Raw genomic sequence first — 72,089 nt, 5'->3', positions numbered from 1 at the left:
CCTTCTGCCTTGGTCTTTACCAAGTCTTCCCTCTGTACGTTCCTGTGTCCTAATCTCCTCCTTTTACAAGGGCATCAGTCACATTGGGTTAGAACCCACTCTAATGACCTCATTGCCTTTTTAAAGGTGTCTCTAAATACAATCACATTCTGAGGTGCTGGGCATTAGTACCCAAATTTTGGGGGAAACACAATTCAGTCCATAAGAGGTGGCACCCTAGGCTCTCTGGGCCACCCAATCTTTTGCTTTGTCTTCTATATCTTCTGATTTGAAGGCTGCCCAGAAGGCCCCCAACTCAAAAGACCCCTGGCAAAAGTCAGTTCCTATGGCAGGCAAGACTATATAAACACGTGTGTCATGTAGGACTGAGCCCCAGTAGCCACTCGTGATTCAATTAACTCTTTCCCTGCTCTGGTGATGGGGAGAAGTGGGGAGGGATGCAGAGACTGGTCTGGGAAGGAGCTTAGTGCTCCTGCTGGGAGGGCGGTGGTAGCTGGAGTGCAGTTTACTGAGTACTGGGGCAGCAGGCAGGAGGGCTGGACGGTGGGAGAATAGCATTCCAGGGCAGGGGAGAGGGAGGAGTGGCCGCCGGGACTGGCCCAGGACCAATTTAGCAGTGTCCAACTGGGGCAGCTGTCTGTCAAGGTGAAGAAATTAGCTGCCATAGAGAGGATTGAGCAAATAAGAAAATTTATTAAAGAGAATGGGAGCCAGGTTTTCACTATCTAAAAAGGGAAAAACAATGATAAAAAGGGGAAACCTGGAGTGACCCCTGAGACTGGATTAGAATTTGAGGTAAACATGTGGTTTTCATAGATATGTATGAAAATAAATACAGATGTCAGTGTGTGTGTCCTGTGTCCGTGCACATGTCCCCTAGCTCTGCTCCCCTGGGGGCTCGAAGCAGCATCGCCCCAGCAACAGCGAGCACACCCAGTGCCAGATCTTGGTTTCTAAATACCATTCTCTCCTAAGAGGAGCCTGGGCTTCTTGAAAAACTGGCTGGTTCTAGGGCTGGCTTGGGAAAGAACAAGGTTATCCTATAGCATTTTTAGTGCCAAAAAAAGAAATAAGAGCTTACAGAACGAGGAGGGTGTGCCTAAAGGTCAAAAGAGCAACTCCAAGGACTCCCAAGGGCCAAATCTCAGACAATTTGAGCAGCAAAATAAATAAATAATAACAGCGATGGATTATAACTCATGGAATGAAATAGGAATCAATGAACCCACACTGAAACCATCAAACAACCAAGTAGGGAAAAAAGAAAACAGTCCCTTACATTTCAATGTCAACTGCTAAATGTAGAAGGAGTGATGGAAGCAGAAAATCATCATTTGGAAAACATCATAGTAATAATTCACATAGGTGGGAAACATGAATGGATGCTACGTAAGTAAAAATAGAATAAGGAACGGTGCTTCACACAGTCTCAAAACATCTCTAAATGTTTATCCATGAGAAAGGTGGAGAACTAACTTTACAGAGGAGAGGCCAAGCACATGCCATCTCAGCCAAATAACCAAAGTGGTTAGAAATGACACACATTGACGTGGCGCCCCACAGTGGTCAGAACTTAGTACTGCTTCTGGGACATTCTGGCAAAAAACAAAACAAAAAAAACAGGGATGTAATCATGAGAAAACATTGAGTTGACATATATTGAAGGATATGCTGCAAAATGACCGGCCCATAATTTCCTAAACTGTCAAGGTCATGAAGGTCAAAGATCGAGGACATGTTCAAGATAGAAGGAGGTTACACGGGCATAACTATAAGAACCAGCATGGCCAGGACTGGACCGTTTGGCCCTAAAGGACTCCGTTCAAGGGGAAACGTGAGAGTCCGCAGACGGATCGGAGGGAATCCTTTGTGCCGTCCTTGCAAACTCTCTGTGTTTGAAAATGTTTTCACATGAAAAATTAAAAAAAAAAAAAAGAGTAGCAAAATGAAGTTCTTTGGCATCTAAATGATGGAAATAAACCACTATCTAAACACTCAAAAAGAGGTGGCAATGAAAAAGACACTCCTAACTACCAGGACACAGAGGAGCTGAGAGAATGAACATTCCAGACACAAAAGGATGTTAAGTCATATTCTTTCTTACAAGCCAGAGATAGATAGAGAGATTAGATAGATAGATAGATAGATAGATAGATAGATAGATAGATAGATAGATAGATTTTTTTTTCAAGAGCATATCTTGTAGACTTAGACTATTTTTTTCGTTGACCTTACACTTCCATTTCTGGGAATCTGTCTTATGGAAATTATCTGAAATTCAGAAAAAGGTTTATGTCCAAATGCATTCATTGCAGAGTTATTTATAAAAGCAAAAGTTTGGAATCAGCCTAACCATTCAACCATAGGGGAATGGATTCATAAATTTGGAATATCTACCCAATGGAATGATACAAAGCTACTAAAAACTATGCTTATAAGGAGTTAATGATGTGGGAAAATTTTAACATTAGTTAAAAAAAAAAAGAAAGAAATACAACCACAGATAGAAAATGATTGAACTCATACTGTATATAAAAGTTTGTATTTTTTTTAAAAAAACCGAAACTTTAAAGACCAGAAAAAAAAACAAGGTAAAATTACAAGGAGAGTGAAAATATTAGTGATTTTTTTTCTCTTCTTTCTATTTTTTGTACTTCCCCCAAACCTGCTAGAATGTATGTGCTTTACCTTTATACTGGGTAAACAAGATAATTTTTTTTTCAAAGAAGTTGAACTATTAAATTATTTAAATGCCAGGAGGTATGAAAGGTAAAAAGTCAAATTGAAGCAGCTTCAGAGAGGATGGAATGGAGAGCTCATTTTATTCATGATGAGATAAGGATTGCAAGCTTGGGCTAGGGCTGAGGATATACGTGGGGAAGAGGGGGAAACTGAGGCAGGGAGGCAGCCGCAGAAGGAGGAACTCAGGGCAAATGCAGGGAGAGGCAGCAAAGGGTCCCAGGGAGAGGACCTCAGGAAGTGGGTCCCTGGGGACAAGAAGAGGACAGGCTGGGCTGGGAAGGAATGGGACTCTGAGAAGTCTGGAGCACTGGCCAGCCTGCAAGAGGACAGGGGCCCCTGAGCTAGGCCTGTTCCCAGCACATTTGGTCTTTAAAGGAGTCATTTCAGAAGTCAGACTGCAAGGGTATTTTGAACACAGAGTTAACAAAATTATGTGAGGGGAAGCTGCGATATCATGATATATAGGAAATCTACATTTGGCCATTCAGTTGACCAAAATGTATTTCTCTGATCCATTTGATCGTCATGCACAGTTCCTGAAAACGCTTCGGAACCATAAAGGTGAAATGGGCGTCTTGTTTCCAAAGACGGGGCCTGTTGGAGCCCACGGGACCGACCATGTTCTTGGAACTTTCAGTCGCCTCTGTCTGACGTCCAGGGAGGGGAGAGGGGCTGGAGGTTGAATCATCCAAGGGCCAATGACGATGAATCTGCCACAAAGTCTCCATAAAAACCCAAAGGGCACCTTTTTGGCCTTTCTTTTCAGAAGGCTTCCTTGCTTGAGAAAGCAGGACATCTCCACAAGCTGCGGAGCTGGGCCCCAAGCCCCACAAGGACCAACGCTCCTCTGTTTGGCACCTCATTCTATGTATCTCTTCATCTGCCTTTATTATATATTTTGATGAACTGTAAACCTAAGCGTTTCTTCGTGTTCTATGAGCTGCTCTAGCAGATGAATTGAGCCGAAGGAGGGCATTGGAACATTCCAAGCTGTGGTTTGTCAGAGGCACACAGAGCAGCCCGGACCTTTCGACTGGCCTCGAAAGTGGGGGCTGGGCTGGTAGGTAGTCTTGTAGGTCTGAGCCCTGGGCCTATGGCCTCAGACGCTCTCTCCAGGTAGACAGTGTCAGGATTGAGTAGAATTGAGCTGAATTCTTGTACGCCCTGCTGGTGTTTGAAAATTCTAGATATTATGTTGGGGGAAATCACTCCCCACATTGGAACTGGGTCTGGGAACTCCACAGGAGAACCTAAGCTTTGACTACTGTGAAAGGGGACGGACGTCACTCTTAATCAAATATTTTGACCTTGTTTTCTCATTTTTATAAGTGAGTACTAGAATTATGGTCAACCAATTTATCATAGTGAATAAAATATCAGTGGCATCTGTGAAACTTCCTAGTAGAAATAGATAACAGAAAATAAAGAACTGGAAACTACTAATTATTGCATGTATTTGTGACTGAGTGATTTTATTTACTTATTTTTAAAGATATTATTTATTTATTTGACAGGGAGAGAGATAGTGAGAGCAGGAACACAAGAAGGGGGAGTGGGAAAGTGAGAAGCAGGCTTCCCGCCGAGCAAGGACCCTGATGCGGGACTCGAACCCAGGACCCTGGGATCATGACCTGAGCCGAAGGCAGACGCTTAACGACTGAGCCAACCAGGCGCCCGTGACTGAGTGGTTTTAATACTCTATGTGGAGCAACCCTTCCTGGGACGGTCTGTTGCACATTCCCTGTCCACATAAATTTAGCAACCATTATTTTATAGGATATAACACCAGCATGGATTGCACTATTTATACTAGAAATTGCATTTCTAGTTATCCAGTTGTCAATCACATCATTTCTACTGGAAGACATAGCATGGTCTGGGGGTGAGGGTGTAGGGGTGCCGGTGAGACTGTTTGAGGAGACCACTCTGGGGGAAATCTCTACTAGTTGGGTTACCTCACCTTGCAGTAATCCCCAGGGAGGGGAGTATGTGTGGGAGGGGTAAGAATGGCCAAACTCCTCATCACGGCAAGTTTGGAGAAGCTTCCAATCTCCTTTAAGATAACTTTGTTCATAAATTGTCTCTCCACTCATCCAGTTTTACGTGCAAGACGTTTGTGACTTCTCACCCATTTCTAAAATGATCTTTACTGTTCTCTGCTAGCACATTCTAAAGGTCTTTATGGCATGGTGCTCAGGTCAAAATGGGACCCCCGAACTCACAAACTAACTTCTCACTCCAGACCCTGCTCCCTTGAAGAGCACAAACCTTTGAGGTCCTTTCTGAGTGTGAAGGTAAATTCCCACTGTCACAGAAGCACGTTCGCCTGCTCGAGGAGCCCCTTAGGTGTGGTGCAGTCCCTGCATGTCCCCATCTCGGGGAGAGCACTGTGCTGGCCACCCCGACGTGCGCACAGCCCGCCTACCTTTACCCCCAGCCTGTCTCCTCTTCTTCTTCTTTGCCAGGTCTTCCATTGTGTGTGCAGAAAGCTTGGGATGTTTTTGGAAATGCTTCCTTGTCACTTTTCAAGTCCCAGCGAATTCCAATCTGTTGTCCTCATTCCACCAAATTCTATCCAGTACCAGCATGTCAGCCAACGTCATAACGTTCTTCTCTCTGCGCTCAACACAATTTACTCACAGCTTCGTTTGAGACCAATTATTCACATATTAATCTTTTTCCACTAAGAATGCAGCAGTCCTGAGCCACCCGGGGACCTCGCGTGGCAAGTCTTTGTCCACGTGTCCAGGAGCTCACGTGCAAGATGACCGGGCTGACGCCTGACTTTTCAGACTTAACTGTGTGCTCTGCCCTCCCTACATTTTGTGGGTCCGGGGGAGCATCCCGAGGGGGGGCGTGCGTGAAGTTGTGGCCGTCAGAGAGGTTCGGATCCCCGGGAGGAACAAGGGGCTTTGAATGACCTGATTGATGGGATCTGTTCCTGAAATCGGCCAAGGATCCCCCCTTATTCCCAGCACCATCCTCCAAGAATTCTTTCTGTAGATGGTCCATCTGGGATCTTGTCAACCCACATCTGCCCCCCAGTCGTGGGCCCCTCCAGCTCAAATCCACGAAACCGCCTGGCCGACGCCGCCTCATCTCGGTAAACAAGTGAAGAAAGATGTTTCCAGAAGCCACAGTGTGAACTCCTTCCTGGAAATCAGTTATTAGCTGCAGGTTTCTGTTCCTTCGCCTGCCGCTCACTTTAAAGCCAGCCGCCACCACCACAATGACGAGGAGGTCAGAGAGCCCCAGTTGTGCATGAAAGATGTGAAAATTTACTGCAAATGAGACAAGAGCAGTAAATTCATTTTTATTCAAATTACTGTCATCATACATTACCACGTGCCCTGTAAACACTGTGCTTCAGACGGTCTGACAGCATATTATTATTTGTGAGATTATACTATTATTAAGCTATTACCATGTCACCCCCTGCTTGAAACAATGACTCAGCTCGGTTCTGCATAATAGGACAAGTGAGGGAGACAAGCGGAGGTGACAGAAAGGTTAGTTTTCAGAAGGCAGGCCCCGTGGAGAGTGACAGCTAGCACTTACGGGCCCACATAATGAGGGGCCCGCGCAATTTGCTTTGGGACCTTCGTCATCATATCATTACACCGAAGATTTCGTTTTGTCTCCCTCAAAACGCACACTGCCCAAATGTCATTAATGAGTCCGCTTGCTGACTTCAAACCCAAGAGGAAAGGGGGCTGAGCTGAAGGGGAGCCACCGCCCCCCCCCCACCCCAGCCCGTGATGTAGTCCAGCCTGGAGAGGCTTCTTCCTCTGGGGCATTTGTCTGACCGTGAGCCTTTGTGCCTGCCGGTGGAGCACCAGCCTCCCCGGGCTTTGCCCTCGGACCATCCGATTGCACAGCATGCAAGACAAGAGGGCCCCCAGCTCGGCCGCCTTTGGTCCTTGGGTCTCTGCAGGAGGTGGACCTAGAGCTGCTGGCTCCAGTCCTCAAGGGTCCACTAAGGATTGACATGCTAGAGGTCACGGGCTTCCAAGGTCACCGGTATAGTGTCACTGTCCGAAGTTACTGGACATGCAGATCGCCCTGGGCCTCCCTCTTCCCTTCCATACCGGCTGGGGACAATGATCTCTCAGAACCAGCTTTAACTGAAACTGTTTGATGTGTGGGACTTTTCCTTCCTCGGTTGCAGCTACTCTATGTCAGAGGAGACAGAGGCCTGACCCGATTGCCTGCAGCGGCTTTTGCTGGCGGTTCCCGACGTCCCCATGGTCTTCTCCAGCTGAGATCCACGCCCAGAGCGGGCCAAGTTTCCGGGGGCCCCGCAGCACCACCGAGCCATGGCCCCCTCCCCAGACGGCCCCATGCCCGCACTTCAGTTGGCTCGGCCTGCATCTTGGGCCCAGCTCTCCACCAGCCCTGCTCTGTGAGGTGGCTGTTGGTTAAGTGGAAAGACATTTATGTAAATTGCGCCTGCTTCCCTCTCTCTTTTCACTGTTTTGCAGGCTCCTGTGGACAAAAATGACATTTTGTAAAATCAAGTAAAGAGCAAGTGTTGGACAAGTTTTGTTCTAAATTAGTTGGGAAGGAATCTTGTGAAGTAGAACAAATTTAGGAACACATCAGTGTGTTACTAATGATCACATTTAAGGCTTGATGAAAAAAATAGTAAAGTAAAGGAGCAGCTCAGAACGTTTTCAGCCTCAAAGGCTGTGTCTTTGTGTGGAAAACGCAGAGCGCTCCCGGGCTGGCCGGGCTGTTAGAAGTGCCTTTTTAAAGACAGTATCCTACTCTTTAAGAATGTGACTTTGATATCTTGAAAGCTCTGAGTTGCATGTACTATTTTGATATGTTGTCCTTAAACAATTAAGAAGCTGAGAAATTGGCAAATTGAAACCATCAACAGGTCCTGAGCTAGATCTTTCCCCACTTGTTAAAACTGTCTTTATTCACCCAAACTTCTCTTTGGTTCCAGAATGGCAAAGCCATCCATCGCCTCTCCCACAGGGATGACTGCTCCTCTCCCTCATCTGCTCGTCTTTCTTCAGCGAACACTTTCTCATCTCCTGTGGCCGAGGGTCACCCATGGTCCTGACTGGTCTCCTCTCAGTGGTTAACGCAGTACTTGACAAAACACCTGACCTGAGGGTCAGTCAGGAGCCTCCCTCTGGCGATGCTGTGGGCATGCGTGCCAGCCCCCAGCTCCACTGGCCACAGTGACAAAAGGAGCAATTTAACTCCTGGTCATTAACCTCGCCCCTCCTCTCCCGGGCACAAACGCTCAACAGACCAAACTCTCTTCCTCAGGATCAGCTCTCAACTTTCTCTGGCCTCAATGGAGTTCTGTACGAGGGACTGAATACACCATTTTTTCTCCCACGTCTGTTTTGTGTTAGAATGTAGCCACAATTTTGAAAGGAGAAAGTTGAAAGAGTTTGCTAGATTTAATTAGGGGAGGGTCCACTAAGATATTGTACATGCATCTTTACATAGAATTAGCATGTTAGAAAAAGTGTCTTCAACAGGTAGAATTTTCCGTCTTTCAGGAGATATGACCAAGCCCCTGACAGATGAAATGTGACGAGCAATTCCGTGCAGTGATGAACTCGAGTCAGCGGCCGGGCATACACTGAAACCAGGGGTGCTTGTGGTGAGTTTTATGCATCTTTCCTTCTGCCACCTTGAAATGAAAGGTCTGAGCCCACACAGCCCAGGAGCTGGCGTTTTTGGGGAGGAGGAGATAAACCAATTTTCTTGTCCATCACTATGCCACACACAAAATCGAGTAACAGCCAATTTATAGGGAGGAGCAAATAAATGGTAAACAGGAAAGCAACAGAGATACTTAAATTTGTACTTTTGCCTGTGGTATTAGGATGATAATCATTTCAGAGCCCATGTGCCTGGCCCACAGAGTGGGTTTTTTTCCCTGGCCAAAGCCTGTTCTCCTTGCTTGTGACAAAATGGGGACATCTTCAAGAAAAAGAATGACTCCTCCACTGCAGGGTAGTCTTTGGCTCCACGGGCAGTCCGCAAGCGGTGTTCATCTGTCAGTCCACAAAGAAACCCACAGGTGTCATTTAGGGTGATGGAAAGTGGAGAAGAGGAGGTGGGGACCATGCGGCCGATGCTGCTGGCTCTCTCTGGCAGCATCACCCGAATCTGTACCAGTTACCGTGTTGGACAGCCGGAGCCCCCCTCCTCTGCACCATTTCCAGCCTGGATGCACAGCAGAGAGGTCCGGGGCTCTCCAGGCCCAGCCCGCACACACCTGAGTAAGGAAATGGGACCCCAGCTCCAGAATACACCACACCTAACGGATGAGAGAAAAGCTTTCACAGAATTCAGGTCTCCCCATAAGCCGGGGAGGGTACTGTGTGTGAAGTCAGAAATGCCCCAATGAATTCAGGCAACACGCTCAGTGTGCAGTTCCTGGCGTGAGTTCTGAAGTGAGGTTGCTGGATTTGGACCCAAGGACAGCCACAGGTGACCTTCCTTTAGTTTCCACTCCTGAAAATGGGAGGAACATAATGTCGGCCCCTGCTGCATGGAATTAGGCCTGGATCGAAGGTTGGATGAACCCCCACAGTCAACTGTGTCCAGAGCCTCTTGGCGACAAGGCAATCCATTCAATAGAGGTTTCTTGTGTGGTGGTTTCCGAGGGCCAGCACCTGCCTGTGGGGTCCCTCACGGGTGCCCATTGCCTGGTGCAGACGGAGGGTCAATGCGATCGCAGGAATGGACACAGTGAGCGTAGCCTTCCGTGCAAGCACGTGACTGGCACAGCAAGTTCAAAGATGGAGCTACACCCGCCCAGAGGTTTCTCACAATCAAGCCCAGGATGGCACCCCTGCAGCCCATGGGAGGCTACAAGGATGTCCTCAGTCCATCCTCATGCCAGCAAAATGGAAGGCAGCAGCCACTCATCCTCCCCCATACCAGATTTCCTCATCCAAGCCAGTACAAGGACTTTCCACCTTTGCCGTGGGACATGTCTTCATCCTTTTCTCTGCAGGAAGAAGAGAAGGACTGAGACTCGGTGCTAACTTGCTGAGGGAATGCTGCTGAAAGATGCAAAGCCTTGGCAGAGGAGGACAAAGAGAAGGAAGTGGCTCACCAGAATCAAGGGCCTTGGTACCCTCACCTTGGGTAATTTGGAAACTTCTGATTGGTTCCTCTACCAGGGCATCCGGGAGAGACCACAGCAATGCCACCAGAGTTCCACCCGTGTCTTACAGAGAGTGGACACACGTCTGAGAATTGGCCGGCAAGAACTGAACAGTGAGCCAGCTCTGTGTTTTCTGGGAACCCTACCACCAGCACCAAACCTTCAGCAGAGGTTCACATATACAGCGGCTTCCTGTGAGGGCTACTTTGGGAAAACGAAGGACTCCCCAGGTCCCGGAGGATCAGGCAGCAAACTTGGTCAGCGAGCGTGGCCATAAAGTGTGGACAGAACCCCTGGGAGTTCTTGGAGCCCAGTGTGATGGGCAGGAGCAACAGCACCACAATCCACCAAAATCACAGGCCACAGGCTCCCAGACCCCCTGCACAGTGTGGGGGTCTCCCAGTTCTACAGGCGACGGGGGCTTGCACCATCTTTAATGAAAGAATGGGGCCCAAAGGCTGCAGGTGTCAGGGAGAACCGTGAAACACATCCCAACAGGTGATGAATGTAGTGAAAGCAGGTATCACACTGGGTTTTCATGGCTGGATTCCCAGTACCTACCAAGCATCTGGCACGCAGTAGGTGCTCAACACAAATTTGTTGACTAAACAAATTCCCATGTACTTTTCTTTCCCACTAGGCCGTGAATGCTTGGACGTCAGGAGCCATATTTCAATTCTGTATCCTCAAAAACTAACACATGTTCAGCTTGTAATAATTGACTTAATAAAGGATTAAATTAATGAATGAAGGCAGCTGTGGAAATAAGAAAGCAATGTGTAGGTATTGGGTGTTGTCATGAAGAAACACTGGTTTTCTGGGCTGCCCTCTTGAATCTGCCCACACAGCCCCCACCATGCCCATGGCCACTGGCTTGGTGACATATAGGTGCACTGTGGAGGCAGGACTGGGATGGCCTTGTGTTCCCCATGATCTCCATCAACCCCTCCCTCACCACAGCCACTCCAAAACTGTCCATGGAAGCCACATGCTTGCCTTGCAAACACATCTTCCATCAAGGGAGTCCCCTCGCTCTTCTTCAGATTAGAATCCTACCTCTGAGGTTCCTTTCGGGGACACTGGAGCTACCCGCCCCATCCCAGGTCCATCTTAGGCAGTCGTCCTTCCCTTGAGGACGGAACTATGTTTTTGTCATTTTTTTACACCCAGTACTGCAGAGTGGCCGCCCAGATGACAGCAGTTGGCTTTAACACGGACCTTCTCAAGCCCATTCACCATCTAGCACTGAGGTTGGGGCATGTCATTGCGCTTGCCTCAAAACAAAACAACCATAAATTCATTCACTGGGAATGAATTTCCCACTCTGTGGGAAATATCTGTGCAATCAACACTTCAGTTCAGTTGAAGAATCAATATGCTCTATCAATTCCATTTGTGAAGGCACACAGATTACTCTATTAAGAGTATTGTAGACAAACAAGCAAATTATGTGATAACTTTTTGAGGCAGATTATATTCTTGGAATGACCTGAAAATTATCAGCTATATCAATTCTTCCTCCTAACATGAAACATGGCTTTTTCCTTCATTGTGTGTATGACAACCAGGGGTTCAATATGGACTTCAGTGAGATCATGCAGGCAAAGAGTTTGGCCTAGCACTTTAAATGGTAGTGGCATTATTCTATCACTAGCAAAATCTTCAGTACTAACAAAGCTCTTACCTTTCACAATGGGGCTTGTAAAGCTGAATAGAGTAAGATACAAAATGGAAGCATTTAAGATCAATGGGACACACATCTCTGGGAACAATAAAAACCACCTTGGCAGCAGGATCTATGCTGACAAGACCAGCCCAGGACCAACGGCAAACTGTGTACAAGTCTCTATCCAGGGGGAGGTGGGAGAGGTAGAAATAATAATATACTGATCAGGACTGAGCAACTACAGCCTGCAGGCCAAATCTGGCCCTCTCCCTGGTTTTGTATATAAAGTTTTATTGGAACACAGTCAAGCCCATTCACTTACCCATTGTTGATGGCTGCTCTCAGGCCACAAGGGTAGAGCTGAATACTTGGAACAGAGACCATATGGCCCACGAGGCAGAAAGTATTTGCTATCTGACCCTCTACAGAAGAAAATCACAGATCTTGGTACTAAACGAATAAACTAAGGACTAGTAGGAATTGTACTGAGTCTTTTGCATGCTTTAGCTCAACTAACCTTCTAATAACAATTTCGTAGGAGTTACTGTTATCCCCATCTTCCACATGAGGAAGTTGATGTTTGGCAGAAAGACATGACCAGCTCAGGTCCCAGCGGAGAGTGGCCGGAAGACCGGGGGCTGGACCCAGGCCAAGAGGCTCCAGAGCCCTGCGTGCCCCCTCGGCCCAGTTTAGTGTGAACGCTGAGCACAGCACCACTCCCTCTCAGAGGGGCCCCCTCATCTCAGCCACATCAGGAGCAGGGGAAAACTCTTCTGCTATTTCCAGCTAACCTCCAGCAAGCTGCTCTTCAGAATTAGGTTTGATTCCCAAGCATCGCAGTCAGATAAGTTCACGGAGGAAATAAACTCTCAAGGTTTCCATGAGACCAAAGCAAGGCGGCCAGTATCATTCCTGATGCCCTGAAAATCTATGCCTAGAGTTTAAGAATTGTATTTCGAGCTTCTACTGATTTATGCATCAGGAGCTCTAGAAAGGGTTCCTAACATGGTAAAGATGGTGGTGGCTCATGAGCTGGATTCCATCTCGGTCTTTCTTTTTGAAAGATGGGGCTTTTCTAAGAAGTGTGATCTTCGCACCATTGCTGATGCTCTCAGAAGCTCAGAGATCTGATTAGCTAAGAAGACAATGAGGGACAGACGTGCTAAGGACAGATAATCTTTTGGTTCCAGTGTTCTCTGATCCCTCACATCTACCCATAGCTCAAAGGGTATTTCTGCCTAAAAAAAAAAAAAAAAAAAATGTTGAGTGCAAATCAGGCATCTCCTACCTTTTTCTACTAAAAGAAAATGTGGAACATTTTATTTTTAATTAAATACTAGATTTTTCTCCTGTTTTGCAAACTCACTGTTCAAAAAAAGAGAAGTCTGGGACAGAGCTATGACTTCAGAACCAACAGAAATCGTCTCAAACCACTTGAGAAAAGGAAGCATCGGTAAGAAGTCATGTTGTTTAGTGCCTGATGTATTTTAGCTTGCATGCTCTTCCTTCCCCTCTCTCTGCCTGTCCAGTTCCTTTCTTTCTTCATGGTATGAAGTTGGGAGTAATAAAGTGAGCATGATACGCATAAAGAACAGAGGCAGTCTATTTGCATGAGAGAAGCATTGGCCCCCTGGTAATCCAGGAACAATGAATAATGAAATGGCATGTATAGTGCTTGGACATGGAGCCCTTGACTTTTTTGTCAGCAACGCCATCTTCCTAATTATTCCAGGCTCAGACTGTTTTTCAAATTAGCTCTCCTTCCCTTCATACAGAGGCTGGGGTAGCTAACTGAGGGCTAAATAGTGGGCGGGGGGGAACAAATAGGGAATAAGTGGTGTTTTCACTAGTAATGGATCAAATGACTAATCCATATGCAGATCATCCTCCTGTTGATGACAGAAAAGACACCTAATGGTGAGACACACAGGCCCCCCAAAAAGATGTCCATTTACAAAATTGAAGCCTGAAACCCTGGGCTGTCACCTTGCCAGCAAGGATCATGAGGCTGGCAAAGAAGCAGAGCTCCAGCCCCCTCACTGAGGTGCAGCTGGGTCCCTCACTTGCTGGACCTTGACCTGCCTGTTGGCCCCAGTGGACACGGGGGAGGGGAGCGCCCTTCCCTCCGAGGGTCTCGTCCATCTCCTCAGCTGAGTCTCTGGTTTGCTACCCAAACTGGTGTCTGTGGTTCAGCCGCACAGTGCTGGAAGGGGCCTCTTCTGGGTGCAGGCTGCCGGCGGGGGGGCTGTCTATTCAACTCCGGGGAAGTCTGTCAATCCTGAGTCTGTCCATGCGAGGCCTATCCTGGTGAAGCCAGTGATTTGATTTGATTTTTCACATTTCACTGAAAGAAAAAGCTTCAACATTGTAAGCATTACCCTCCTTGAGCCGAGGGTGGCTGTTGAGACCCAAGTGCATGGACCTAGGTTCTGGGGGATAAAACGTGGGGAGGTCCGGGGTAAGCCTGGACAAAGCAGAAGTGTAATGCGTCGCTGCAGTAGAAGGGGGCTGGGAACACTGATTAAAACCCACTTCTCAGTAAGTGGGTGCACTCCAGAGACAGGAGCCCTCAGCTTCCACCATGGAGGGCCCTGTGCTTAGAGAGCCGAGCCTATGTGTGCCAGCTTCAGACCCCATGTGGTGCAAGGGGGGACGGGATGGTGAAGACCAAGGTGGGCTCCTTATTCTCCAGGGGCAGGCACTGCACGGGGAGGCTGAAGGCAGCTTGAGCCGAGGCTCAGACCCTTGAACTGCAGGAAGGAGCCAAGTTGTGCCCAGCACCTGCTCGTCTGAATTCCATCAGCCTCCTCACGGAAGGGGTGCATTGGGGCAGGATTCCAGCCCTGCAAGGCCACACAGAGTAGTCATCACCGCTGAAGCCACGTCGGCCTGCCAGGGACCCGACCCAAGACAGCCCTGGGCACTCAGACATGCAGAGAGGATCTCAGGAAACCTAACTGCCCTTCAGCTTCCCAGCACAGAAGCCACCTTTCCACGATTCCGCCACGAGGGCGGCAGGGCGAGCCAGGCTGGTCCAGGTCCCATGGCAGGGGCTGTCCTCAGCTCCGACTCCTGCCACCATCATGGCTGCTGGGCTCCTAGGGCCCCTGAAACTTGGGAAAGCTGCTGAACGGCGAATTCGCCAAACCCTCTCTAGCCTGTTATGAATGTGGGATCTCAAGTGTTCGTCACTGATTAGGCAACATTATTTCTATTATCCTACTGGGCTTCACACTAGGAGTAGAGGCACTTGCCTTGATTTGAAACTCGCAGACACCAGGAGAATTTGCTGATTGCTAATGAGAAAGCTAAGGTTTTGTTGATACCATCTGGGACCCTCTTGCTGTGGGCTGAGATTAGGACGGGGAGCTCGACATAACACACCATATTAAGCAGTCAGTGACTTTGTTATGGGCTCGGTATAACTTTTCATGTCTGCAGTATGCCAAGAGCTTAGCCCGAAACACCTTTTTCCAGAATATGAAACATAATATCTTCGTGCTCATTGCATTATTTAAAAAGGGGCAATGTGGTTCATAACTTTACATTTATTGCATACTTTTAAGCCACTTGACCCATATAAATATTGCTATAGAGTTGCCCTCAGTTATTAAACTCTTATTGCTTATAAAAGAGGCAACAGGAAGTATATAACCTGCAGCCGAAGGTGTGGGGAGGGCGGGGAGGGTTGGGGAGACCAGGCGGGGTGTGTCGGGGGCGTGCAGAGAGCAAATCCGTTTCAGTTCTGCTCTCTGCTCTCAAGCCTGGGATTTTTTTTTTTTTCCTTCCTACTTGTGGGCAGCAGCCTGTTTTATTTTAGCTCAAAAAATTATATATTGACATGGCAAGCGACATTTTGCCTTTCTACTAATTAAAATGGAACCCCACTCTTAAAAGAAATTGGTTGAAAGAATTTTTTATTTCAGCAGCACAGCTGAGACCAGATAAAAACAGGGCATCAACATTTATCAGGGTTCAAAGTCAAGTCTCCTCACTGTGAAAGGGAGCAAACTGTCTTCATTGTCCGTCTTGTGTTCTTATTTCTGCTGTCTCCCTCGTTCTCCTGGCCCTCCTAGGAGGCTCGCTGGCCCCCGCTGCCGCAGCACACACACACCTGCCCCTGTCCCCAGGCAGGCACTGCTCACTCGTGCCTACAGGGGCTCTCTCCCGGGGTGCACCTTTTGGAAATGACAGAATGACCATAAACACTTAAAAGACACCTCAAATCGGTTCGACAGGGAAGGTTTCCCAAATGCAAGTTCCCTTGAAAGCCAGCCTGTCCTTAGCCCAGTCGAGCGTCATGCCCCACCCCACCCCACCCCCGCTGGAGGACACAGCTCCGAGAGAGCGCATTTCATCATCTCCAGCACAGAGCCCAGGTGGAGATACATGGGGTCTGAAGCCGTTACGGAAACATGATTCTTTGCACACCATAAGAATTCCTCCTGCCAGGGTCCACACTAGTGCCTGGCATGGGGCAGGGGATGCTTTGCATCTCGATCCCTTGCCTATTTGGGATGGTGCCGGCAACATATTAACACTGGCCATTTTGCTTCCCCGTTGCTTAGGGCAGCGTCTCTGAACCTAGAGGTTGCTGCTGTCAGTGTAGGACCTTTTTCCTCCTGTCACTTCTTTCAGAGATGAAGGGAAAGGTTCCCCTTAGCCTACAGCACTTAGCGTGCAAACCCTCCACCACCACATTGTGAAGCCACAGAAATCGTGAAACCAGCCTGCGACCGACCTTCCAGCTCAGTGACAGGACAGGAATCCCTGGAGCAGCGGACGCCTCCTCTGATATTTGGAAAAGTGTCATGTTTTCTTTACAGAGAAAACTGTCAGGTTGTTGTTGGCATAAAATACAACACTTCCTGGATTGTGATTTGCTTGTTTGCTACAAAATGTCACCTGGGTACATGACATGTTTTTGTCTGGCTCACAGCGACTCTGTACTTAAGATATTCAAATGGAGCCGAAAGAAAGGCCAGCTCTGGGCTCTGGTCAGCCCTCCTCACAATTACAGACCCTCCTCTCCTTGCAGACAGAGTAAGGCTTGCAGACCAAGACAGCTCATCCTTCGGCTCCACTCCCTTGTTTGGGCTGGCTGGAAAGCTCCTCTGCAAATACGGGTTTATCCAGTTGATGTCCTCTTTAGAAAACCTCTAGAACAAAGACATGCAGTCACTGACCATGGTTAGTTGTACTATTTAAAAAGAAATGGAGGAAATGTGAGTAATTTAACAAGGCCACCAGCAGCCACCCGGTCGGGTCGGCCACGCCAGGCTGTAGTTCCTGCCAGGGGAACCTGCCCAGGTTAGCTGCTTACCTCCGCGCGTCCCCACAACGTGTCGAAGTCATCAGGCTATTGTACTGAGGTCAGCCTTAATCTCCCCTCCTGGATAACACTTACTTGTAAATTCCTTTTCTTTTTTTTTTTTCCGTTCCTGGATCCTACCCTTAGAAGCACACAGCAGGATTTATACTTAATAAATAATGGTGAGTGATTTAGGTGACATGAGAAAAAAGCTTCAGGAAATACAGTATCCATGTTATTTTTTTTCTTTTTGCTCCTTTGAAGACCTAAACCAGGGGATATCTGTCCCTCTTTAAGTCTTGTATCTCTACAGACAGAAATGCAGACATTCAAATAATGCTTTTTTTTTTTTTTTTTTTTCTGTTGTGAATTTAGCACATAAAAGGAGAGCAATCTAAAGAAGGGATCCTGCAAAATTCAATTGACTATCTAGAAGTAGGATTGTAGATAAACAGAATTCCCATGGAGGAGTTTCTCTCCAGCCCTAAGAGGCACTAAACTGTTTGGTGAAAGGAGCAAGGAGAAACCTCTTCTTGGGATGACAAATGCAAGGGAAATCAAGCTGAGATGACGCTCTGGTTCCCCGGTACTTCGGCACTAGGGGTTTGAGTCGAGTGAAAAATAGAAATAAAACAATAGCACAACCACAGGGAGGGTTTATCCCTCAACGATATCATCTGGGAGTGTTTCAGGCCACAGTGAAAAATATAATCTCGTCTGCAGAAGGCCAGTCATTTAGCTCTTAGGATGCAGATTTAAGAGTAGAAGCAAAAGCAGGGAACTAGACAACACAGATGGCAAAGGTGTTTTGTTTAGTGGTTTAAAGGTTTGTGTGATTTGCAAAATTTGTAGTGCAAACCAAGAGGATTCCTTAATTGCCACCAAGTACACCCCTGTCTGCTGGGAATGCAGCTGGAAGGCTCTGGGGCTCTGGGGCTAGGGCAGAATGCAAGGCAGTCTCTCCTTTTCCCCGACACTCTGTGCCAAACGCACTCTGAGAGCGAAAAAGGCAGAACCTGTTATCGTGCCTTTCCCAGGGATGGGAAATTAATTTCTTGCATTTATATACATGCAGATTGCAGCTCTGGACACCTGCCCTTCAAGATTCTGCCTCTGGATTTTGATAACCAGCCACAGTTCTGCCAGATTTTCAGTGAATCTAAATTAGGAAATGCGGCCTTAGTTCATTAGGGCTTGCCTTCAGCGGTCATTGCTATTATTTTAGTTTTGTGTTTCTTCTACTCCGTGGTGGCCCGAAAAGCACTGCTTTACCCTGCAACTGCACACTCAGTTTGGCCAGATGCTGGCCGCAGCCTGAAAAGGCAAAACTCCGGAAGTGGCTCAGGGAGCAGCACCGTGACCCGCAGAGGAACGAGGCCGCGTTGTGCACCCCAATGCTGGTAGGACAATGCAGTTGGCAACTTCTTAATTCCACTCATGAGAAAGCAGTCGGGGTAATTCCTCCCAGGCATCTGCTGATGGCCTTCAGGGTTCTCAAAGGGGTGCTCTTTATTGTGACTACCTGGAAGGTAGGGAGGGAGGGTTACAAAATCCACTGCAGACACTTGACACGGTGCAAGGAATTTGCCACTGGACACAGATACTGTTTCAGGGATGGATTCCATGTTCAATCTATTTCCTAAAGTCAGAGGTGGTTATCAGAGGAAAGCTAAAAAAAGGAACTGTGTGAATGGAGTGCTCTCAAAATGGAAGGGCTTTCCTGGGAAAAAGTCCTCCCCCTGGCATCCTGCTTGGACTTGCTCTGCGGGCCAACCTTTGTACAGGAAGGTTCGTATTTTGTCCTGGTGGACATTACCCTTGGTCAGTGGTGCTCACAGCACAGGTACACCTGGCTCAGAGTCCTGCCCGGAAGACACTCTTCAAAGGATAAAAAATACACATTAACCAAATTAGGTGTTTTCACTTAAAAATAGGAGTAACCCTTCTCTATTGCCTGAGAGCAACCTGAACATTTCCGATCCGGAGCAAGGGCAGTGTTTCATACCTATGTTTACATCATGCCTAGCTGGCTAGTCCACTCATGTAATTCATTCATACTTTAAAAAAAGAATTGCAGGAAAAAATTAACGTCTTTTTTTTTCCCCTTGAACATTTTAAGGCAAGCACCTACCTTCTAATGGTAGAACTTTATTTTCTTCCTCATAGTAATATATAGTACTGAAATTCCAAAGGTTTCTGGTGCATTTCAGCTGTCACCTCAAGTCAAAACCATAGAGTTCAGCTATAAAAGAATATAATAAATTTAACCTGACCTAACTGGGGATTTTTAAGCAGCCTTTTTTTTTTTTAATTGTGTATCTGTGAGCTCCCTATGCCCACATATAATTTTTTTTCTTGCCTGGTTCTTTCTTGAGTTCAAACTTGTGTACATATGTGACATTCTCTCTGCTTGCAGGAAACTACTGTCAAAGATTTTAAGGGAGAGATGCCACTTTGTGGGGAAAAAAAATGCAATTCTAAGAGAAACTTTCAACGGAGTGTTTTTACCCTGGCCTTCTACGGCCTGAATTTTCGGTGGCGTCCTGTCCTGGGCGACCTTTGCAGGAGCCTGCCCGGGCGGGAGACTCCCTCTCTCCCGGAAAGGTCTGTGGATGGCGCCGGGCACAGTAACACCCCGGCCCCCCAGGCCCGGGCCAGCTCGCTCTTTAGCGCTGCGGGCCGGTATTTTATACCCCCGAAGTAAACTTCCGCACTCCAGTTCAAATGTAATCAATGTTTTTGTTTTGCAGCCTTTGAGATTGAGTCTTTGTTAGGCGAGCGCGTCTTGTTTCCCCAACACCCAAGGAAATCCCCGGCATCAGAGTGCCCCCAAAAGGCAGCCGGGGAAATGAGCAGGGGCGCGCTGACCTTTAGCGAGACAGCTAAGGTTATGCACATAACATTTGCTTGTTTACTTTGCAAAATAAGCAACGAGTTGGAAACTCCGAGCTCTGCCCGACCTCCCCGCACTTGAAAAACAACAACAGGCACGGAGGCCTCGCTCGGCCCGCTCCCGAGCGCAGAGCCCGTTATCTGCTTTGCTCTGGATCTATCGTGATGCAACTTTAATAACGTTAGCCAAGACTGCTCAGAAAATCACAGCTGTAGCTGGAGGCAAAGGGAAAAAAAAAAAAGGAGGAAAAAAATCCACTAAAACGAGGTGCTTCTCCCTAGCCTCGCCAGGGAGCCGGGTGGCGCCGCTTGCGCCGGGGCAGGGGCCCCCGGATCGATGGCCGCAGCGGGCTGATGGCCACTGGTCGTTTTGATGGATATGACTGTAAAAAAAAAAGTCCAGATTGGTTCACAGTGGACCTCAAACCATGTCAGCTAAAACCAAAGAGACAAAAAAGTGACAGCTGCGGAGAGCGCGCTGCAGGCAGTCACCGGCGCCCGTGATTTATTGCTCCATCTGCCTCGCCGCTGTGAGGACAAGTTCCCCCTGATTTGGTTAAAATGAAAAGGACCTCAGAGAGCGCAACGTGGGTTTTGAAAATGTGCAGAAACTTTTTTTTTTAATTTCCTGATTTATGTCCCTTTCCCCCTCCAGAAAGTCGGCCCGCTCGGAGCTGCGCGGGAGGGAGGGCTGGCGCGCCCCCGCCCCCGGGGCCCCGATCTCAGGGTCCAGCCCGGCGCCCCATCCCCGCCTGCAGGCGTGCGGCGCGGGGGGTGCAAGGGGGGCGGGACGCGGGGACACGCGGGGGTGCGGGCTGGGGACACAGGGACGCGGGGCGGGGCGGGCTCTCCCCCCCACCCGGGGGCAGGGGGCGCTGGGGCCGGCGCAGCTGAACCCCAAAGATGAAGCCTGGGCCGCCCGCGGAGCGCCCTGTCCAGGCTGCGCCCTCCCCAACCCGCCATCCCTTGGAAGTTCAGCCTCCTGTCCTGGGCTCCAGTAAAAGTTTTATGCCGGTCAGCACATTTTCAGCCAATTTCCCATGAAGAGGCCTGTTGGTTTCGGTGGTGCATGGAAAGTTCTGCTCTCTCTGCCTGAGCGTGGGGCCCCTGGAGCCCTGACCCGGTGGCCAGCACTTCCTGGCTGGAGGTTTTAGGCCTCACAGGTCCAACCTGGTGTCAAAAGCTGGCCTGTCTTCTGTCTCAGGATGTTGGTTTTACCTCTCAAGTGTTTCCTGAATTTGTGAAAATTCTTTTTCTAGCCGCTTGTCCATAGTGGCTTAATGCTCAAAAAAATGTTTGCTTTTTTTTTTTTTTTTTGAGAGAGAGAGAGAGAAAGCTAAGGCGGGGGGGAGGTTGGGAGTGGGGGAGGGGGCTGACAAAGTGGCAGAAAGAGGGAGGAAGAGGAGGCTTGGCAGCTACTGTGGGGCGGGGGCGGCCCCCAGGGGGCCGGTTCTACTTTTGGAACATGTTCCTGTCAGGCAGGGGTCAACATCTTTTACCTCTTTTTTCCATTATTCAAAATAAGTATTGATGTGATGTTTTAGCTATTTAAAAGCCAGCTGCCTTGCTCATTTCAGATACTTTTCCTGGTATGATTATATGTGGTAATAGCTGGTCTGCGTATCGTCTTTCACAAAATCTAGCCTTTCAGAGCCTCGGTCTTCAAATGATATCAATCAAAATTTATGCAATTCAAAATCCATATGTATAGAGTCCCAGTTCACCTCATTTCATGATAATGGTAAACCACATGTTGTGTACATGTCTAAAACACTTTTCTCGCTCTTGACTGTGTTAACCCTAGGGGCAGCCTGTTCTGCGCGGCCTGCCCTACTGAGCAGCAGAATACATTGATTAATACTTGGCAACAGCGGAAATCTTGAATAATAAAATGGTGCACGAGGTAAATGCAAACTAATAATACAAGGAGAATGTCAATAATATTTGAAGATGTGTGTTAACATAGACCAGCCAGGAAGACCTGAGAGGTGGTGGAGGCCAGTTCATCTGGATGCACAGAACTGTCTCCTGTTAACCGTCTTAGAGTCGATCTACAACCAAAATAGATGTCGTGGCATGTGGAAAGTAAGCCCTATGGTCTGGCCAGGTCCTTCCTTGAGTTAGGGGGAGGAGACCCCTGGTCCTCCAGCCAACCGGGCCAGCTCCCGAGGTGGGCCTGTTGTTCCTATACTTATGTGTGGGGGAGAACAGGGAGGATCCCCTTGAAAGCAGTCCATCATTAGAATGCCTTAATCCTAGGTGGGAAAAATTAAAGTGGGATTTTTGAGAGTTCATTTGCATTAGCTTTGAGATCTGGTCAGTGTAATGCTTGAGGTTTGGTTTTTTGTTTTTTTGGGTTTTTTCCCAAGAAATAGCTGATAAATAGGTGGTTCAAAAAGGCATTAATTCGCTGTACTTGGGGGTTACACCGTGATAGGTGGGTTGGATCCATGCTCAGACTGTTTATCACCACGCAGATGTATGTGCTCTTTAAGTGACGCAATCCTTCATATGATCTATTTTTATCAAAAGCAAAACTGGTAAGCATTCGTCCGTGTTTGCACGTTAGCATTTGCCTCTGACAGGATGCATTATTTACTTCAGGTATAATATACATTACAAATAATATTTCTTTCATGGAAAAGCATTAAAACATTTGGCAAGGGGAGAGCTGAACATTTTCCTTAATTTGTTTTGGCAACTCTGAAAAATAGAAGTCATTACACACACTTCTCCATTCCAGAACCGTAACAAGGAACAAATATTTTAAGAAAATCGAGGTATAATTAAAAATACCAGAGTGTCTTTGGACCCGAGGAGGCATGAGCTGGTGAGTGTGATTCTCCCTCTGGCGGGGTGGGGGGTTGGGTGGGGGGGTGGCACGCACAGAGTGGGTTTTACAAGGAACAGAACGTTAGAGGTGAAGACTCTGAAAGCATTTCTTTTGGAAATCTTTAAAAACACAGCCTAACATCAATTATTCAGCATCAAACTTGATTGGTTTCATTCCCCCCCCGGAAAACAAAGCTTTTTGAAGCATCTACATGTATATTCACATCCCTGTCCTGTGATATCAAACGTTTATACGAAAATTAATACTGAAAAATTAAGCACACTTTTGTTTTGATTAACTGCAATCCATTCCCAAAACCACAAGGTGAAAAAGCAGGGAGCACTACAAACGTGTCTTCCTTCTCTGCCCTCCAAATGAGCCAAGCCGAAGCAGGAAAGCTGTTGACAAATTAATACTTTAAGAAAATAAACTATGGTCATGTTCAACACAGAGCAACTTTATCCTGATTAATTTGTGTTGGAGGCTCTCCAGCCCCCATTTACAAAGCCCTGCAGTTTGTACAAATGTAATTTCCTAATATTTACATGAGGAAAGCCTCAGCAGTTAAGCTTTGCCTCCAGTGTGAGTTTTGTGGTTTGTAAAAAGACAATAAAAATACAGAGAGGTAATTGTAAGCACATTTGAAAAAGAAAGGAAAAAAGAAAGGATTTTTTCTCTCCTCCTCCTTGTAGAGCCCTATAAAAATGGGCTGTGTGTGCAGACGCTCAGAAAGGGAAGCCAGTGTTCAGCCAGCGGAGTTTTAAGTAATGTAACACCTAATACTTAATAATGTAACCCTGCAACTGAATACAGCTAACGAGCCCGGAGAACACCCACCGTCGTTCTTAACATGGATCTTTTGCATCCTGACATAATTCATCTTTGTCCATCTACATGGTCTTGTCATTTTCTGCCTTTATTTATATTGAATGTTGGGCGCTCGTAGGACTGTCTGATTTAATAAATAGGAAAAAAAGAAAAATGCAGTTGTAATGTGTTGCTTTGTTCTGAGAATATTAAAAAAATAACCTTTAGTTTTAATGAGATTTTCCCCATCAGTTTACACAATTTTCCAGATGCAAAATGAGCTTTTGGCTGTAAAATATTTTATCACATTGTCTTACACAATAAAGATTAGATGTTTTCTCTCTCTCAACTGCACTGCAATTATTTTTTAGTGTTTGCAAATCATAATATCATTTAAAAACCATATTTTATACCTCATCTAAAATACTTTTATAGCAGTATGATGAAAAAAATAACATCTATTTAACTACTCTTTTTAAGTGGCTGTTATGTGCTTTAGTATAATTTCCCGGGAAAAGGCATAGCTAAAAAGCTCAGCTTTCCTTGAAAACATATCTCTCAAGCAACATCTTTGCAAAAATCCCCAGAATTTAATTCCCCCGACTGGAAAGCCCAGAGAGCCTGAGTGTAAAAATAGTAGCCCTGTCATTTCACATTCATTAAGTGTGAAACTCAGAAATTAATAATGTAAAAATATGCTTTTTAATTAGTCTTACATTCTGCCCAATGTACTTAAATGGGATCAGCGGCTCCCTAATGATTTTTTTCTTAATAAAGTATTAGCCTGTGATGCACGGAGGTTGACAGGTATGATAAACTGGAAAGTAGTTTTGGAGGCGTATGAATGATACCAAAATAGTACTCACCCATTTAAATGTAATTAACATCAGGGAGCAATATTCCAAGAAGAGAAGCCTGCAAGATTTTTATTTCAGGGTTTTTTTTTTTTTCATTTCTTATTTTATGAGTAGTTTGATGATTGCAGCAGTGATTTTATAATTTAATTACCTTTGCTGAAAGCTAAGCTTCCACTAAAAGCAGGTCAACAGGATCATAAAGCAATCTTCAAAAATATTAAAAAGAAAGTAAATCCCTTTAGACGGGCTCTTCAAGTATGGCATGTGGGTGTAGATTTATTTATATGTGTGTGTACGTGTGTGTACATATATGTGTGTGTCTACACGTACATATTTATATAAGAGATAGATGTAGGCGTGTGGTGTGTCTACATGGGTCTAGCAGGGAAGTATTTCACTGGTGGTGATGAAGACCATTGGGAAGAAATTGTGGTTACTTGTCCTTTGAACAGAATTGATGTCAAGAATTCTTAAGCACTTCAGTTTGGGAAAAAGCAAAAGAAGACCCAAAAAGGTGTATTTGATCAACACAAAAAAATTAAAAGTGACTGCTGAATAAGAGACTCAAGTCAGTTGTCACCTGATTATCCTCTGATGTACAGCCTCCAGAAGACAGCCGCAACTTTGAGTGGGTCTCTACTATTTTAAGTCACCGAGAATAAACGCGGAATAGATTTCTTAACACATTAGCATGCTGACTGTCAGTGTTGTTTACTCAAGGTCTTCCCCTCAGATCTCCGAGTTTCTGAGTCCCAAATGATGGTCCCTTTCAACTCAGTCGACAAGAGAACACTGACATGACACGTAAAAGATATGACAGAATCCAAAACGTCTTGAGTTTACCCCTTAACTGAAGAGGGTCGGCTTGCCGATCAGGCTCCATGCCTATTCTGGGAAGACCCCCAGAAGCCCACCAGACACTGGAAGCTTGTGTGACAAGTGTCTGATGGCCATCCATGGGTGACCACAGTCTAGACGCAGAAGCTGAAGACCAGCCAAGAGGACCACAGAACCAAACTCCTGACCCATGGTCCATCTGCCTCAAGAACAACAGAGGAAACAGAGCCATGACTTGTTATTTACCCAGAAAACAGCCTTGGCTGAGCACTGACAGCACCTATATTTTCATGGGGTTCAAGAAGCAAACTAGACTATGAAGGCAAGGCCAATCAGCGGGCTACTTCTATGGAATTGAGCTCAATGGTCAGAAAACACGTCCCCTTTTGCCAACAAGGCATGTGCAGCCTAATTCCTCTGAATTGCCATGGAACCCTCCTCACTGATATATTCCTTTCCATACACTGACATCAGTGTTCAATATTTATTGGAAACCATTAAAGAGAAGATCTAGCAGCTGTGTTAGGGAGAGGTTTGAATCCTTGGCTGTGGGATGTTTTCTGTACTTTACACAACTTTATTATAAATCATTTCACTATTGTATTTTTTAGAAGCAAAAGTGGGGGGAGGTTGTATAAAGGGCGCTCATTTTCATAATTCCTTAAAATTCAGGTGAGCAAATTCCAACTAGAAGCTTCATGAGGACAGCGTAGGGGCTTTCCATGCTCAGGACAGAATTCCCTGCTCCTGGGGATGAGCCCAACCCACGTGTGTAGGATGAATGGTGGGTGAGTGAATAAAAATGTCAGATGAGTTTTCTCTGTGTCACCTCAGATCCAGTCAAAACCTTGGTAGATATGATTTTCCTGGTATTTTTTGACATAAACTAGAAATGTATTATTCAGGTTCCCAGCCTATTATTCTAAGTACCTAAAAAGTCACTGACAAGATAAAATTGCAGAGTTAGTAGATGAATGAGTTGCGGGGATCTAAGGTGCAGCATAGTGATTCCAACTAACAACACTGCATCATATATTGGGAAGTTGCTAAGAGGCTGGATCTTAAATGCCCTCACCACGAAAAAAGAAATGATAATTATGTGACAGGATAGAGGTTCTAGCCCTGGTAATCATATTGCAATATATAAATGTATCAAATCAACACACTGGACAACTTAAACTTACATAATATTATATGTCAGTTACATGTCAATAGAAACAAACTACAGAAAGCCAAGTGTGGGAGGCATCATGGAACCGGAACTGGTCTTTATAGCCCTTAACCACTCAGACATCATCCATTCTTAAATCAGCCAGTGGACACTGAGTCTTCACTTCTGATGCTGTCTGCTGGGAGTTTCATCACTAAGACGTGTCTGAGGATCGGCGATAAATTTACCTAAAATCATGAATTATAGCTAATACCGCAGATTTCTCTTACTGTAAAACAGATGTGTTTTTTCTCTTGCTATGTTGGAGAAGCCTGTCCTTGCGGGTGATTCACTCCCATTTTGTTGGAGAAACACTAAAATGTTAAATGACCTTTTGACCAGGGGTCTTTTTAATTACATTCATTGTTATACGAAGGATCATATCAAAATGAGTTTATTCATTTATTTGTATGTTTTTGAATTACATAGAATAAATCATTGAAAGTGATTTAATAATCTGGAAGTCAAGGGCACCTGGGTGGCTCAGGTGGTTAAACATCGGACTCTAGATTTCAGCTCAGGTCTTGATTTCAGGGTCGAGAGTTCAAGCCCTGTGTTGGGCTCCATGCTGGGTGAGGAGCCTACTTTAAAAAAAATTTTTTTTTAAATAATAATCTGGAAGTCAGACAATGGAAATTACATAGAGTTCATCCCACGTTATTCCTATTGACTTAATTGCAAATTTCATGAAGGCAGGATTATAAATCCAAGAAGTAGTGACCATTACTTAAAAATGGTATTCACAAAAACAACAAAATATAAATGATTAATTTCTCTCCAGTGAGTTTCCTTAGTTCATTTGTCCTCCCTCTCTCCCTCTTCCCTCCCTCCCTTCTTTCTTTCCTATCTTCCCTCCTTCTCTCCTTCCTTCCTTCTTTCCTTCCTTTCTGACTTTTAAATCCAGCAGTGAGGTTGATCTATCTTCCTCTTATCTGACTTCATTCTTGGAAAATGTGACTTAGACCATTCCCTTCAGAGGAATTTAATTTCTTTCTTGAATGAAAGGAACTACTCTGAGAATTTCAACCTATGGGAAGAAAACCAGAGCCTCCCACACTGTCTGGACAATCTTGGGGGCCTGACAAGTATTTTCTGGAAACTTTAGCTTCAGGTTGTTGACCTTAACAGGGCGGAGGGTCCACGTGTCTCAGAGGGCTGCTGATTCATCCGTCTCCCCCCAGGACAGACCCGTGGGTCCCCCGCTCCCAGACCCACGAGACAGTAGCTCCAGGCAGACGGGACCTGCTCACCACCAGCCTGGCCTCCAAGGCCACTCCATTTACCAAGGTGTGATGGTCCCAAAGTACACCCACTTCTTTTTGTGGATCCACAAAGGATTCCAGTTTGCTTATGTGTGAAATGAAATCAGAGGCATTAGTGGAGACTTAAAGACAAATCACTGAGCGCACACAGATGAAGCTAGAGCACACATCACTAAAATCAAAAGACCTGCATCTAAGGGACACCAGAGTCCTAACCCTGGGATGGGGGAGCAGGGGACATCATACTGGGGATGTGCTTCCTTCCCAGGAGGACGACAACAGCTCCCATAACAGATTTTCTTAATGGCCAATCCATGCTCTGGAATTTGTGCAGGAGCCGGAGGGACTCCTTGTTTACCGACTGGCTGAAAGAACATGCTGCCGGGTTAGGAACACAGAACCAGAAGAGACCTGGGAAATCCAATGGACATGAGTAAAATACAAACCACTGCAAATGGCCCAGGTACATGAATTTCAAGTATCCAATTACCCTGAAGTTTTTCTGCAATCTCAAGAAAACTGCAGAGACACGAGATAAAGACGCAACACCCTAGCCACCTTGGGTCTTTCTCCAGAGTTGCCCTTAGCTCCAGCCAAAGGGAGAGCGCTGCGGCCCACTGCTCACCCCTGCGTGCTCTCATTCCATCCTACCCTCGAGAAAACAAGGGAGAGCTCTCCTTGGTCCCAGATTCGGAAACAAACCCACATTTCAAGTGGAATGTCAGTGGAATGCAAGATGACATTTAACGGAGAAAAGAAAACAAATTCATTATTAGTTTTCATAACTGTCTAAACAGTGCAGTAATGAAAAGGAGTCATGCAGTTGGTTCATCTAGGGCATATTTAAGAAGCTTTAGTAAATAGATTGTGCATGTGTGTGTGAAAATGAAGTTTGCCGTTCCTCAGCCATCCTTTGACACAGGTATGATGAAATGATTCTCCCAGAGCTGGGTCTGGTGGTGAGCTTTCCTAGTCCCAACCACCCCTCCTCTAAGCCCAAAGTCTATCCCCACTTCAAGCATGAAGAATGGGGCTTAAAGAATCTCTCCTAAGCCCCGAGATGCAGGGCAGACAGAGTTTTAGCTAAGGTCTGCTCTGAATAGCCATCAGTCCTTGCAGTGATGGCCCATATTGGAGAGAAAATGGCACACTTCGTGCCAACATTTACACATATATTGTAGGACAGTTCAACTGTCTTCCAGCTCAAGAAACACTGTCATGCTGCCAGTTGATGTTAAAAAGCAGGATCCCAGCTCTGCAGTAGGAACACAAAATTATCAGGTTCTGGGATGTGAAGGGAAAGTCACCTGCTTGGGTGAAGTGCAGCTCCGCGGTGAGAACAGCATGAGGTGGGCTGGGAACATGAGGACCGGGAGGAAGGAGGCTGTCCAAGGGATGTCAATCTAAAGCAGAGTCCATTTAAATACTGCCAGAGGAAGACACACTTGGCAATTCAGGCTGAATAATCCTGACTCAGTTGTTGGCCAAACTGGGGCACCGCATTCTTTGATCATCGGCATGACAGGCCTGGCAATTCATCACACTCTTGGAAGAACTCCTGTGTGACAATAGCAGGTGGTGATGGAGAGCACCAACTGGAGCTTTCTGGGGCTCACCTTCGGGTGCTCCCTACCCCAGGGTAGGCCCAAATACTGAACTGAGAGCTGGTTCCCTCTCATGAGAGTCACTGAGGCAAGCTTGCCAAGGCTGGTCTTTGCATGGGGAAGGCAAGCATTGTTTACTATCCAAATGACCTCTAAGATTAATCTAGAATAAAAGACGTCTTTGTGGGCTCAGGAATTCATTCTGATGCCATGGCTGCCAATTAAAAGAAGTGTCAGTCCCAGGATCCACAGCCTGAGACCAAGAGGGGCTCACGTACTTGCCAAGCGGTACCAAATCTTTGGAAGGCTTGGATGACGTCTGAGTATCCCCTTCTTAAAGGCAGGCCTACCACCATATTTGCCTGTACTTCAGGCCTCAACAGACATCGTCACGGATTTCTCTAGGTATGGATCTTCATGAAATAAATCCTAAATGGTACTGGAAGGCAGGGGAAAAAATGCAGGCTTTCCATAATCCTTAACACTTCCACTAATGAACAGCAGGTGGCGCTACAAAAATCACTGGCGTCAAGACTTGGGGGGAGAAAAGGAAACTTTTAACCTAAAAACCAATTCACTCAAAACCATTTCAAAATATAAATAGGACGGTTCTTTGCGGTTTAAAATGTCAGCGAGTCTGTTTCATGCTGGAACTTGGGCAGAGTATCCCCAATATCCTCCTGAGTTAAAATTAACTTACCGTTTTAACATGGTAGTGTTTTGGTTTTTTTATAATAACTCCTCCTCCTACAACACAATTTGCGAGAAGACGAATAATTGTCTACAATTCACTGCATCCCAGCAACCCCACCCCCCAGGATCTCAGAACATTGAGGAGCCACGTGCAGCCCTTCCGCTGCGTTCACGCACACACCCCACGCTCCATGCGTTTATGCACACAAGTTCTTCCGATCGTTGTTCTTCACTAGATCTAATAACCTGCCACACCACGGGCTGGAGACATCCATGTATCAAGCTGTAGGCCATGCCCAAACGTGTGTGAAAACAAGGCATGCAGACAAGGGCCAAGTAAGTGTCTTGTTGTAAAAGGGCACAAACCGGATGTCTCCCACTTGACTCAGCAAGTCAAGAAAAGGAGCCCTGGGATTTCCCTGTGGAGCAGAGAGAGAGAGAGAGAGCCGGTGCCGAGCAGTGGCCACAGCCCGGCGAGAGCTCTCCCAGGCTCACCTGGTTCCAAGACATTTTCTTAGCTGCCGGCCGAGTCCTTCTGGGGAAAGAGATGAGCAAGGAGCAGATGGACAGACGCCACTTCTGGACAAATTCGGTCCACAAGTGTGTCAATAATCCGAAGGCTGACAGCTATGGGTGTGCTTTGGGGTCCACTCTTAACCCCGGGAAAGAACGGGAACGCTCCCGCCTCTGGTGAGGAGGAGCCGCGCTGCCGCATGAAAGTTGCAATTTTATGCTTGTGATAGAGATTGCAGCAATTAACAAGCAGAAGTTGTTTCAAAATAAGCTTAAATCTGCATTTTATGTGTGCAAGTTTCCAGCTGTAATGGGATTATGATGTCAGCAGAGGGAGAGGGGTCCGCAGCTGCAGCCGGCGATCGAGGTAGCAAGCAGCTGTTAAAATCGAGAACTAATGGTGATTAATTCTTATTATGTGTTTGAAGATTTCACAAAGAGTTCAAGACCCAACCCTTCCCCCGGGGGATGGAGTGAAGGAGGAGAATTTCTGTGAAAAGAGGCTCAGAGAAGAGTGTATGCGCTCACCGTGCTGCCCAGACCGTCACATGGCCGAGCCGGTCATTTTGTTGTTCGGTTTTTAATTCGACTCAGTGTTTGTAGCAATCCAGATGCCCCTGGTGTCTGCCAGGTCACACTCAAAGAAGCTGGTACAGAGTGATGTCTTGCTCTGTCTTCCACCGTGGCCGAGACCGGGTGTTCATCGCATCCCCTATTTGGGAAGTGCTGGTTGCCATCAGTTATGGGGACATGAGCCATGCCCCTGAAAGCTTGATGCCCCCGGCTGGGCTCATCACTTCCTGGCAGGTGGCAGCTACGTGTGTGGAAACTGAGATCTCCAACAGGACCTTAGAAAACTCCCTAAAAAAATATCCGTGTTAACTTTGATCTCCAACCAAGAGTGTATGTGGGGGCAGGTACCAGGATGGTAAGACACTCATTCATTTCTGAGGTCTTATGTAACCTGCCTTTCCATAAAAGGTGGTCTTTTCCCCTGTAGCTTTGAAGACAAAACTGGATATTATGTTTTCAAGGGGGAAAATTAAAAAAAAAAAAAACCCTCAGATGCCACAAAATAAGAAAGTTACACAAAATACAGCTAAAAATAATGTCTAAAGTAACAGGATAATTTTACAATAAAAATAATCAAAATAAGAGAAAAACATATCTTGTAAACTTTGATGTAAAATATCTCTGGCCAAGCATTCGTTCATAAAGATATAAATTAAAGTTCAAAAGCAGGTAGCTTGAAAGTCAGAATCCTCCGTCCTTCTGCTAGGTCAGCAATTAACCAGCTAGAAGGTACTAGAAAAGTCAGCTTCTTCATTTGTAAAACCTTTTTATCACGAAGAGTACTTCCAGCTTTAAAATACTTTCACTGGAAAGGAAGAAGAATGACCTGGCAACAATCTCACTGGATCCTGGGCTCAGACACCACCTAGATCAAGCCAGACAGCTCACTGGCTCCTCGGACAGGACTCCACGTTCTTGTGGACGCTTCCCAGACCCCTTTTCCCGTACTCGGTGGAAGTCAGTATTTTTTTTTTTTTAAGTGTATGTTGACCTACTAAATGGGGAGGTTGAAGAAGCAACTCAGGCAGTTACTCGAATTGCAGGAGAAAATGAGCAGAGGCTGGGGACGGACTTGGACAGAGCCGAAATCAGGGACTGCTCAGACCCGGCACCCGTGTCTGTTCTCTGGCAGGGTCTAGGACGTCTTTTCCTCTGCACACACATTTTCTGTAGAACGGCGCATTCCTCTACACAGGGCAGAATGCAGCCGGGCTGAAATGCAAATGATGCAGAATAATGACTGCATCCTTTTCAGCGTGGCCTTCTGGCACGGACATAGTCCTAGGGCTTCGGGGATGGAAACAAAGAGCCCTTGTATCCCTGCTTCCTATCTGGGGGAAGATCAGATTGCTCAGTCCTCATTCCCCCTTCGATTTGGAAAAAAACAAAAAATAGGAGGAGAATTACAGAGTTGAAACCAGAAAAGAAGTTTGAAGCCCACTAACAACACTTAGGCTCTGCAGGGACGGAAGCAGGCGCGAGGGGTGGGGGGGTTTCATTTCGGGGGCGATGCAGTTGACCCCTAACCCCTCAGACTCCACAGAACTCACGAGATTCTGGGCTTGGGGCCATTCCTGCCCGGTGTCCCTGCAAAAATGTTTGAGCTCGCCTGATTTTCCTTACGGCATTACCTTGATGACGCGATGATTACAACGGGCCGCCGGTTGTGTGCTTTAGCTTCTTTGATCTTCAGAATGAAGCCGGGGCAATGGAGCCCTGCTCCTGTGTCCATATCCTCCTTCATCCTTCCCTCATGGCCGCTAAGGACGCTCTAACGAGGACCTGAGCGGCAGCCGTCCCAGAGCACTGTCTGTGGGGTGCATTTTACTTGGAGGTTATAACTTGGCCAGAGTTAACCAGAGGGGAAAACCACAACCCGGAGACACACTTAACCTTCAGCTTAACTTGTGCGGGACCTTGCTCTTTGCAGGCGGGGGTGACTTGGGTGAGTGGGCACAAGGTAGGCTTCCGTGTCCTCTTTAAGGACACCTTCCCGCCGCGGGCTGGGGTGCAGCTGGGCCCTGGAGCCCCGGCTCTGGGCCGAGAGCCCCCAGCCCCGTGCATGCGGCCTTCCCCAGTGCATTGGGAGCTGGAGCCTATGAGCTTTCCACTCAGCCCAGTGGCAGAGCCCAGCAGAGAAGCGGTCACAGCTGCTGGGCTCCGCAGATTCTAACAGCCAAAGGTAGGGGGTCCTGGAGGGGTGCCAGGAGCTGCCTGAGAGGTCAGAGGCGGGGGAGGCGGTGGGACTGGAAGGGGGGAGTGCGGAAGGAGGCTGTAATGGGATGGCAGGATGCCCGGGATTCATGGGGCATAAAGACAGGAGGCGGCTGGGGCAGCGGAGGATTGTGGGGACGCAGGGACACAGAAACTGGGATGCATCAGAAAGACAGGTCAGGTGGAAGGGATCGGCGTCCAAGGATGCTTTCCAATCTGCTTGAACGTATCAGCCGAAATCTAACAGCATATCTTCAATAATGAATTGCAAAAATGCTGATTGGATCCTGAGGAAAATGTACCTTTCTTTGCACAAAGGCAAGCCTTTCTGAAATGTTCACCTTTAATCAATGAAAATCTGCAGATTAAGGCAAGATATGTTGGCCGAAAGGAAAATACTTCACAGAATTGTATGCAATGTGCTTTAATAAAAACTGCTTCCATTTCTGACTTGCATAGTATATGTGTATGTATATACCCGTAGGATATGCATATACGTATATGAATGTATATATATTTCTATATACATACATATCTATATTCACATATACATATATATACTTCTAAAGCCAATTATTTCAGATTTTTTCACGGTTTTATTCCAGTTTCTACCCCTTGAAAATAAATAGTACAGCACTGTTGGGCTCATTCAAAACATGCCTAGGCTCCCTGAACAAGAAACAGCCTAAAGTCCAAGAGGTCAAGAAACAAACAACAGGCCGGCCACGGAAGGGACCACAGTGGGTGTCCAGGGACAAGAGAATAAGAGAGGAAGAAGCAGACAGTGGCCGGGCAGTGAGAAAGGCCTCCGAGGGGGAGAAAAGCAGTGAGCAGAGCACAGGGGAAGAGATGCAGGAGATAAGCAGGTTAGGATGGAGAATGGTACACGTGGTGTCTGGGGGCTGATGTTCTTTGGCAAAGTTAAATGACGGGCCCAGGAGCGTTCCCAGTCCATCAGAAAACTAGCATGGGACCCGTCCAGAGGCCACCACCCTGCTCTTTCTATTCTTGCTTCTGTTCACACTTACCCCCTCCTAGTAGACCAAACACAGACTTCCCTTATTACCATATTTGTCCTGTTTTGTCCAGCTGACTCCACTAGGAGGGAAGCACCATGAAGGCAGGAAACAGTCTGTTTTGTTCACTGATGGATCCCTCGTGCCTAGAATGGCACCCGCTGAATGGGGGGCACTCCATAAACACAACAGTGATTTGCCCCAGTAAAGGAAGTAAAACACGTGGTCTTCCTCACCTTTTAAAACTGCGCCGCTTTGGTTTCATGAGGAAAACAGAGCACATAAACCTGAGAGAGGTCAGAAATGGTTCCTTCCACCCAGAAACATCAAGTAGCAACCCAAGACAATTTCGGAAATTTGAGCCGGTCAGGTTTATCGCTTGTCACCAGCAAGTACCTTTTGGGACCGAGGGAATTAGCAAACAAATTCCACAAACCACTGGCAGTTATTTTTATCGAGGTAGTGGGAAATGAGAGCCTAGAGGAGAAATGGCAAAAATGGTTGGGAGAGGGATTTTTTTTAACTCAAAAAGAAGATTGATCCTGATTCTTACCATCTGGGAGCTAACCCAAATCCCTAGGAAAATAAGGCTCCCTCAAGCCAAGGTAAAATTAAAGAGACACAGCAATCCATACTCATTAATGGTCCCATAAAGCATCAGGAATGGCTCACTCTTATCCTGGCTTCTTGGCGGGTTATAGGCACTCGTCTTGTAAAGGAATATAGTAAATATATTTACATTGTTTATGAACATGTCTTGATTGCAGTTAAACAATTGATGGAAGTTAATCCCATTTGGTTTGTGTAAAAAATGGTTGTTCAGAGCCTGAAAACATATCTGAGCGATGACAAATTGGATTTACTGATTTCGGGAGATAGCCTGTAGGGATGGGAACAGATGAAAAATACATAGGCAGTTGGGATATTGAAGTAGGTAAATGATTTGAAGCAGCTTTGGGAAGTAGTTTGTTATAAGTGAGTTGCCAGGAGAATTTCCCACCCTACTTGTCGAGCCGTCTCCTCCCTTTGGTACATAGCGGGGGTGAGGCTGCGCACCACCTCCCCCTTCCTGCTGCCCCTCAACATCCTTTTCCGCCTCCGCTCCTGACTGTGTTTGCTTGTCCTGGACTTGGGATGGAGTGCTACCAAGTTGCTAACATTCGCATCTTGAGTTCTGCCACCAGTGTCCCTCGGACCACCGTGCCCAGGGAGGGAGGACCCTAAGAGCCCCCACAGATGGATGCTGCCTTCGGCTACAGGGAAGTAGGGCCGGACCCCCTCGACTTAGACATGAGAGTCAAGTCCTCGAGAGTGAGCGAGCGAGCGAGAGAGCACAATGCATGCCCTGGCTCATGACTGATGGAGACAGAACCCAAACTTGCTTCCCTGACCACCCGCGCTGTCCACACCACTCGGCAGGCCTCTTTCCTCCAAAGAGAATGGGGCCCCTCTCACCCACCCAGTTCCCTCACTGGCTATCAGAAGAACAAGTTCTCATCCATCACTTATTTTTAGTCCACCTTGGAAAGTTTTCAGTTGCCAAAGGCATAGAGGTGACCTGTTATTTTATTTCTACTGTTATACAACATTCTGAGAAAAGAAAAAAAAAGCAGGAAAAAAAAATCAGTCCACTGACCCAGAGGTAATCTCTAAGAGGAACACATTTTATCCCACATTTCACTGTAAAGCATTGCTATGATGGATAGATCGATGATACAGATAGATGATGGGTGATTGATAGGTAGATAGATGATGGATAGAGGTAGACACATAGATGATAGAGGAATTATCTGAAGACGCACAGGCCAAACCACGCTTTTCCTCGTGGGTCACAATCCTGGTTGACCAGTGGGACCCGCAGACAGCTTGGTGCAGTGAAAAGAATTTAGAGTGGTGGTTTGGGGTCTCTGAGCCCCCCACCCCTCTGGCCTGAATGAGCATCCCACCTGCTTCAACATCCCCCCCTACTTATGGAACAAGGTATTTTGCAAGTGTGGTCGGGTTGAGTGGAGGAGATCATTCAATTAATAATGCAAACCATAATAGTAATGATAGCAACATGATTTTAGGACCTTCTGAGTCTTCAGAGCACCCCTCTTCTCAGGTGTATAGGCTTCCTGCTGGGTTCATTGCATCCTTCCTATCAAAGGAAGTGGAGTCAGTGCCCCACCTTGACCGTTGGTCCATCAGACACAGGGACAAGAATTTAAAAGCAGTGCTTAGAGTGCTGGGTCACAGGAGGACCCTCAAGGGGCTCGTGAATTGCTACATTCTTCACATAACTTTTAGTTTGGTTAAGGAGCTGGGCACCCCCCCCCCCCCGCCAGGCTATGGTGGGAGCACCATTAGGGCACTATCCAGCACCATCTCGGTTTCCAAGTCTACTTGACCTTCAAAATGTAGCTCCAAACATCAACTGCTCTCACATTTTTATCAGTTCCTTCCTTTGTGCCTAGTACTGTGTCCGGTGCTTTAGGCCATTACTGCATTTTAGCCTCTCGCTTCATCTAGGGACTTTCATTTTTAGCCTTTACTTTGCTTGTAAGAAATCAGAGGAACGGGGTAGATTGGCAACCAGCTCAATGCCCCACCACTAATGCAGTACTTGCCACACAGTAGACCTCAGTAAGTATTGTTGAGTGGTTAAATGAAAGCATCGGGATTTGAACCCAGTGCTCCCGGGCAGTTAAGACGCAGCAGGGGCCAGAGGCAACGGACAGGATGGATCTGCAGTAGGGTGAGGATAGCAGTGGTAGGACTTGGTGACTAGAGCCCTCTTTGCCAAGAGCGGATAAAGATGGGGTAAGAGTCCAGTGGCTCCCAGGCTGGCTGGTTGCTGCAGATGGAAACAGGATGGTTGGGAAGTGAAGTGGGTTTTCAACACCTTAGACTCCTCTCAAAATGCTTTAAAACCAAGCATACTTTCTCAGTGATCATCCTCAGTCCCCTTCCTGATCTCCGTCTGCCTTGATTTTTCTCTCCTTCCACTTTCAAAACTCCTCGTCATATTGATTGTAAGACATCTTTCAGTGACATACCAAACTTCTGGAATCCCAAGACTTGCACGTGGGGATATCTGCACCCTCCGGGTTCTGTGGATTTTGTGTGGTAAATGCATGTTCTGGGAACTCCCATTTCCCATCAGTGGCCTCTTAGTTCCTTCAATCATTGGAAGGCCGCAGTGCCCTGGGCTGGGCTTTGCTGCAGCCAAGAAAGAGGGAACACCTAGATCACACTGTTAGCCCCAGAGAGGACCCCATGCTCTGCCATGGCCAAAAGGCCTCAAAGATTGAGGACAACCCAGTTTCCTTGGAGTGGGGCAGATGGGGTCAGAGCCCAGAATATCCACCTCCTTGTACTCAGTGCCCTTAAACTAGGGGTGTCAGGGATAAGCAGAGGTGGTTATTCCTTTTTCCACATGCTGACCGCCCTCTTGCTTCTCACCCATCTGCCCCTAGGAACTGACCCTTGCTGAGACAGCCCCCACTTGGCCTTCAAAGGAAGACAATGCTCATAGAGTAACAGGCAGTGAAAGGAGTGTCTCATTATGAATGTACAGAAAATGTGTCGGGCTTAACAACCATCAGGCACAAAACAACTAATGGACCTGGCTGCCCTCTTATGGAGCTAAGGGGCCCCCAGGCAGTCTCTCCAGGCTGCTTCAAGCCAGCCTCTTTTTATAAACCCGTGGTTGCTAAATAACAAGATCAAACATAAAACTCAAATAGGAGACCAAAATTGCAAGGAGCTCTATGTTTGACTTCAGATAAAAAAGAGAATGCAGTCGTTAAGAGTCTGCCTTCAGCTCAGGTCATGATCCCAGGGTCCTGGGATCGAGCCCCGCATCGGGCTCCCTGCTCCGCGGGAAGCCTGCTTCTCCCTCTCCCACTCCTCCTGCTTGTGTTCCTTCTCTTGCTGTGTCTCTTTGTCAAATAAATAAATAAAATCTTAAAAAAAAAAGAAAGTGTCATTTCTCTTCTGCAGGAATATAAAAGGATCCTGAGTGGGAGGATGGGCCAGACCGCTCTTTCTCTGGACAATCAGGAACTCTTTCCAGAAACAAGTCACCTCTTTTCAAACAGTGGCAAAGAGGAGGAAGCAGGGAAGCAACTTCTGTACTCCTGGGGGGTGTCCTCAGATGGCCAAGAGGTCAGGTCAAACCAGGTGGGGAAGTGACACCAAGGGGAGCCAGGTGATGACCAGTCTTGCCCTCACTCCGTCCTCTCATTATTTCATTCATTCCTGTGTGCATTCATGGACACTCATTCATCTTTCCCTTTCCCAAACTCTCCTCTTGGAAACCCCCCAGTTGCCCCCATCCCCCACCCCCATAGTTCTCTGCAGGGAGCCCCTCAAGAAGCAGGTGCCCTCTCTGGTGGGACTCTGTCCCTCACTCGGTGTCTGGCACTTGGAGAAGCTCATGGAAGAATAAGTGAGTAGTAGAACGCTTTGCCAGTCCCGGGTGCTGTATCCATTTTTGTGAATATCACACAGCACAGACATTGCTGTGAACATTATGGCATGAGGTTCTGTCACGAAGAGCTATGCAAGGGTACCAACGAGGCACAGCGGGTTCTTGGAGGACCGGGTGAGGATGGTTGTCCTGGGTCACGGGAAAGCCTCCTTGGAGAAGGTCTCCATCCATTGCTTCTTCACTGAAGGAACATTGTAGAGCGCCAGCAGCCTGCTAGGGGCTGGTGCTTAGGATGAAATCCATGCCGTGAGGCTCACATTCTGCGAGGCTAGCTGACAAGTAAACAGGAGGTTGCCCTGCAGGGTTTTAGGGGCTGTGGGCCGGGTGTGGAATGTGCCTTGGCCAGACTTAAGGGGGCCCGGGAAAGCCTTCAGGATGAAGAACACATAAGTGAAGAGCCAAAGCTCGGGGTTCGGGGCAGGAGTTTTGGAAGCTGAAAACTTTTGCAAACAAAATGCATGGAAAGCTTTTGCAAACAAAAATCGACCATCAGCGTCGGGGAACAGATCAAGGAGGCTGGCGTATGGACACAAGTGATGGCAGGTAGGTCGGTGGTAGAGTGGACAAAGCGTGGGTATTTTAACATAATTCTTAGACATTGAGAAGCCACTGAAAATGTCTGGGCAGGTACATTACATTGTCAGACTGGGCAAACCTCAAAGATGGAATGAAGGCAGGAAGACCAGATTCTTATACCAAGTCCTTTGGAGGAAGAATTGCCCTCCTGGCTGATGTAGGAACCAAGGAGCCCCGGGAGAGGAGGCACCGCATGAGATGCACCAGGGACAGAAATCAGGCCCCAAGCACCACTCCTGGCTCACTTCGGGGAAACTTCCCTTCTCCAACACTCAGCTTCTCCACCTTCAAACTGACAGGACAGAATGTTCTGGAAGGTCTTTCTCATCCTCCATAGACTGTGATAGAGGCTATTTCTCTGCAAGCAGCAGATCAAGCTGCACTCAGAAGGGAATGTAGAGGCCACGGCCACTGTGTATGGTTCTAACATAATGTGAGAAGGGCCATTCCGGCAGGGGCAGGCAAGGCTGTGGGGTCTGGCCGGACACCGCTAATCACTGCGGCAGAGCCCCAGCCCAGAGGTGGCGTGGGACACACCAGTGCCTCTGGGTGGGTGATGGTAACGATAGCGGGAGTTTGCGGTACAGAAATTGGTTTACAGAGACAGTGACGCCCCGGAGAAGGCTGGCGTGCCCAGTAGGACAACCAGAGAACGAATTCACTGGTGATGCTCAGAGACAGCTCGGGTGACTTGGAGGGCTGGCCCTTCAGTGATGGGGACACGGGGTGCTGCCCAACTGGGTTGTCTTTTAACTGTGATTTAAAAGCATTGCCATATGAGGGGCATCATTCACCTTTGTTGTGATGTGGCCCAAGTTCCCTGGAGTAGATGGGTAGTGTAGACACCACTGTCTCCCTGAATCCATACCGTTGGGCTTGGTGGAAGCCACATGGGGTGCGGCTTGTGGCTGGGGGTGCGGTGGGGGCTATAGGGGAAGAGGGGCCCGGAGGCAGGATTCACGTGCTCTCCTGGTCGGGCCCCTTGTTGGCTGATAAAACCAAATGCAAGCAGACAGAGGACAGAGGAGAGATTGTGTGTTCAAGCAGACAATTTGGGAGAAAAGGCATTTGCTCCTGTAGTCTCGAGAGCGGGGACTCAAGTGTCCGAACTGATGGGCAGTGGGCTGTTCTGTCTGTTTGGTCATCCTCATGTGTATCAAAGGACGTCCTTTGTGCCATTAAAGGGAAGTCCAGCCCCTGCATGTCATGCCCATCTTTCACTCCTGTCTCCGTGGCAGGAACAAAACCACCGCTAACTGTCCCTCGTGCCTGCATCCTAGAATGGTTTCCTTGGCCAAACGATCATGAAAGAAATAACACATTTCCTTTCAACACTGATTTTTTTTTTTCACTCACCATTTATATAAAGCCTCCATGAAAGCAGTTGTGCTGAGAAATTCCTTGAAAATATAGCTTGAAATTTGAGGACGTGGATCCTACTTCTTTCTTTCATGTTAGGTAAAGGCCAGGACTGGGGGTCGTGCCCACACAGCTTCTAAATGCCAGGCAGAAGCCCACTCCTACAGCGTAGCCTCATTGGAACAGGTCTTGACACTCCTACATGCTGATCCCTCTTAAAACAAATCCATGTCTTAAACTTTCTTGGGGCCACGTGGCCCATGCAGCAAGACACACGGGCACCCACTTAATCTGGGGGGCATCTCTGAGGAGGCGGTGGGAGTAGGTGGCACAGCGGGCTCCCAGTAAGAGGCTAGAAAGCAGCTCTGAAGACAGGCCCGGGAAGGTTTGAACGGAAGCAAGGCAACCCACCCTCACCCAAGATGAATCCCCCAGCTCCCCAGCCCCTATGCCCTCTGGTTTGCATCATCTTCAAATATCAAAGCAGCCCCGAGCTCACGGGGAGCCTGGGGAGAGCGCATTCTGCCTTGTCGACACTCCCCAGATTGCTCCAGCCACTACAGTTCTCTCTCTTGTGACTTTTTCACCAAGACGAAATCATCTTGTCTGGGGCTGACTCTGCCTGCATTTTGTTATTGTTCATATTCTCCTTGAGAGCGAAGTGTGAGGCAGCTAAAAGCATTCCTTTGGAGATGCTATCTAATCAGCCAGGGACTTGCAGAGGTCCTGGAGCGGAGCGGGCCACGCGCAAGGGCACAGTCCTGCGTGGGGCACCCCCCCCCCAACGCACGTCCGTGCTGAGGTTCGGCAGGTAGCCGTGAGATTTCTCGGTTTGGGCAATGTGGCTTTTTACAGGCATGGGTCCCGAATGCATGACAGTGTTGCATTTTTAATTATGATGATGTTAAATGAACTTAATGGGTGACTCTCTCCCGATTCAGAGCATTTTTATAACATTTATTAAAAAAGGCCAAAGTTTATTTTATAATCAGTAATAAACGGGAACACAAAAATGCAGCCATTGGCCCAATGGCCCTAACACGTTCGTTTGGTCCACAAACTGCATATTATTCTAGCTCGATAAGTGATGAGAAAAACAAAATTGAAGTCCTCCACAACATTTGATCACCTTACTTAATAACAACAGATGCTCTGAGCGGCGGCATTTTGAAAGGAGCTCTATCTGCTGCTGGTTATGAAATGGCAGGACATTTGGCGTCCTCACACATCACGCCATTTGAACACCGTAGAGTCATATAAATGGCCAATGAGAGGTAGGAAAATGTAGCTCCTGTCTGCACAGCACGAGTCATTTCATTCCAGTGAAGCAAAACTGCGAATCTGCCTTCCAAAAGAAAAGTCTGTAAAAACTTGCCAGCCTCCACCGTGTCTCATAGTACAGAAGACCCACACGCAGCTAGCACCACCAAACGCTGGTGAGAAACAGACTTAATAAAGTGGTTTTAATAAAGAAATGCTATTTTCCCATCCAGTGTTGTGTCATGACTTGAGCATTATTAAAAGGGAGTAGATCTATATCCCTGAGCAGAGCAAGGCTGGACTGGCCCTGGAGGAAATGTCTTCTCCCCAGCAGAGCTCATGCGCAGACCTTTGATGGGGGAGCTGGACAGAGGGCCAGGAGAAGCAGGGGACCCATGAGGCGCAGCTCTGTTTGCATCAAAAGCCACAAGATGATTTTACTGTCCCCAAAGCCCAAGAAGTTGCCCATCTCCCTTAGGAAGGATAAACATCTCCATATGGCTGACCCCAGTTGCTTCCCTTTGTTAAGATCTGGGATGTCTCTTCAAGGTCAATACTTCGAGATGCCTAAACCTCCTTCCAAAGCCCCGTCCCTTCTTGCCCATGGGACACATGAGCCTGAGGGGAATGTCCCAGCCCCACAAATCCAGTCTTCTCCCGTACTGTCCTCTTCGAGATGACAGCCCCAGCTCCCGGTGTGACCTCCCAGCCGGCGGAACTCGCATCGTTCAACCGTGTGGTGTAGAATATACCACCAAAGCTAAGATAGACGCTCTCCATTTCTCAAGGAAAAATGGAGAGGAGATGTGATTATTTAGGTTATCCAAGCTCAAAATTGCTTGAACTCCAGCTGCTTATATGTTGGAGACAACAGATTAGAACAAGACTCACAGGGCCTTCGCTCCTGCACATTTCGGGCAAGCCTGCGCACGGGCCTTCTCCGCTTGCTCGTTCCCTTCTTTCTGTTCTGTAAGGGGGCCGTGTGGACCCAATCAGCAGCAGAGCTTCCAGGCTCCGGGGGCCTTCGAGGCTTTCAGTTCTCCTGGGCGCTCAGGAGACTTTGAGCAGAATATGAAAGAAACCAGAATCAAAATCCTGAAGGAAGGAATTTTAGCGTTGGGAAAAAGAAGTGAACGATCCTACCAGAAGTCACAGGAAAAGACTACTTGCAGACTGGAGTGGTTTCGAATTGATAACACCTGTTGATGGGCCCCCCAGCCTCACGTGGTCTGATGACAACCGGGTATGGCCGTCATAATTTTCGGGGAGGATCAGACATGATAGCCATTGTGACCAACGCACGAGGTGCACCCAGCAAGGCCCAGTCAACTGGACCAGAACCCTCCGTGATGTGGGTAAGGCTCTCAACAATTTCATAGTTTTGGCCTTGAATGATGGAAAAACACAAATATTGCCAGGTGCCTCACTACTGTGTGTTCGCAGAGCCCACGACAGAGAAAACTCACAGATATTTGAGCGAGGTTCTCCCGACTCTGTAACCACCACCCCTGAACGGAACCCAGGGTCCAGCCTCCCGGTGACTCCCTCCTCCGATGGACACTCATGCATGGTGCCCGGCCAGTGTGGGCGGTGAGGAGCGTCACTAGAGGTGACTCTAGTCTTGTAGGAGCACACTGTCGTCTCTTTCTGGGTGGATAGTTTTCTCTGTCATTCAACACAAAATCCCACTTGATATTTGATTCCGTGAATCCGAGGAAAGAGAGTTTGCAGCCAAAACTTGGGGCAATTGCCACATGTTTTTTTCGAGTGTCATTGAACATAAACCCTCCTGGCTAAGAGCTGATTGGTTGGGTTTTATTTCAGCCCAGAGTGATTTTTTAAATGACTAATTTATAAAATCTTTGAAAATAAGAGTTTCTAATGGAAGTGCTTACACAACCATAACTCTGGCGTGGCAAATGGCACCATCGTCGTTAAGGGTGTGTTGTTGTTTGTTTTATGCTAATCTGCCTTCAATGTGACAGACTGTCACCTGCACGGGGGGTACCGTTCAGCACTATATTAGCCCATATGGCACAAGCTAAATTGTATCGAAGCTATGGGCTAATTATGGATGAGTTAATAAAGCCAGGCAGAGTGAGTCTGGCCATTCCCCCCCAGCCCTTGGAGGACCCTCCCCCCACTCCCCAAAGTGAATTAGCCCTGTTTGAGCTTTCCCATTCTTCACAGTTTGGTCTCCGAGAACAAACCCATCGTTCCATTTTAAATACACATTTTGTCCTTCTGAGTTCCCAGGATTTTGATGTCAGACTTGAAAACAACTTTGGAGACACTGGATACTTTCCTCTAACAGCCAATTTCCTTATGAACAGTGTGGATCGATTTCATCACAACAGGACTAAATGCGGCTGGGGGCAGACACATGAGTTGATTCAGTGTTACTTGGGTTTTGATAAAGAAAAATTAAATATGTTTTACACATTAAGACTGTGAGTAAATCCTCCAAGTAGAGACGCTTTGGAGCCATTAATTATAGTTTAGAAGTGGCAAGAACAACCTAATTGTGGTAACACGTCCATCAGGTTTTTAATCAGAAGAAGCAAACATTTAATTTAGATGGAATTAATTATCTAGTTTGAAAACATTTCCTTTAAAACCTATTTTGGGTTTCTGGCAAACTCTTCTCTGGAGCTCTTCACCCAAGAACTGGCAGGCTGTGCCTTCCGATGTGGGGATGGTCGCGAGTCATCTGCTGCTTCTCAGGGCTCCACCTCCACCACTGGCCAGGGGAGCAGATCCCCTGCTGGCCGGGAGGGTAGGCTCTGCAGGCCTGTCCTCAGAGACCCACATCGATGGCGCTCTGTTAATCAACTGGCACCAGGAACATGGGACACATTTGGCTTCTCCCTCTCCAATGAAGCCCAGGCTGCTTGTGATATGTCAGCCTGGGGAGTCAGATTTCTTGGGTGACACCCTCGGCTTCTCCCTGTGCAGTCTTTAGATACCTCAATTAACTGGGACAGTGACTCGCAAAACATGACAATCTGCCACTTTACTAATATTTGCAAATAACTGCACTTTCCGTCCCCTGGAAAAGTGCAGACTCTGAGGGGCCAAGCCAGCGAGACTTCCAGCCCATCTCTCGACACCTGAAATTCACTTCTGAGCACCAGAAAAATCCCTCTCTCTCTCTGATATTTTTAATAAAACACAACATTTATGTTCATTCTCTTTCTGTGTTCTCACTTAGGTCATTAGCATCTAAACTGAAAAACCATAAATGCCAGGAAGAAGAAAAAAAAAGGGAAAAGCCAAGAAAGTCAGTGTGATTCGCTCGCGAGGGAGGCGATAGGTGCCACTGAGCAGATGGTGCCGGGCAGGCGAGTTTCCTCCCTGTGCCCCCACTTCCCCATCTCTGCAAAGCGGACGGGGGCAGGCAGGACCCACCTAGTCAGTGTTACGAAGCTCAGTCAAGTGGTACCATCTGAGGCCATTAGCACTGCTTAAGAACTCAACAAAGAGTAGGAAAAGCACGGAGACCACCTCATCACAGGCACTGGGCAAGTGACCCGGGATGTCCAAGCAACACGAACCTTCCCTCCACAGGATCCTAGACAAAGGACTAGACCTAGAGCAGAAATAGCACCGTTTTCTTGAAGAGGCTTCTCCCCCACCTGCCGCCTGAGGTTCGCGCAGCCGGGACAAAACGGGTCCTATTGTGCTCAGAAGCCTGAATGGGAGCCTTTTCCGGCCTAAAGAAGATGCCTGTGGACGTGCATCCTTGCCCCTACGAGTCGGGGTCCGATACAGGGTATAAGTCACAGAGAATGCACTGGAGGCATTCACTCCCAAGCGGTCGCGGAGCCCGATGCTCAGGTAGGTGGATGGGCGGTCCAAGGGGGAGGACGGCCAAGGAGCGGGAGGAGGCCAGGCCCGGCTGGTGCTCTGCGGCCGAGCCGGAACCCACAGGTCACACTAGAACCAGGCGCCACCTTGCCGCCCCTGGCCCCCAGCCTTGCTCCTGGGAGTGGCACTGTAGGAAAAGTGGGTGGGCATCCTCCTTGTGGCCCAGGGCTGAGAAGCAGAGCAGAAGACTCTGTAGGATCCAAGGGAGGCCTGTGTCCACTGCAGCCATGAGCTACAGGGGCACCCGGCGCCCCCACTGACCCTAGGCCCCTCACTCACTGGCCGCCTCCAAACACATGGAGCCTCTCCGAGGCCACAAAAGCCCAGCTCGCCGGAGGAAAGGGAACTCTAAACCGACCCACACAAACCCACCTCAGTGCCGGCAGGAACGAGAGAGCCAGACCACGGCTGAATTTAATATGACCACCAAATCTCTCAATCTATACAAAAGCAAATGTTATGAGAGCCCATCCAATGTCCATGCTGAGAGTTGCCTCTGGGTCACACGCGCCCAAGGCCCCTGTCCTCGGCCTTCGGGACTGCAGCTTACGTGGGAGCAAAGAGGCTTCTAAGGGACAGAGCAGAGCTCGGCTGGAGGTGCATCCCGGGGTCAGGGGCGGCGGCAGGGGCGGGGGGCGTCTTTGCACCCGCGGATGAACCGCATGGTCAGGCAGTTCCAAAAGAAACAGAGACACACCAGGATGACAACACTGAACTGATTTCACCTGAAGAATGAAAAGACCCCTTCCTCTCTCTTTCCTATGAGGGAGGGCCTGTTCCTTATTCACTCTGGGAATTAACGAATCTCCTGCTACATCAGCCCTCCACGTAACGCTGCGCCCCTGAGTCCGGCACTCCCTGCTTCCGAGTTTACACCAACACTCGTGTTTCTCATTCTCCCTCTGGGGGAGACTGCACTGTCCTAGCCTCCTGTCCTTGGCCCACCACTGACGCACATGCCTCCTCATGACCCCTTCCATCTGGGGTGCAGCGAATCACCCCCGAGTGGCGGGGCCCCAGGAGCCAGGCGAGGCCCCCACTGCATGAGTAGGGATTTGCAAGGGCAAGGCCGTGAAGGTACTCCTTCCATCTCAACATCCACAGGAAGGACATTCAGCCCCTGCGGTGAGCAGAGTGGGCACCATGATTGGATTGTGGACTTGGAGGGGTCCCCCTAGCATCTCGTGGGCAGTGGCCGTGGGCATTGCTGAACATCCCATGGTGTACGGGATGACCCCACAACAGAGGACTACTCAGCCCCAACTGCAGGAGCACTGAGGTTGAGGAGCCCTGGCTTATGGGGAGAAGTCAGCCTCTCCACCTCATTCCAGGTCTTTACTTTCCCAGCCAAGCACCTGTCATGTCCTCCTGAAAAGGCACTGTAGGTGCTTAAAGTGGGAGAGATGTCCGCTGTGCAAGTTGTTTAGAAAAAAAAAGCATGGACTATTTTACTGGAGTGGCCCACAAAACAAAAGGAAGACACTTCCCTGTCTTCTAGAATACCCGTAGGGAAGCAAGGACGCATTATTGCCCCACCAGCCCATTCTGCCCACAGACGTGGTGCCGTCTTGCATGCGGACCAACACTGAAACGCACAGGCCACCTGCACCATACATCTCAAGCTCCACAGAACCTGCGAGACATGGACACACAGACGGTGAAAGAGGTAGAGACAGGCAGCAGTGCTCCTAAGGAGACCTGGCCTCGGCGGCTGGCGCGTAATGGAAAACAGGCCAGTGTGCGCCAAGCAGGAGGAGGAAACCAGATTTATGGCCAGGCAAGATGATCGGAGGCCCAGGTCGCCATGGAGTCTCTGAAAGCATTACCAGCAGCTCCCGTAACTGGCTGCCTCTAGCTCTCCTCATGGCCGAACGCCAGTCACCCGAGACCTCCACAAAGATGGTCCCAGTACCTCTAGCAGCATGACCCTGTGGAGGGGATCCAAGGCAAATCCCCGCCCTGGCTGGTGGCACCATGGCGAGGACACCCATTAGTATTCTGCCTGGTCTGGCTGCAGGAAACGCCCAAAATAATAACTAAGGCTTACATCGTCCTTCCCACACGGGCACTTGCTCAACATTTCCCATACGCTATTTTGTTTACTCCTGTGAGATAGAAACTATGGTCAGCCCTGATTGACCCATGAGAACACAGAGACACAGAGAGATTAAGGTGACTCCTTAAAGGCCACACAGCTATTACGTGGCAGTCTGGATTCAAACTCAGAGAGCCTGACTTCAGAATCCCTGCTATTAGCTAAGCTACCAGCCCAGAAGGTTGGCATCTGGCAAGAGACAACTGGGCACCCTGATTTCTAAGGCTTTGTTTTCTCATTGGCGGAATGGCTTTGACACACTCTCCGTGGCACCCAGGAGTACTCTCAGGTCACTCCACAAACGTGGTGGAAGCCATTGAGCTCTAGGTCTATCCTTTCAAGGTGACGCGCCAACCCATCAGTCCTGACCAACGGGGGCCCTGAGTCCCCACAGGAGCATGAGATCATGGTGCCAGAAGCCTCCACCTCCCTGTCCACACCTGGAATCTGAGATTCTGGACTGTGGTCCTGAGATTGATTCTACCCAAAATGCTTGTTCGGAGCAGGAGGACCATTGGCTGAGAGGGGTGCATCTTCTAAACAAGATATTCCCTTACATTTATCTCCATGGGATGTCAACCAGGCAGTAAATGTTTTGCAACTTCCTTCAGAGACCCTTGTTCATATATGTAAGTATTTCCACTGGTTATTTTTGGTTAGTTATTCCTACAACTTCCCCATTTCTTCAAAGACATCCAAAGACTGGACCATTTAACAGCATACTGTGTTTGCGATATATTTATTGATTGTCTGTTTTTAGACCGTTTTCTCACACAGCCTCCTGTTGTGAGTTGAGAATGGACTTCCACTAGTAAAGTGCACCCTTTTCTCAAGTTCAACCACCAAAACACTTCTGTGTTACAAGACCTATAGGATGTTCTTACCTTTATTTGATGTCTTCCTGCTCTTCAGGGCAGAAGTATATGCCTTGCTTATTTTGCTCATGTTTTTTGTACAGTGCGCCGAGGTGCACGGGCTACGGTGGGAATTTCGCGCTTCCTAAATACAGGATAGAATCAACCTATTATGAAATAGGGATCCAGAACTGGAGAAATCACATTGCTTCTCCCTATCATGAAAGCCCTTCTAGTGGCCTGATGGCTGGCAATAGACGTAGGACAAATGTGTGCTTGGGTTTTGAAAATTCTCACAAACATTTTTTAATGTCCTGAGCTGAGACAGAGAATTTCCCAGAGGGCTCATCAGTGACAACAGATTGATTTATATTTGCAATTGTAAAGGTAAAAAGGAGGGTAAGCTTTAACGTCTGGGTTCCACACCAGGAGCATTTGGGGATGGTGTGAGGGGCTTGGGGGGGGGGCGGGTCATAGGCAGTAACGGTCCTGGGGGATGAAAGCCATGGCTGTATTTTGCCAAGCGTTTGGGAATTTACAAATATCCAGATGTTTGAGTCATAAAGTGAGTTTAATGCCCCACAGCCACACTGAAGTTGCCATTGTCTCAAGAAGTTGGGGGTCCTGCAGCCCCATCCGGAGCTATAGGTGCCTGAGATGAGTGTATCTGCATGGGGTTTCTAGGTTTCGCTGGCTAATTTAATTTCACCATGAATTGTTATCATACCAAAAACATTACAGCTGGTGTTTTGCAAAGAAAAATAATATTTTAAAATATACTGGCTTTCCTGAGGTGGCATGTCGATCAAATCCCTTCAACTGTTTCACAACCTACTAATTAGATTAAGCCAATTTAATGACTCAGGCATATAAAATGCCTTACCTTACCTCTCCCTCCTTCACTAATGCATACATAGACAGAGAATTAGGTAGGATAATTTTAAGGCCAGACCCATATAAGCTGGGAGATTCAAATTAAGGTTTAATTAACCTGCTTAGTACAAGAATCTCTGAACAGTGGGAGATTTTACACACTGTTATGTGTGATCTGTAATAACCAAGCACAACAGACTTCTCCACAACCATTATGTGTACCAGGGTATCTGCCTTGGCCGATGTACTTGATCGAATGTCTGGAGTCTGCTGAAGCCAAAAGAAAAATATTTGGAGATATACTTACAGATCATCCTTAGGCTATGTGTACGTACACAAAAGAGTCTGGGAAAAGAAGTTTGCATTTAGTCAAGCTACCTATGATGTTGCAAACAGCTAGTTGGATTTGTCAAACGACTGACTAGTAAATACATGAGTTATCGATTGCCTGCTCAGACCATTTCCCACATAACAGCCCATGATGAGTTGAGAGTAGAGTTGAATCTGTAACCCGTACCCTTTATTCCAGTTTAACCAGTTGAACACTCATGGGGGAAGCCAGATCATTTGCTTTTATCTCTGGGTTAGAAAAAAATACCTGGTTGGGCTCAGACATTGGGGTCTATGTGGATGAGCACGTTACCACATTTTTGGAGCAGAAGGGCATGTGGGAGAGTGACTTTTACCATAAACTTCTGGACTGCTCCCTCCTTATCTCAACCTAATTCCATATTAATATGATACCAAAAGTCAGGATCAACTGATAGTCAAGACATTTTCCCATTTTGCAGCCAACACCTCACTTTCCTAGTCTCAATGGTCAACTCTCAGATGCTATGTTTTATAAGGAAATTATGGGAAGATTGACATGCCATCTAAATCATGGCTTTGTGTGTGAGTATGTTGACTAGGATGAAAAGAACCCCTCATACAGTTAGACTAATGAAAAATGGCAGCAGGAAAGACCTGTCCATTAACTGGTTTCAAGACTCCTTCCTAGAATCACTGAAGAGCTCATGGTGAGAATCTTCATATCTGCAGCTGTTTCTTCCCCATCCATGTTTTCCCACTACTTCTGTTCTCTTCCCCACCACTCTCCAAATCCAACATGGTAGATTCTCCCTACTAGAGATGTCAAGTCCTCCAACGGGATTCCTGGGCCGGGGGCAGGGGGAGGGTAGCCATGCACAGTTACCAAGACTGGGTTTAGACATGTCACACTTTCCTGGACCTGTCTGGAGAAGGTCATATGAGTTAGCAGGGCCTCTGGTATGCCAGCCTCATGGGAAAGGAAGCAACTCTGTTTACCTAAGTCAGCCGGTCATCACTAACTCTTCCTTCCCAAAGAAACAACCAGACATATAGATGGCATGCTCGTTGGGATGAATCATTCTAGGTTTACATCATGAGTATCTATATAATAAATACAGTTGACTGGTGTGGGTTCGCTTATATGTGGATTTTTTTTTTTCAATCAACATAGTGCGGTACTGTAAACATGTTTTCTCTTATGATTTTCTTAATAACATTTTCTTTTCTCTAGCTTACCTTATTGTAAGAATACAGTCTACAATACATATAAAACAAACATATGTTCATTGACTATTTGTTATCAATAAGGCTTTCGGTCAACAATAGGCTATTAACAGTTACATTTTGAAGGAGTCAGAAGTTATCCTTAGACTTCCAACTGTGTGTGGATCAGTGCCCTTAAACCTCATGATGTTCAAGGGTCAACTGTATATCAGTACTCATATCTGTTCACTGAGCAGAAAAATTCAAACAATTGAAATTACATAGTGTGTAATGCATTTATACGAACACTATTTTGGGAGAAATCAAATAAACCTAGTTGATGATGTAAAGTCTTTCTAGAAAAATTCCAGCTTATGAAATGGAAAGGATGATAAAAGGAATAATTGCCAGTTTGTGAACCCCAAGAAAATAGCTGATTCAGGAAGTGATCATTGGTATATGAAACCTTTGGGGGAAAGGTTGTTGGTGAACTTTGCAATGGGGGCATCATGCTGCCATCTGAACCCCTTGATCTATTTCAGTATCATTAAAAATGAACACCCAGACAATACGGGCCTCATGATATAATACAACAGGCAGTACTTGAGGGATCTTTGCAAAAAACAAACAAACAAACAAAAAACAAGAACAACAACAAAAAAACTCTAAATCTAATCAAGCCTTTGGAATTAGCTTCCAGTTTACAGGAAATATGGGGCTATTATTAGGTGTTAAATGACACAAGAAGGAAACAACAGACAAATTCATTCTGAAGGACAGCTGAGCTGGCTTCTTCAACAAATCAAAGTCACAAAATAGAAGAAAAGGGGAGGCTGATGTAAATTTAAAGAGACATAAGGAGACTTAATGACCACATGTAAAGCGTGGGCCTTGTGGACCTGGATTTCTACAAGCCAAACTTCACGAGGCCAGAGACAACTGAGGACATTTGATTGGGGGTGGGGTATTTAGTGATGACTCCAAATGTATATTTCTCCTTGTTCTGTAATAATGGCGTTGTGTTCATATGAGAAAATGTCTGTATTCTTCAGAGTTTCACAATGAGGTGCATAGAAGTAGAATGAGATCATATCTGGAATGTGATTTTAAATACTGGAGCACACACACACACAAATCAAGTGAGGCAAATTGCTAATATCTATTTAATCTGGCTGATGGGTACTAGGGGATTCATCATACAATTTTTTCCATTTGTGAGTATATTTGACATTTTTCTTAATGAAAAAATCATGCTGTTGTGATGGATGGATGGATGGATGGATGGATGTGTGGGTGGGTGGGTAGATGGATGGTTGGATGGATGGATGGATGGATGGATGGAAGGGGATTGGGTTGTACCTGACATTTCATGCACACACCTTGTCCATCAGTGACGATTGCCCATATTTACCAAACCATGGTATCATGTCATACCCAAAGACTCCACTGCCTGGACCCACACGGCCAGCCATAGTGCTAGTGAGAACTTTGTCCTTTCCAGAGAGCGATGCTGGAGGGCTCAGCAAGGCATCAAGCAGTTGAGCTTCCTCTGGGCACAGCCTCTGTCTGAAAGTGCCCTTGAACCAGTTACAGCTTGCCTTAGAAACACCAGTGGAGGACAATAATATTTCAAGATCAGTTCAATTATAAATTTAATTTTAAAATAGCATACAGAAATCACCTTCCTTCTATACCCCCTTGGTCTCAATTTTGAACCCTAAGAAATATCTGAAAGAGGGAGAAACTTGCTAAAATGGCGGATGTTTTGATAACTCCAGAACAAACACTTTTTCAAGTGTATGAAATATCAGTGGGCTATGAAATCAATTTAAAGGGTCATGACCAGCATTAAAAGCAATAGCAACAACAAGCTGGGACAGAATAGATAAGAATCAAAATGGATTTCATATAAGCATTGTCTTCTCAAATTTTTGTTTCAACTATGTAAACATGAGTGCAGGGTCATGATGTAAACTATATTTCTTACTTACTCTCGGGACTGCCCTTAAAATATTTGATAAACACATTTCTAGAAATAAGCATGATTTTTTGTGGACCTTCCTTTCATGCAATTTACCCTTTTAACTTCAAAGGGACATACCATGCTTATTCATTATTAAACATCATTTCCAAAAACTGTGCAAGGTTTGAATAAGTTAAGGGAAAATATATAACACAACACTGGATTTCCTTGAAATTATGGTCACCTGTTCTGATTTGGACATCTGGAATGAATTACTGTCTCTGTAAGATGTAATCGAGAGGAACAAGAAAATTTAGTGCCATGCAGGCAAGAAGGTAGAGTTTAAAATATTTGGCATTTCTTCAGCGAACACTAGGCAACCCCTTGCAACAGTGCAATAAAGCATATGCCTAAACTGTGGGCTCGAGCACTGCCCTGGAGAAGTCTGCTTCAGGAGAGAAGTCAGCAAGCTCAGAATGGACGCAAGAACACTTCTTTTGGTTAGCTCTTGGATGCGATGTTGCCATGTGCTTTTCTGACTTCGGAACTTTCTGCCAGACTCCCTGGCTTTCACCTGGCCAACTTCGGCCATCTTCAGGACCTCCTTAGCTGACCGTCCCAGGAGAGCAATCTCACAAGTGTGGGCCCCTTGGTGTCCGAACTGTATCACTGCTCATTTGGCAAGAGAAGACTCAGCCACCTTCTTCCAGGGGCCAACCTTAGATGCTACAGTATTTCAGCCAGAGAGTGAGAGAGAGCCTGGAAAAGCAGTGGCCTTCCGGGGCCAAAGGACAAAGAGCTTAGAACACCTTCTGCCATGGCTGTCACACCCAACCTGAGGAAAGAAGGAGGCAGTCTGGGCACAGCTGCCTGGAGACTCACTGGCCACCTCACATCTTGAAGGCTCCTACTTGGGACATTTTTCAGCCCTTGCTTTTTATACCAATCTGGTAGTCGTGAGGAGTCTCTTGAGTCTCCATGGAATCCCACGCTGCCTTCAGACAGTTGACCATAACATCTCATTTTTTGAACCTTATTTTTTGCCCATGCACCGGGTCGAATAAGGTCTCCCTAAAATGCATCCACCAGAAAACTGTGAGTGTTGTAAATAGGGTATTTACAGATGTAATCAAGGTACGATGAGGTCAGACTGAAACAGGGTGAACCCTAAGTCCAATATGACTGGTGTCCTTCGAAGAAGAGAGAGATTGGGACTCGGAGACAGACAGAGGGACAAGGTGACCTGAAGGTGGGGGTAGAGCTTGGAGCAGTGACTTTGCCAGCCAAGGGACTGAGAGATGCCAGGAGTAACTAGCAGTCACCAGAAGCTAGGACAAGGCAAGGAGAGGTCCTCCCCTAGAACCTTCAGTGAGAGCATGGCCCTGCCAATGCTTTATTTGCAGACGTTGGGTCTTCAGAATTGTGAGAGAATAAATGGGTTGTTTCCAGCCAGTTTGTATTACCAGTTGGTGGTACTTGGTTGTGGAAGCCCTAGGAAACGAACACAACCCACAGACTAATTCTAGATTGAGGAAGACAGGGTGGGTAAAGTTCCCTAGTGAGGGTAAAATCAGCACTCACACACAGGAAACAGAGCTGCGTGTTTTCTCTGACTTGGGGCATCCCATGAGGGAAGCACATGATGCCTTCGGGCAGGTGGGTCTGCTCTCTTTGAAAAGTGGCCAAGCGTGGTGAGGCCACCAGTGCTTTTCTCAATCTACCTACATTTCATGTAACAGAACATCTCCTGAGATGATGATCTTGCTGGTTGTCTGTCTTGGGTCTGGTATTGCACTTACTGTGTGTGTGTGTGTGTGTGTGTGTGTCCACACCCACCATGCACCGCACTGGATTTTTGGAGAAATGAGTCGTATGAAAGAAATGAGTAAACAAGAGGGACTCAAGGTGAACGTAACAGTTAGACCAGACCCGGACCTAAATGCCCCAGGCTGCTGTCCCGCCAACCCTCACTGCCACCCACCGTGACTTGTACGTAACAGAGACTTCTCGAAGACAGAAATGTTTTCAGGACCAGATGGAAGAGGTCAGATGGTGAAATGGTGGGCAGTGGGAACTTCCTCAGAGTCCCCTGGTCCTACAAGCCCTCTAGTGCTACGGGCTGGGGAGGCTAGGGAGGACCGAGTGTTCTGGTACCTGGGGAAAGATCCAGCTCACTCAAGCTAGCTCAAACTTAGTGGGTATGCTGGAAACAGCAGGAAAGGAATTTCATGAAAATCCGGAAATAGAACACTAGCAGGGGCTGAAGCCCACCAGGGCTTTTGGATTTCTAGTGATTTTTAAAACGACAGCAGGAATTCCAGCTTCTGGTTTTGGTCTCCACCAATGGCCCGATACACAGAACATGAAAGAAGTTACCAGTGGCCACAGGGCAGAAAGTGCTATCCACATGGAGAATATCCAAGTTAGGATTTCTAAGGGAACAATCCCATTATCTCAATTCATCTTATTGAACCATGGGTCACTGGTCAGTAGAAAAACTAGATATCTTTGAGTTCAGTGTCTACCCCAAGAAAATCAGCGATAGGCAGAGTGGCAGGGCCCCATGGCACTGTCATGGCTGCTTGGGAGGAACAGGGGCTACGGGTAGGGTCTGTTCCAGAGGGTCGCGTGGGCAGGCAGCCCGCCCACAGATGTATGGCTAATGCAGGTGTGAAATTAGCCTAAGCCCATGCCTCAGCCTGTGGCGCACACGGTAAATCACGTCCCTGAGGCCGCAGGTGCGTGCACACACACACACACACACGCGTGCGTGCACGTGGGTAGGTATGCACAGCACGCACACGGTCTACACACGTCCTGGAACAGATGCCCTGCTACACTCAACAATACATAGGTCAACACAGAACACACATGCACTCCTACACACACATTTGTTTCCATAGACCCCAGCTCACCCACAGGCACCCCCCCAATGCACATATGCACTCAGACCCACAGACATGTGCGCATCAACCCCCCCTGGGGACACAAGTGCACATGCACAGCAGCACAGACACGTCTGTTCTTGTAGGAAGGGGCCTGTGCGTGAATGCAGAACCGAACAGGTCCAGACGCCAGCGAGGAGGCGCACAGCACGACGGGCGCACACGGGCAGGTCGAAACGCGGGAGACTTCATTAGTCCGTGTATCTTTCCCCTCTCCCCACAGCTGGCTCTGCCTGGACGACATTGGGCTGGGGAGGCAGCTTCTGGGCCTTGCGGGCACAGGAAGCCCGAGTTCACTATTGATTTCTGCCTTTCGCTCGGCATCAGGACGGGCTCAGCAGAGAGTGAGGTGGTGCGGTCCGCAGGCGGTCCTGAACGCAGGAAGCCCATGGCCCACAGATCGGAGAGAGAGCAGAGGCTGCTCAAGACAAGGGGTTGCGAAGAGGAACAGAAGTCCCTCCAGCCAGAATCCTGCCCTGCCGGATGTGGGGCGGAGGGGGCGAGGCGCACAGCCAGGGAGACAAGCCTCTGGATATGAACCTGGCGTCTGAGGCAGCATCCTGCCGTGGTCTCGATCTGGGCTGGGACTCGGCTGCCTGGTTTGAATTGGGATCCACATTCCCCTTCAGAGCGGTGGCCTGTCCTTCATCGGGCTGCCCGCACCGCCCTCCCCGCCTTCAGAAAGCGGGGAGCACTAGGGTTGCATGAGAGTGAGCTGGACTGGTGCAGGCGCGGCTCCAGGCCGTGGAGGGAGCCGCGGAAGGCAGCTGAGGGACCCCGCGAGCTGGCCCGATCTGCTGCAGGGCCCCGTGCGCCCCGCCTCAAATCTGAGAGTGCCTTGCACTTCCAAATGGAATTTTTAAAAGTGAAAATCAATGCACCCTAACAGAAAGCACAAATGTTCAATTACGAAATAAATGGAGCATTAAAGAACACATTACGTAACGCGATTGGTTGATTGTGCAGGCGTTAAATATCCAGAAACACCAGCGGACCTTTGGCTATGCAATGAGGCATGGCTGCCTCAGACGAGAGCAAACTCGCAAGGCGACTCAGAGATCTAGAAAGACAAATGCCTGCCACTTATCAGTCCTGTTTGTGGGAAGGGGAATGAATCCCGGTGCTCCCATACCGAGAAAGTCCCCGGCGGCTCTTACTCCGATTACTGCTTACCTTAGTATCCGCGTCACCATTGTAGGTAGGCAGAGGCCTCCCTCAGTTAGAGGAAAGGTCTGTCTGCCTCCCCCGCCGACCCCGCGGAGCTGCTGCCGGTGGGGGGCTCGGGGGCTCAGAGCCGCGGGGTCCCAGTGAAAAGGTGGGTGCTGCTTCCGGCAAAGACATCAGCTGCTGGCTGTGGGTGCAGGCACCCTGATGCATGAGGACAAGCACCTTTGCCCCTCTTCAGGCCTCCCCGACGCTGGAGGAGGCCCCGTATGCCCTGGCTGCTCAAGGGGCGTTGCACTCCATGCGTCCCCCGGGCAGTGGGACTCGAGTCCAGCTGCCATTATGGTGGTTGTCCCTGGGTCATACCCTCAGGGCACATCCGTATGAGCACACAGCGTCCTCTCATCCTGGCTCCCAGCACCAGGTAGTAAGGATCAGGGCCCATGCACTCACAGAGGACCTCCCCTGCCGGCCCCCCTTGCCTGGTCGGCAGAGAGAGGGCAGCTTCTGTGGGAAGCAGCAAACAAATTTTGGAGCCAGGCTGCCCAAGTTCAAATCCCAGCTTCCTGATTTTACTGGTGGGGTGACCTCTCTAAGCTTCAGTTCCGATAACTGTGGGGGAGGTCACTGGAAGGCAGAGGAGATGGGACTCCAAGCTCTCCATCCGGCACAGGGGACGAGAGGCTGTCACCAAGTGGCCTCCATTATTGCTCTTACTGCCGGTGAGTTCATGTGCTCTGGTCTGGAGCCCTAGTGGACACAGGGCAGTTGGGGCCCCAGCCCTGGGGGTGCTGGTTGCCCTGTCTTGTATCATGTCACTCCACTGTGGTGATGAGAACCCTGGACAACAGAGCGCAGGGCCCAGGCTCTCCAGGGATGAAGCAGGGACATCACTGTCATTCAACAGACCCCCAGGAAATCCCCCATGGGATCGGGTGCCTGTCCAGGGAAAGCTCCAGTCCCCACCTGCCCTGGGGCTCCTTCACCCACCCATCCTTGCTGGCAAAGTGGGGTGTGGGGGTGCAGAGAGGCTGCTCACACGTGCCAGGCCCACACCTGCCCAGCTGGGGGTCTGAAGACTTCCTGGAAAGAAACAAATGACTCGGTTTCATCAACAAGCATAGATGCTCATTTGAAAGAAATGATTCCCACTTCACACCTTACTGTAATTTTCCAATTAATTGTGATTTAAATATGTAAATGTGGCTAAGTAGGCTGAGCAGCAACTTACAGACTTACAGACTTCCTGAATAATGAAGCAAGGACTCCTGGTGCACGCGAAGGGGGAAATATCCCCGCTGAACACAGCAGGATAAAGACATGGCACCGGCCTCAGCCCAGCGGCCACACTAACGCACGGGCAGGTCCTGCGGGTCCTGTGGGGTGGGACCCAGGGGACAGGCCGCAGGAGCTCAACTGGGCCCTCCCTTGGGTTCCGCCTGGCAGAGTATTAGCAGTTCCCTTTACAGTGCTTTTGAGGTGCTCTGGGGAGGTCCCTGATTCCAAAATATTCCCCTTCATAGCCCGCTGCCCCCGCCTGATTAACCCCATTACTGTTTCACCTGCTATCAGTTTTGCCTCTGGATGCCCTGCCCACAGATCCTGATACCTGGGGACGTGTTGACCTGGCCACTGCCAGGAGGAGGGCATCCTTCCCTCCCTGGATAGAGCCCCGGACAGGCAAAGAGGAGAGTGGGCTTGGAGGCTTGGCCGACCCACACTGGCCTGAAAGGCTTGGGGCTTGCGTGCATTCTCCCTTCTCCAGGTGAAATGAGCCAAAAGGGACCTGGGACAGAGAGGGAGCTCCTTGGTGAGAGAAATCCACACACACAGCCCAGCTGCGCATCTCCCAGCCCAGGGCAGGCTCTGCAAGCGCCGCCAGTCCCCGGGGCCACTTCTGGATGATTGAGTTTGAACCGCGGCTCTGCCCCTCCCCTGGATTACCTACAACACAGCATTCTTCCCCCAGACCTCCCCTGCCTCCCTGCCTAGTACACACAGAGGATAAAGATGCTGACCTCAAGGGTTATTGTAAAGATTAAATAGGATCAAGTACATGAGAGAGAACAGGAAGGACAAAGCCCTATGTGTCAGCTGGTAGAGGGCGCCGTTCTGGGTGCATGTCACCGCTCCCTCCGTGGAGGACATAAAGCTTATGCCCGGCGGGCAGGTGGGCAGGACGGCCCTGGCATCGCGGTCACCCAAACCCCGAAGCACAGGTCATAAGACAAAAAGCCTTTAAACGCCTCTGACATCGCTGTCCAGCATTGCTTTGACTAGGGCATAGGCTCGTCTTCCAGCCCAAATTTACTTGTTATTCAATCAACATATATTTATGGGGTGCCTATAATATACCAGATCGTATTCCAAGCAATGGGGATACGATAGTGGGTGAAACAGAAAAATTCCTACCACCAAGCAGTTTGTGTCTTAGAGGGGTTACTGTGGACTGAAATGCATCCCCCAAGTTCATATGTAGGAACCCAAATCCTGAAGGTGACTGTATTGGAGATGGGGCTTTTAAGGAGGTGATTAAGGTTAAATGTGGTCCTAAGGGCAGAGCCCTGATTCTATAGAACCTGTGTCCTTATAAATAAGGAAAAAAATCAGAGATTTCTCTTTCTCTTGGCCATGTGAGGACATGGCCAGAGGTGTAATCTGTAAGTTCTTGTCAGAAAGTGAGTCTTGGGCGCCTGGGTGGCTCATTCGGTTAAGTGTCTGCCTTTGGCTCAGGTCATGACCCCAGGATCCTGGGTTCGAGCCCCGCATCAGGCTCCCTGCTCAGCGGGGAGTCTGCTTCTCTTTCTCCCTCTGCTGCTCCCCCTGCTTGTGCTCTCTCTCTCTCTCTCTGTCAAATAAATAAATAAAATCTTTAAAAAAAAGTGAGTCTTACCTGAACTTTTATCTTGGACTGTCCAGTCCCCAGAACTGTGAGAAAATTAATTTCTTTATTTAAAACACCTATTCTGGGGTATTTTGCTAAGTAAGGCAGCCTGAGCAGATGAAGCTGGGGCAAGGAGGTGATGTCAGACAGTAGTTAAATGAACAAGTACTCCGTATGTCAGGTGGCATGAATGCTATTCAAACATTACAGTAAAGGGGCTAGGAAGCCCCCCCCCTCCCGAAGGACACAGCAGCCTGGCGGACCTCTCGTGACTCCAAAAAGCCGCTCGCACTTGGGCATCTAGATGGAGCTGGCCAGGACCTCACCTCTGGGAGCACTAATTCTGCCCCAGGCTGATAATTCTGTAATGATTCTTTCGTGTCGTCAGGCATTAACGGTTCATTTATCTGAATTGTATCTTCTACTTATAAATGGGAGAGTTAGTTTAGACATTGCCAGTCCCTGTCAATTTAGGAAGGCAGCTATGATAAATGCAGATTAATGGGGGGGGATTTACTTACCTACCTAGGGCTAGGCAGTGTTGCAGTAGCCTATTTAGGTAAGAGAAGTAGGAAGAGTTGTGTTTGTCCGTGCAGAAGGATGCGTTCAGCTTCGATACACAAGAGGCAGATACGGAGTCATGGCGGCCAGGAGGCCACAGCAATGATAATGGGGCACAAGAGAAAATCTTCCGACACCTCCGATGACAGGTGTGAGGGACAGATTCAGAGATGTGGAATTATTGGACCCAAACCCACACTGAGACAGAAGCCTGGAGCTCCCTGGGCCCCACCTGCAGGGAAGCCATGAATCTTTACCTCTCCAGTCTACAGAGCCAGCCCTGGCTTTTGCAACTGTTCTCAGTCCTCATGCTATGGCTTCTCTTCATAGCAGAGGAGAAGAAAACCACCCACCTGGATGAGCAGCTCCCTATGCTTCTAACCCAAGGCCTCTTTGTGCACAGAGGAGCCCAAGGAGGCTGGTTCCTCTTGCATCTGGAAGAAGAGCTGGAGACAAGGTGCGTCCCAGGTAGTTTCTGGAAAAAGCAAAGTCTGCTCTCCCCAGGAGGCTGATCCCGTGGAGACCTCGGGTTCCATGCTGGGTGAGAAGCTGAGGCCTTCCTCGTTGTGCTGAGGCTGTCACTGTTTCTAGCCACCAATGGAAAGACAGCTCCCGTTTGGCCTGGTATGTTCTGACAGATTTTTCAGCAGAACCTACAAAGCTTCTAATCAAACAGTTAACCTGGTGCTAATTCGGTCAGACAGCCTGTGGGTGGGGGTTCTCTAGGCTCTGCAAACACTGGCCTATTGCCCCGATGAAATTCTTCTCCCGGAATAGTCAGGAGTATTCAGCTTTGGCTGTTAGACCATTCATTCTAGTTATTTCACGGAGTCTACTGTCATCCACTCCTGCTTGATAGCCCAGCCTATCCTGGCTAATATGGGAATGCTCTCAAGTCCATTCTCCAGAGAATGTGAGCTCTGGGTAGGCTGGGACCAAGTGCGACTTCTCTTTGGGTCTGCCCCACTGCTGCTAGAAGGAAGAACTTGACACACCCTGGTACATGGACGGTGCATGGATGGATGGGTGGGAAGGCGGCCTGGTGACAATCCTTGCCCAAAACTGATATGTCATTCTGAGTGAGCAGAACTGAGGTGTGATCACCAACGTGATTGGGGACAGAATGATGTGGGATGAGCACTCTCAAGAAAGCACAGCCCGGGGTAAAAGATGACCAAGAAGCCATGCCCCAGTGCTGCCGCCTACAGACCAAGTCCATATTTAAGGGGGGCCAGAAAAACCTGGTCTGGTTCACTTCCATGAACTAATCTGGAAGTTTCCATTAAAAAAAAAAATCTAAAACATCATAATTCCAACATATCAGTAATTTTTGTATCAGAGGTCTAACATTGCTCATATTTTAAATTACATATTGGAAGAGGGAGCCATTCCAGGGTTCTAGCGTTCTAAAACCCCCCACATGCCCCACAGAGAGCTTTTTCTGAGTCACCAGTTGGGCAGTAGCAGGGACCAAGGGGATCCTCAGCAGACACCCTTCAGGGAAGGACCCTGCGGGCCTGGGTCTCTGAGACTTGTACCTAGAGCACACACAAGGACCTGCCAGGTAAATGTTTTCACTAAGATGAACTTGCTACCGCCTCATAAGAAATGGACTCATTTTATACATGAGGGAACTGGAAGCTCAGGAAGCTGGCAGATTGTTCTAGAAAAGAGCAAGGCCAGGTTCAAACCCTGGTTGGTGTGAATTCTCATACACAAGATTCTGCCACTGTGCTAAGCTGCCTCTCTCTCTCTCTCCTGGGCGCTCCATTGCCTTCTCGGTGGTTTTCCCAGCTCCAAAATCTCCCCTGTCCTCCATCCTCTCTCTGTGCACAAGGCTGACACACAACAGAAGTTTATTTTCCACAGTTCCGTAGCCCCAAGTCTGAGATCGGAGAGCCAACAGGGTGAGGTGAGCTCTCCCAGGCTTCACGTCTCCTAGTGTCCTCACCCGGTGGAAGGAGTCTCTCCTATCAGGGCACTAATCCAGGCATGGGGCTCCACCCTCATGATCTAAGCACCTCCCATAGGCCCCATCTACTAAAGCCATCACCTTGGGAGTTAGGATTGCAACATCTGACTTTTGAGGGAATGCAAACCCTCAGACCATGGCAGAAATGTCCGCAGGACTCCCGTTTCCAGTGACTCTCCTGTACAAATCCCAGGGTTGCAGCTGGTCTTGCTATCCCAACTTTTGGGATACTGTCCCCTGTTCCCTTTGTAGCTTTATTATCCTCCATTCTGGCCCCAAAGCTGTTTCTCTGCTTAGTGAAGCTCTTGCCTCCTGACTCCCCGACACAAGGCCTTTGCTTCTGCTCTTCTTCCTGCTGGAGAGGCTACGCAGAAATGTCCATCCTTCAAGCCTAGGGTTAAGTGTTTGCCTGATGCCCCTGGGACTCTGCCACGGTAACTAGCAGAGCTTGGCACCGAGCAGAGCCCAGTGTCTACTGATTCATTTACCCCCTTACTGTGTCCTCAGTTATTCAATAAAGTCAGACTTGATTTTAACCCCACTGCCTGACAGTTCATATTTGTTTGTCTGTCACTTGATCCAGACAACTTAAAAGAGTTGTTCTACACCAAACGCCATCCATTTCAATTGGTGGTTTGGTGAGCCATCTTGAAACAGAATGGCAGCTGATAACAACATTCTGATGTGTGTTTGTTAGTCTAATGAGCTACAGAGAGATGGAGTATGCAGGCTCCCGAAGAGACTTCTCTGATCCTCCAACTTACCAGGCTACTTAATGTCCCCGAGAGACACACCAAGGCCACAAAGGAGGTAGAAACCAAGTGACTTCTCTTGACATCTGGTGCACAGGCCCCATCTGGATAACTGAAAGACCTAGTTTGTTGGAGAGTGGTTGACTCATCCCAATATTAATTGTTCATATGTGAATTCCTCAAGGCCTATGCCCCTTGTCCATCTACTTTGGTGGCATTGCTTTTCCCCATCAATTATTTTAGTCCATGTCTTGGGTAGAGTGTGATGCCTTGAGTCTGTGGAATAATGAGTCAGATCCCTCATCTTTTGGTTCTTTGGCATTTGGGAACCAGCTTTCCCCTCAGAACCTGCCACTTCCTTTGGCTTCACGAGTTGTGTGGCTGACTTCTATTCTCCCTGAAAGACCTGTTTAACGGTGTCTTCGTCCCTGGACTTCCTGGTCCCCCAGCTTCCCAGACCAGGTTCTTTGGGCTCTTATCACCCCCAACCTGTCCCTCTTCACACCACTTAGAACGTGGGTGATTTTTCGCTCACTGGCTTCCGCCACGGATGCTGAGCTCCATCAGGGCACGGACCCCGACCCTGTGTAACCATTGTGCGGCATGATATCACCACAGAGAAAGCACTAGTAAATATTTCTTCAGCCAACGAATAAATGTTCAAATTAAAGCCATTAATTCAGTGTGATGATGCCAATAACCCCCACTTAATAATCTGTCCGAAAGCCTTTCTGTCGATATTTTCCAAGAGGGAAACATAAAGAGCCCGGAGGCTCTCAGGGAGGCAACAGCCACACGCATGACAAGGCTTGTTAAGGAGGCCACAACTTACAAAAACAACCAATTCTGGTGTTATCTTTTTTCGTTTTTCTCCACAGAACAAAAGTCGTGTGGAATGAGGTCCCAGGGTCTCCTCTCTAAACATGTTTGGATGTTTCTCACTTAGGTCAACATTGACAGTCATTGAAAGTGGCACATTTAAACACAAAAAGCACGAGGCATTAACAGATCCAGCCACTAAGGGCCCTGCACCCTTTACAGGAAAAGTCCTTAAATAAACACAACAGGCACAAATTGTGTAAATGTCAGGGCTTTCGAAGTCACTCACTCCCATGCCCTTGATGGGCCTTTCTCCAGCATCCTGTTTGTGTGGCCACAGAGGACACGGGCCAGGCGGGCAGGAAGCGGGCATCCTGGCTCTTGCAATGCCTCCATCCCAGTGAAGCCAGGAGGGACCGGGCACGCAACCCCAAACCGCACTTATTGGTATTATACCTGCTAAAAGGGATGCTCACACACTTGTTGGCCCTGCATCCAGTTGCGGGGGGGAGGGTCACATTAGATGTGTCCCCTGCACATCTTGGATGTTTTTGCCTAGAAAGCTACATTGTCCCACTGCAGCCCCCTCTGGGTGTGTGTGCATAACCCTGCATCCCACTGGCCTTTCTATCATTCCAAAGGTCTTTGGGATGCACTGTCTCATTGTGACCCTCTCCACGCACCTGTGGGGAGGTTGAACAGGTAGGGGCCCCATGTATTCATGGAGACATTGAGGCATAGACTGACTAGAGGCTCCCCTCCAAATAACACACACCCCTCCATTTCCACCTGTACAGATGTTGGTCCCTCTGTCAATGAAGGCCCCACTCCACTGCTCTACTCGGGCCACTCTTGAGACCCTCATGTCTTTGAATTAAGATCTTGGTAGAGCATCATTTCTCAAAGACCCAGCTCATGGCTGAGAGATGCTGGCATATGGAGCCATCGGGGTCTGGGCTTGAATGCATGCCTCGCCAGCCCTGGGCACCCCTCTGGGCACCTGCTGGCCAGGTCTGGAGCTATTCCCTCCAGGCACAGCTCTGGGAAGATGGACACACTGAGTGAGGTTTGACACAGTGAGATGTCCTTCAAGACAAAGAGCTTCGATTTTGCAACCATCATTTGAAGCTAAGAGTGACTTCATTCTGGGCACCTTCTCTGGTGCAGTAGAGAAAGGGTATTTTTATAGGCTCAGGATCAGTCCCCTGAGCAGCAACAATGTCAGGTGAAGCTATAGTCATAGGGGTTTCTGTGCTCTTAGGACCATGTCTATGTGTTGGGTTGGGACGGAGGCAATGGCTTCACCCTCTTCAAAGTCTTTGGAAAAAAAACAGAACAGGAGTCTCTCCTTTCTACCTTTTTCTCTTTGGCATCTCCCAGCATCCCTGCTGTCTGCCTCCTGCCAGAACCTGGCCTTAATATTTCCAGGTCCCAGCTAGGAAAGCTGGAGAAGGTACAGCCAGGGTGGCAGGGCCACCATGAGGGTGGACATCATTCAACTCTCCTAGGCCACTGGGGGTGTGACGGTCATTCCATGAGCCACTAAGATGAATTGAGAAACCCCAGGAGACATGATGTCATCAGTCTGTACTGGGTTGACTAGTGTCTCCCAAAATCCATGTCTACCTGGAGCCTGTGTACATGAACTTATTTGGAAACAGGGTCTTCGCAGAGGGGATCAAGTTAAGATGAAGTCATACTACATTGGCTTGGGTCCTATGTCCAGTGACAGATGTCCTTAGGAGAAGAGGGAAATTTGGACACAGAGACACCCAGTGAGGAAGATGCAATCTGAGGGTGGAGACAGACACTGCAGTGATGCGCCTATAAGCAAGAAGGACCAAGGGACACCTGGAGCTATGGAAACTGGAAGAGGCCAGGAAGGTCCCTCCCTTGGAGCCATCAGAGGGAATGCAGTCCTACCGACACCTTGATTTCAGACTTCTGACCTCCAGATCGGTAAGAGACTAAAATGCCTATTGTTTTTAGCCAAGCACTTTGTGATCTTTTGTTATGGCAGCTGCAGGAAACTCATACAGGCTCCTTGTGACTTCACCCCCATTTAGGACCAAGAATGGGGAATTGTCCAGGAACACATGGTGGAGGATCTCATGTGTGGGTGTGTGCGCGTGTGGGTGGGTAGGTGGGTTTGTGAGTTTGTGCACATTCAGGCCACAGGATCACCCAGAGGATCACAAAGGCTGGTAGCCTGGTGCACATTTTTGTCCATGTCCACCCCTGTCCTGTCCTCCATCCAGTGGCTGAGCAGGCAGGTCCCAGAGAGAAGCACTGTCATCTTGAGAGCGGCTCCACCCGTGTGCTTGGGTTCAGGCAGCCGGCTGGTGAGCTGCTCTCCAGATGGAGGACGGAGCTCGGCTCCATGCAGCTGGCTACAGCGGGGGAGCCACAGCCGGGGAGCCATGGCCAGGTTTCTGGGGCTCAATGTCACTCACGGTCATCCTGCAGAGGCAGCCGTGGGCTGCCCCAGACCTGCAGCCTGAAGGAGCATAATGGTCTTCTTCCAGGAGGAGGGAAGGGAAGGCAGAAATAGAGCAGTTGCCCTGTTGCTGAACCCATCCTCCTTTCTAGGCTGGCGCCATCGGCCACAGGGGCTAGGTGCTCCACAAAGTAGGAGAGAGACCCTAAGCTCGGGAAGCACAGTTCCTTTCCCAGAGCCCTCTGGGCAGCCACCACCTCTGGGCTGCCGAGTCATCCCAGCAGGTGCGTGCATCCGTCAGCCAGCACTACCTGAAGCCACCCTCGGGTGCTGGCTCAGCCGGAAGAGATCCAAAGCGCTCTTCTGAGGGAGCTGTTTAGACAGTGACCACAAGGCTGCCTTGCTGGACGAAGAGGGTGCTTTAATCCAGCTAAACCCCAACCCGGGCTTTCCGGTGGCAAAAGTCTGTCTGCCTCTGAGGAGCTCGGGCTTGGCCAGCGGAGGCTGAGAACCCGGATAGGGACATGGCTGTGGAGCAGGGGAAGACTTCCGTGGGGGGTTCACCCCGTCATCCCACCCTCCTGAGGGTGCGGGCAATGTCCCCACCTCTATAAATTGCCTAAGCAGGCCCTGCAGAATCCTCCCCACCTGGGGGATGTGTTAGGGCAGAAGTCAGGAGCAACAAGAACATAGAGGCAGAGACAAAGTTTGGGGCAAGAACGGTCTTCACTGAAAGTGCTGCTACCACCATTCTTGGGAAGCTCTGGCCCATGGGGTGAACAGGTGCATTCTGGAAAGTCTCCCTGCCCTTCACCCCCTTTCCAACCTCATTGTCACATGAGTCATGGTCAAGTCCCTGAAGGACTGACCCCAGTCTGGCCATGACCACCCGTTTCTGGGACTCTCCTGGAGGACAGGGCCACATGCCCTCCAAGCCTGCCCCTGGGCCTCTGAGCAACATCTGACCCTGGGACCCCTGGTGGTGCACGGAGAGAGTCCGTGGGCACTGGCTTCTGAGCCCTGAACATGCTGCGGGCTTCACAAACATGCAATGTGCTCTAAAAAGCTGCTGTTATGGACTGAACATGTGTCCTCCCCAAAATTAATATATTGAGATGAAGTCCCCAGTGTGATGCTTCTTGAGAGAGCGCGTCCTCCCTTTGCTTTCCACCATGGGTGACACAGCAAGAGGACAGCCATCTGGGCCCAGGAAGAGTCCTCGACACACACCCGCTGGGCTGGCACCCTGATCTGGGACTTCCATCCTCCAGAACTGTGAGAATAAGTGTCTGGTACGGAAGCCCCAGCCCGTGGCATCTTTCTGCTGCCCACACGGACTCCAGCAGTGGGCTCTGCTTGGGGATCAAGGATAGCACAAGATCTGGCCTCAGGAGAGTCACCAAGGCTGAAATGAGGGGCACGGCTGAGAGCACCAGTCTGAGCCCTCCTTCTGGGAGAGCAGGACGACCCCCTTCATTGCACTGAGCCTCTGTTTCCCCGTGGGGCATGGGCAACAGGCTGAAGCTGTCTGTCTGGGAGAGTCAGCACTGCCCACAGAAAAGCACTCTGGAAATGTCCCCAGCATTCTCTTCTACCCTCCTGGCCACTTGGGACATGGCTCCTGTGGGCGAAGGGGAACCCGCATGTAGCTTCTTCTCGGCCCGCGCCTGCACTTTGTTCTTGGACGTTCTGCGGGGGTGCCTGAGAAGGAGGTCCCATTGACTGGAAGTCTGCATCCAGCAAACTCCCAGGTCCTTCATCGGTTGCCCAAGACCAGAGGCATTATAGACAGAAATTTAGTAAAAGCAGTGGAGAGCGGTCTTCAAGGTGGCGATTCTCCATTGCTTCTCCTTCTAAGGTTGGAGCGAAGTCAAGTCCCTGAATGTGCTCTTGCATGGCTAGGGGCAGCTTGGGAGGCCTTCACTTCCCCTCGGGACCGTCGACTCACTTAGCAGCCTGTCTCTGTCCCCCTAAATTACTATGTTGAAGCCTAACCCCCAGTGTGATCCTATTTAGAGGGGAGGCCTTTGGGAGGTGACTCGGGTCGGATGGGGTCGTGAGATGGGGCCCCCATGGTAGGAGTGGTGCCCTTACAGGAATGGACACCAATGCAAGCTCTCTCTCTCTCACTCCCTTTCTCTACTATTCCCCGCCCCCAACCCTGCCACACACACACACACACACACACACACACACACACACACATTGAGGGAAGGGTGTAGAGGGATGGCGGCCACCTACAACCCAAAATAGGCCTCAGAATGAAACCTACCTTGCTGGCCCTTGATCTTGGACTCCCAGCCTCCAGAACTGTGAGAAATCAAAGTCTGCTGCTCATCCCCGCTCTCTGCCCACCCCCCCAGTCTGTGCCACTATGTCAACACACCGAGCTAACCAGGGCGGGGCCCTCTCTTGGATGCTGGCCCCCTAAGGGACCCAATCCACCGTACCTCTTTCCGTGTCTGTTCGATTGTCAACGTGGTTCTGAGCCAGAGTCAGTTCCCATCTGGAGCTCTCTGTCCCTTACGGCTCCTTCAGGCCTGGGAAAGTTCTGGTGGATCAGGACTCAGTGGGGTGCGCACAGCACACCTCCCACGCCCCCCTGTGTTCACAGCAGGCACCAGCCTGTGGGGCCCCCCGAGCTCCCGCTTCCTTGCCTCCCGGGCCTCAGACCCGGCCAGCCAGGCCAGGGGCCCCTGCGGCTGCAGCAGCCTCCGTGGCCGCCCCGTGGAGGGCCCGCGTGCTGCTCGGGGAGGCCGGGGCGCGTTAGCACAGGCGACAGGTGCACCACGCCCTTGGCATGGGCTCAGGCACCAGCTGCGGCCGCAGCAACTGTCATCTGACATCGGGACGTGGACGCGCACCAGGAGCCCGGAGGCCTGAGCAGCTCGCCGCTCTCTCCCCGCCACGCCCGGACCCCCGGGCCCAGCCTGCAGCCAAACAGGTGTACGGCGGCCTGTTGCGCGTCCTGGGGAAGAGGGGGGGCCGGGAGAGGCCTCCAAGGGGAGAACAGATGAAAAGAACAAAGGAGGTTAGGCCTTGGGTTGACAAGCTCATTGATAACAGTTTAGGGGAAACAGGTCTGCCTGGTGACAACAAATTGCTCCTAATGGCTTCTGCTGCCTACAGGCCCCAGTCAGGGAGAACAAGCTGTCAGCCTGGTCCAGGGGAGGCAACGTCCCCCTGAGTGGAGGGACCCCCTGCCCGCTCCCTGGTGTGGCCTCATGTGGTGAGAACAGATACCAGGGGACCCGGCGCTGGGCGAGTAATGGCACATGGACTAACAGCTGTCAGGTATCACGTTCCAAACGCGAGGCTCGCTGGGCGTGCTGGGTGGGTCAAGGTCAGCGCTGCACAGGTCAGGCGGGCAAGTGCAATTTTTTTTAAAACCCCATTTTGCACATGCAGGAGCTTGAAATCAGGAAGGTCCTTTGTTGCCAAGGTCACATCAAGGGAGGAAGTGACAGAGCCCAGATCCAAATCCAAATGGTCCAGTTCCAAACCCTAAGCCTCCATCACTGGGCAGCTCGGCCCCACATGCAGGGAGGGTCCCCCAGTCCGTTTCCCCTGCCACTCCCAGACACGGCGCAGGGAGCCGAGGACAAGGTGTCTCCAGGAGATGCCACCAAAAGTCTTCTTTGAGGAAAATGATGAGGCAAAGCCAAACATATCTGAAGGAGGCTGAGGCCACTTTCCAAAGGCCGCTCTGATCATCGTGCCAGCCAGAAGAGTGGGGCCGGGCACTGCTCGGGGCTTTGCTCCAAGGAACGCCTGCCTGGACTCTTGTCCTTGTGCCAGAAATTTCAGAACAAAGTTGTGTCCACGGAACAGGTGTCCAGACCTCTCGGGTGGGAGTGCAGGTCAGCAGCTGTGATTGTCTGATGAACAATGGGCAGGTAGAGTTGTCTCCACTGCGTGCAGGGAGACATCCCTTTGCGGGCAACTGTGGGTGGGGGGCACCTAGAGGCTCTACCCCTGACCTAGGAGTCTCTGGAGGCAGAAGGGCCCTCATTAGGCCACCTTCCCATTCAGAGGCCTCCTTCTGTCTCCCCTCCCTCATGTCACTACCTCAGGCTGGGACAGAGGGAGCATGACACGTGGCCATCAGTAAGTCCAGCTCAGACAAGACGATTGGTGGGGAGGATGTGGCCGGGGGGCTGCGTACCAGACCAGTCATGCTGTCCTGTCTGAAAACAAATACATGTGTTGAGAATCGGCAGCACAGTTGCTGTGGGAGGCTGTCTGGGTACCATGCGAATGATAATAAAAACGGAGCCCCTCCTTCTTTGTGATGCAATCATAATGCACGCATTCATTTGTTTGCCTGCCACGATGTCTACTTAGTGAATACCCCAGCCAGGATCTCTGTTCATGGGGGTTAATAAATACGTTCATCTATGGTATTCCTTTCCGGGGGCTGCTATAACAGATCACCACAAATAGTGTGGCCTTAGAACATCTGGAATGTACTCTCACAGCACAGAGGCCACCGCATGAACTCCGTCTCACTGGGCTGAGGTCAAGGTGCTGCAGGGCTGTGCTCAGCGGGAGGCTCGAGGGCGGACCTGCTCCTGGCCCCATCCAGCACCTCATGGCTTGTGGCCACCTCACTGCAATCTCTGCCCCCGTGGTCACATGGAAGGTCCCCTTCCTCTGTTAGTGTCAGCACTGCCCCCGCCTCCCTCCTGTAGGAACATTTATGATGGCATTTAGGGCTCACCCAGATAATCCAGCGTAATCTCCCCAACTCAAGACCCTTAATTTTATAAAGTCTTCGCTACGTAAGGTAACACACACGTTCTGGGAATTAGGGCCCTCTTTGGTCTATTCTGCCATGGAGTGTTGGGTCAATGAATGGTGGTGCAAAGGGGACGGGATGAGAAGCACCTCTCAGGTGTGGTGCTTTTGAAGATTATGTTATGTGTGTTTCTCAGTGCCTAAAGATCAGGGAGGTTGGGGGAAGATGAAGGTAGCTCCCAGTCTACGTCTGGGGAAATTTACTGACACCTGAACTGGGAATGCCTCTGGGTGCTAGGATAACAGATGTGTTTGTTCTCCTGTTCATTCTTTTCTATATTTTCCAAAGTTTCACTCCAAGAGATGTTAGGTTGTTCTGCTCATTGTGATCTCGTCGCCTTGTATCCTGGCACCCACGCCAGGCCACGCCCACAGCAGGTGTCCCGTGTATACGTTGTATGAATGGACTTTTGTAATCGGGGAAGAATGAACTATGGTGAACGGGGACAAGAACCTGTGCGTGGCTCCCCGTCTGGCCCCAGAGTCTTGCTGCCACACACTGACCCTGCTGCCGAGCCCTTTCCGCAACCCCTGCGGATTTGGGGACTGTTGCTTCGTTCTGCATCCTTTGTCCCCTCCCCTGCCGCCTTCAGGCAGGTGCTGCGGAGCTGCCGGCTCAGGTCCAGAACTCAGTCGTGGCGCCCTGGGCTCCCCGGGAGCTCCCGAGGTTTGCAGTAAGAATGACAACCACAGGGAAGCCACACCCTGGGTGGCAGCTGCTGTTTATTGCAGGTGGCCTATCACCCAG

Source organism: Phoca vitulina, unplaced genomic scaffold (assembly GCF_004348235.1).
Source record: "Phoca vitulina isolate PV1807 unplaced genomic scaffold, GSC_HSeal_1.0 scaffold28, whole genome shotgun sequence".
Lineage (NCBI taxonomy): Eukaryota > Metazoa > Chordata > Mammalia > Carnivora > Phocidae > Phoca > Phoca vitulina.
The sequence above is the reverse complement of the archived record's forward strand: the minus strand, read 5'-3'. Positions refer to the sequence as shown.